Below are 72,089 nucleotides of genomic sequence, written 5' to 3' on the forward strand. Positions count from 1 at the left end.
TACCTCAAAATAATAAGAGTCATCAAACCCACATCCAACATCATATTGAATGAATGGGCAAACGCTGGAACAATTCCCTGTGAGAACCAGAACAAGACAAGGATGCTTACTCCCACCACACCTGTTCAACATAATACTAGAAGTCCTAGCCAGAGCATGAGATAAGAGAAAAGAAAGAAAAGGTATCCAAACGGGGGGGAAAAAAAAAAAGAAGTCAAACTATCTCTCTTCACTGAAGATGTGATTCTATAACTGGAAAACCACAAAGACTCTACCAAAAGTCTCCTGAAACTGATAAATAACTTCAGTAAAGTTTCAGGATACAAAATAATATACAAAAATCAGTATATTTTACATACCAATAATGGTCAAGCTGAGAGGCAAATCAAGAATGAAATCCCATTTAAAACACACACACACACACACACACACACACACACAAAATACCTAGAAATACAGCTCACCAAGGAGGTGAAAGATCTCTAAAAGAATTACAAAACACTAAAACAATTCTAGAATGATACAAACTAATGGGAAAACATTCCAGAAGAATCAATTTCTTGGTTCCAATGTCAATATTGGAAGAACCAATCTACAGATTCAACTCTATTCCTATCAAACTACTAACATCATTTTCAACAGATTTAGAAAAAACTATTCTAAAATTCATATGGAACCCAAAAAGAGTCCAAACATCCAAAGTAATCCGAAACAAAAAGAAAAAGCTAGAGAAATCAAATTATCTGATTTTATATACTACAAGGCTGAAGTAAATAAAATATCATGATACTGTTACAAAAACAAACACATAGACCAATGGAACAAAATAGAGAACCCAGAAATAAAGCCACAAACATACAGTCATATGATCTTCAACAAAATTATGAAAACCTCCTTATTCAATAAATAAAAACTCCTTATTCAATAAATAGTGCTAGGATAGCTGTCTAACCATATGCAGAAGAATGACAGTGGATTTCTATCTTTCGCCATATAAAAAATGAATTCCAGATGGATTAAAGATTTAAATGTAAGACCTCAAACTATAAGAATCCTAGAAGAAAACCTGCAAAACACTATTGTATTCATTGGCCTTGGGAAAGAATTTATGACTAAGTCCTTAAAAGCAATTTAAAAAAACACCAAAAATTCACAAATGGGGTCTAATTAAAGAGCTTCTGCACAGAAAAAGAAACCATCAACAGTATAAACAGACACCCCACAGAACGAGAGAAAATATTCACGAACTATGCACCTGAAAAAGATCTAACACCCAGAGTCTATAAGGAGTTTAAACAAATCAACATGCAAAAAGCAAACAACCCCTTTTAAAAATGGGCAAATGATATGAACAGACACTTCTGAAAACAAGACATACAAGCAGCATATGGAAACAAGCATGTGGAAAAGTGTTCATTATCACTAATCATCAGAGAGATGCCAATGAAAACCACAACGATACGCCATCTTACCACCAGTCAGAATGGCAATTATTAAAAGTCGAAAAACAACAAGTCCTGGCAAGCCTGCAGAGAAAAAGGAACTTTTTTATGCTGTTGGTGGGAAGGTAAATTAGTTCAGCCACTGGGGAAAACAGTCTGGAGATTTCTCAAAGAGCTTAAAATGGAACTACCATTTGACTCAGCCATCCTATCACTGGATACATACTCAAAGAAATATAAATCATTCTACCATAAAGACACATGCATGTGTATGTTCATTGCAACACTATTCATAATAGCAAAGACATGAAATCAACCTAGGTGCCCATAAATACTGGATTGGATAAAGAAAATGTGGTGTATATACACCATGGAATACCATGCAGCCTTTAAAAAGAGTGAAATTATGTCTTTGCAGTAGTATGAATGCAGCTGGAGACCATTATCCTAAGCAAATTAACACATAAACAGAAAAACAAATACTACATATTCTCACTTATAAGTGGGAACTAAACTTCGGATACTCATGAACATAAAGATGGCAACAGTAGACACAAGGGGCTTCTATAGTGGGGAGGGATAGATGGGAGCAAATATTGTAAAACTATCGGGTACTCTGCTCACTCATTAGCATCATTCATCCCCTAAACCTCAGCATTATTCAATATACCCATGTAAAAAACCTGCACACGTACCCCGTGTCTAAAATAAAAGTTGAAATTTTAATAAAAATAAAAGATATAGACTAGCTGAATGGACCAAAACACCAAGATACAGCTATGTGCTGCCTATGAGAAATTCACTTCATCTGTAATGACACAGACTGAAAGTGAAGAGATGAAAAAATATTCCATGCAAATAGAAACCAAAAACATTCAGGAGTAGTGATGCTTATATCAGATGAAACCTATTTTATGTCAAAAATCAAAAAAGAAAAAGTCCTTATATAATGATAAAGGAGTCAATCAGCAAGAGGATAACTATATGCACTCAACCCCAGATAACCCAAATATATAAAACCAATATTAATAGTGCTAAACAAATAGAACCCAATGCAATAATAGTTGGGGACTTCACCCCACATTCAGCCTTGGACAGATCATCTAGGCAGAAAGTCAACATCAAATATCAGACATAATATGCACCATAGAACAAACAGACCTAACAGACATTTGCAGAATATTTCATCCAATAGTTGCAGAATAGTCCTTTCATTAATGCTCAGAATATCCTCCAGGACTGACCACATGCTAGGCTACAAAACAAATCTCAACAAAATGTTGAAAACTGAAATCATATTAAGTATCTCCTCAGACCACTATGTAATAAAACTAGAAATCAATAACAAGTGGAACTTGGATGCTATACAGATACATGGAAATTAAACAGGCTCTTTAATAACTATTGGGTCAATAAATAGATTAAGAAAGGAATTAAATAAATTATTAAAACAAATAAAAATCAAAATACAGCATGCCAAAACCCACAGAATATAGCAAAAGAACTACTAGAGGGGAGTTTATAGCAATAAATGTCTACATCAAAAAAAGAAAGATTTCAAATAAATAACTTAATTATGCATCTCCAGGAACTGGAAAACAAACCAAATCCCAAATTAGTAGAAGGAAATAATTAATAATAAATAGAGCAGAACTAAATTTGAGTTTTGCAGATAGAGGGGTTTTTTTAAATCAGGGGTTTAGATGAGGACCTAAATAATCATGTTATCAAATTGTAGAATGCAATACTTGACAAAAAGTTAGATGAGGATTTTAAAAAGTTTAGGCTGATAACAAAACGAGAAGTAGTAAATTTAACAAAATAAAAACAAAATGATCCCCAGGAATTAAAAAAAAATTTAAAAAGAACAGAAAAATGAATACATGTATAATGAAATCCACCTCACCAAAAATTTTTAAAAAGTTAAATTGTGATGTAATCTTTGGGGTTTGAAAAAATCTTTAAATCATGAAATCTAACAATAAGATTATAGTGAAAGTTTAATATATATATACTTGTATATTGTCACTACTTTTTCTTCTTTTGGGAAGTGATTTGGTAAGTAATTTCAAGATTGATTTAAAAAAAAAATCATGTTTGTAACCCAAACATTAGCTTCTGACAATTTATCTTAAGTAATTAAAAAGAATAAAAGTTGTGTTCAAGAATACGCTCACTAAAGCTTCAGTTATAATAGTGACAAACCAAAACTATAAAAATAGAAAACAACTACTTAATCTATAGCCATTAAAATGAAAATGACTTTGGAAACTGTACTGAACAAAAAGCACATTTGGTATAATGCCTGTTGAACAGAGAGCACAAACTGTTCCCATTATGATTATGTGAACTATGTGTGTGTGAATGAAATCCAGGAAGAACTACACATGAATGAGAATAATTGGATGGAATCATGAAATTTTGAGTAACAGCTTTTCTTCTGTGAAAATAATTCTTCTCAATTTTACTGTAAAAACAATTACAAGAAATACATTAGCATATTTTAAACTGATGTGTATAAAATGGGCAATTCAGGCAGGCGTCCTTCGTTTTGCTGTGCTTGCCTGAATTTTCTCGTCTTCCCCAGTTACATCAAATATCTCACATGTGAATTGCTCTGTGTCACTCTGCTGTCATGTTCACTCTTCCATCTATCAGTGTCCCTGTTACACACACACACACGCACAACCAGAAACACTTGAAACCACTCAAAAGCCTAGTATTAGCTTTCCATCAAACCCTCATATGATAAGAGGCTAGAACTTGAGCCTTTCTGGTTTAATATTCAGAATTAGTCCTCACTCTTAAAACTACAATCTCCATTTTACTCCTTACGCTCCATTTTTTTCCCCAAATATACAATTCAAATATATGGTGCAATTCAGATTTAGTATATTTGTCCAGCTGTCCAAACCTAGGGGCAGGGAGAAAATCAATCACAGAGTGGGGCTTTGCATTTCTGTCACTAGCTCTGGTGCCTCCTACTAATGCTGCATATTTATCCTCACTTCCCCAGGCCTGATCACTAGACAGCAACAGAATGAGCCGATAGGACGTGAAAAACTTATAGGCAGAAATGCATTTTGGAGGAATCGTCGTTCTTTTGAAACAATCTGCCTACATTAAACAAATTCGGGTAATACCCGTGACTTCAGTTTGTGGCCAAAAGATACACAGGAATCTGAAAAGGTCACAGTCAAAAGCTCTGAGTAGCGTAACCAGAAGGCAAGAAAATATGACGACTCAACAACATTTGAAGAGACCTTATGGAGTTTAAAGCTAAAGGAAAAGAGAACACAACTAACCTGGCCTGGTATTAGTTGAGGGAAAAGCAGAACCTGCAAAAACCTTTCACAGTCATGGTAAATTGTCACTGTTCAGTATGTCAAATTGGATTTAGCTCAATGGCACCACTGTAACACACTAACGTAGATGACAGCATGCTAAAATCTTCTAGAACTCTTTCTAAAATACCCAGGTTAATCTTGTATCATTTCCCCAGAGTTGCTGGAACCATCTGAGTGAAATCCATGGGTCAATGCAGAACCTCTCATGGGCTCTATATTTACTCACCAGGGATAAAAGGATTGTTTTAGTAATCAAGTAATGTCCTCTGACTCATATCCTGCTACAGAAGCCATCTTTTCTTTGGCACCTGAAAGCATTGTAATCATTTTAAGCAATTTATACCCCATGCATTTTCTACACTATGCTATGATTGGCTTCAGGAGTAGGTCCGAATTCAGTAAGAAGCCATTTTTACAATGCTTCCAACCAAGACTAGAGAGAAAAATTTAAAAACTAGAGTTAAAAAAAACAAGTGTCCTTTAAGATTTCTAGGCTGATGAATTTTGCATAAATAGAAAGGTTATAGATATGCATACTAAGTACTTCACATGCACACTCACACACAGAGTCAGGAATCCATAGCAAAATTAACGTTTAGTGACACCTGGCAGAAAGAGGTTGTATGCAAGGATGAACAAAAAGATACTGATATATCTGATGTAATGATTTGAAGTAACAAATCTGGTTATGTCTGCAAATGTCTAAGTGGTCCTCTCCACACATTAGTTTGGACCCAGAATGACTGAATTTTACAGACCTGTGTAATATGGTCATCCCATAAAGAAACGTTGAATTTGTGTCAAAAGCAAGAGCCAACTTATGCAGTGGAAGCTCACACATAACTGTATCTAAACCCAAAAGCTCAAATGGGCTAGGATCTATGACTAGGGAGGCTTTATTTATTTAAAAAAATAAAACTAAAACTCCAACATAGAAAACCTGAAGCCCTCAACATCAAGTAAAGGAATTTTGTCCTTAATGCTGCTCTGTTCAGAAGATTATCAGAGTCATAAACCCTTACAGAAGAAATCAGATATATAACAGATGTAACACAATCTGCTTCTGTTCTTACATTTGTTTATACTTGAAAAAATTATCATATTAATGCCATCCTATAAAGGAGAGTAGAGCAGAGTTGTCCAGCTGGTAATAACCTCAGATACTAACCCAGGTTTGGACCATGGTTGATTATTTTATTTAACCAGCAGATATGCTCTTCTAATAAATTAGAGATAGTATTGTCATTAAGCTCATAGGCTTTGGAGTTATATAGACTTGAAATTCAGATGAAATCCTAATTCTACCACTTACTACACCACTTCAGAAAAGTTACTTAATCTCTCAGAAGGTTGTTATTAAGATTAAATAAAATAGAATGCCCTAAATACTCAGTACAGTGCCCAGGACATAGTAGGCACTTAACCAATTGAACCTATTATTTTTATTACTATAGCAGTATAATGAGATTAAGATATTTGCTGAATATCGAATAGTTTAGGATGATAATGATAACATACCTTTGAAATTAGAGAGATCACCCAGGTGCTTATTTTAAATGTAGCACAATTGCCACGTGTAACTGGAATAAAAACTATTTCATTCTATATTCCCTCTCCAGTCCCATCAGCCATAATCAGCAGATAGGTGTATTATTGAGGGATGGGAGCAGGGAGAACTAAAATATTTTCAATCAAAAAGGCCATGACTTACCCCGGAGGAAAAAACAGAATAAGCTAGTTGGAGTAGGAGAAAGCAAAGAGGAACTTACACGGTATGATGTGAGAGGCAGTTTTGACAGAGAGTATAAAATTAGTGGGTGGTGGAGAACCTTAGAGGAAGCCTTGGGTTGCCAGAAGGGGAGAACAAGACAAATAGGACAAAGGAGACGATTCAAAGAAAAATTAAATCTTGGGAAATTCTTTTTGAGAAACAAAACATTGGTTTTGGAGTGCTGTGTCAGTATTGCAGACTGACAGCAGTGATAAATCTTTGAGAGATGTAAGTAAAACTTGGAATTACGTTAGTTATGTTTTGTTGCAGGACTGTCCTTCTACTGCAATGCTCTGCCAGATGTGGTCCATGCAGAGTCTTGGAATGTGCTTGGTTTACACATACACAAAGAGTCATATGTTTAAATATGTATTGAAGGCTTACTGGGTTTCAGAAAGGGAAGACACAATTGGAACTTTTGAGGCAATCATGAGTTTATAGCACAGATATTGAGCCCCTACAGGCTCCCCAACATTACAGTCACTGAGGAAGGTTTGACATAGTCTGGCTGAGCTTGCACAATTTCTCCTTCAGACTTCTACTTCTGACTAGATACTGCCACCAGTTGTTTTGTGGCACTGTGGGTTAGGGACAGAGGTGAACATTGTAGTTGAGGGCATGAGCATCTTTAGGAGAAAAATGTATTTAGGAAATATTATACTTTTAACTACTCAAAATAAATAAAGTAGTTCATTCTCATAAAAATCAGAAACCTAATTCCATTAAGAACAGCAATGTTTAGGTACTAGGAATAATAATTATTATATCAATTATAGCAACAGTTACCATTTATTTAGTAATTTTATAAATAAATATAATGATTGCCAAAGAGGATATGTAACTTGCCAAAGGTAGCAAAACTAAGTAAGTTGTAAAACTGGGTTTAAAATTTGTTTTGCTTTCAAAGCACTTAACCATCATTCTATATTAACTTTCATTCTACAAACCACCATTCTATATTACCAGTATAAATATATACTGTATTTATGATATATAATAGAGTCTGTAAGGTAAAAAAGATAAAAAGAGAAAAAAAATTCTAATGCATACCCTTACTCCCAGACATAACTGCTGATAATATTTTGAGGTAACTGTATTTTCTTTCAGTCCTATTTTTCTTTGCTTCCTTGTATCTTTTTCAGTCATTTTTAATTATTTTGTTTTGCTTCTAAGCTCGCTCTCAATGAAATAGAACAAGTCCTAATTTTCAAATATCAGGAGAAAATACCTTGTTATTTCCTCTAAATCACCAAATGATGACAGGGGGCCTTCAATCTACTTTTTCTGCCTTTTCTCTAAATCAGTCTGTCTGTTCTCTGATCTCCCTGAAACCACAAATCTCTGAATTGCTCTTCTCTGGCTCAGTGTCTGAGCTGCCTGTGCCACTAACTGCAGGTTCTCCTGTTGAACACATTGAATTAATCCCTGTACTCTGCCATATGAGTTAAGTGGTTTAACAACTTGACTTTTTAATAAAGGCAGACCCACAGACACTTCATTTCAACATGACAAGTCATGAATGCAATAATTACAAGTTAATCCCAATGACTTTGTTTACAATTTCCCTAACAAACTACATGAATTTTCAGGCACTGTGTGGGAACTAAATGGATCTGAATTTTGATCCCAGCCCTACGCTCATCTAGCTGTGAAAATTACTTTACCTCTCTAAGCCTGAAATTTTATTACCTGGAAAATGAGGATAACCAAAAAATGGAAATTAATTTTTCAGGGCTGCTATGGGATTAAATTATAGAGTATATATAAAATATCTAGAAACAATTAGTGTTTAACAGAAGTGAGTTCCCTCATCTCTAAAAATTATGTTGTGAATTAAATGTATTATCTTTTTCAAAAAATTAAAATAGTGTCATGATATTGAGAATAAAAATATATACATCAAGGGATATTGAAGCTTCATGGAGCTGTAATGATATATTACTATATTTTAAGTAATTTAACATTTTCTTCTACTAAAAGCAATTAAGCATATGTAAAACTACAGAATGAACTTAGCACTTTCAAGATTCATGGTAGTTGAATATCATGAAATAGCTAATTCAATATTTTATGCTTTAATTACAAAATTATTTTCATCGGAGCATATCATCAAATATAACTTTCAGCCACATGAACAGAGCTAAACATCATTAATCTGTCTTAACTATTCTTATAATGATATGCCTGTAGCTATGTGTTAGCTCATTCCCTGAGTAAAGAAAAAGAGTAAAAGAAGCAAAATGATGGGGTCACATAAATTCCACCCAATAAGACAAAATAAGACACAGACCTGTGTTCACAGAAAATGGGAATGGAGTAGTAAACAAATACAAACAACGAGGTTATTTTTTAAAGAGGAGAGGTTAGTGGAAGGGGGATGGGGGTATAATAAAGCAACACATTCTTCTTGTTGTATACAAAAATGGGATGTCAGATCAGTAACCCAGCTATTCTGCTGCTGTGTGCATTTGTGGATTTGTCCTTTTATAACATACGTAAGGGACAATAATTAAGTAAGTAGGAAGGGTTCAAATCATGGATTCAGAAGAGATAGAAGGGCAGCAAAGCTCAACAAATAGACAAATATTAAATAGCAAAGAGGGAAAGAGTCTGTGGACACCTAACACTTAGATATTGTATTTTACTTTGGCAAACTTTGGCCATGGTGTCATTTTGACCCACCTTAATGTAGTAAAAGCAGCAGCAGATCAATTCATTGCGACACTAGAAAGCAGTACCCCCAGGTGAGTCATGTGGGACACCTTCATGCTTAATCTGGCAGGTGAGGAGACCAAAATTTGCAGCATAAATGTAAAGGTTCATTGATGTAAGTTCCCCAGGAAGATGCAATGATCCAGGGAAGAGGCTGGCAGGGCCCACTTTGCTCATCTCAGGATGATTTCCCTCCCCGGCTCTTAGCTGATGTTCCCCCTTCGTATTCTTTGTATTTCTGATGCCCACACAGGTCATTTGCTGACAGAGTGGTTCTGCTGCATGATATGGGTTGTGCCAATCATCCTACCGGCATCTGGGTGACAAGTGTGGTAATTAAGAAGGGAAGAAATGCCAGTAGCAAGAGTGGATTGGAGTAAAGGAGTGATTACTGGGCTAAGCAGTGGCTTGCCTTTCTGGTAAGGGTCTCTGCAGTGTCCAGGAGTTTGACTTGTAATCAGGTGTGGGCAGAAGAAGCCACAAATAAATAAATGTCTCCTTTGGGGCAGATATACGATCTGTATTGCTCATTGTGGGGTGCAGTCCAGGCTGCTCTCACACCCCTGTGAATAGATGGCTCACAAGGGAAGCTTAGCATTTGAGTTGAGATAACAGTTCACAGGCTGTAGAAAGGAACATTTACTGTGTGACCAGAACCTACAATGAACCTCAAGGTGCTTTCTCCGGAGATACGGTAGTTCTGTACCCATGTCAAAGCACAAACCAAAATGAGAAAAATTAGAAAACAGAAATCCAAAAAAACCGACCTCCCAGTGCTCCTGAAAACATCAAACACTTCAAAGGAAAGGAAAACACTTGAAAGGGTGCGAGAACTGTTTTCTCACTTGGGAAAAGAGCATATACTCAAGCCAAATATTAAAGTTTCAGGGAAGAAAGGACCAAATTTTATTTTGTTTTCTCTCTCTTCTCACCCTTTCTCAGCTTAGTCTGAATTCAGTGGAGGAGAAATTTACTGCATGTTAAACAGAATCTCTTTTCTCTGTCAAGTTGTAAATTGCTTTGAATGGCTTTTCATAATTTTTAATTTCACAAACATGAAATTGGTCATTATTTATGGCTTATCACACCAGAGACAAGATTTCCGGATACACAAGCTAATTTCGATGCAAAAAAAATTCTCTGCAAATAAATATTTTATTCCTAATTATGGGGAGATTTATCTTGGCTCTTTCAGGGTCTTGCAAATAAAATGAATCCAAGTAAGATTCTGTTTATTCAAGATCTTAAGGAATCTAGAGCTGGAAAACAGTGCAATTCATAATAAGGCCTTTGATACATATAATTTGTTTACAGATTACAGGAAAACTATATGAAATATTGATTCACGCAGAACATGAACATACCTTCAACCTAGGAACTGAGCTTAACATTGTCTTCAGACAAGAGGATCAAAGGCCCTGGGCCTCTGGCACATTGTAGGTCACGTACTTGGTTTAAAGGAAGTTATTAGTGTAAATTCAGGAGGAAGAAATAAACTATGAAACATGGCATTTTCTTTCCGGCTGGCAATAAGTGGCCAGATTTTATTATAAAATTTGGCTGTCACCGTGGGCCAGAGCTGGGTAGCTGTCAATGAACATCATGTAGAGCACCATGATTCTTCTTGCTGTTCAAATACAGCTTTCCCACAACAGGACTTGTTAATGGAAAGCTGGAACCTGTGCATGCCATTAAACAAACACAGAATGGTGGCAGCTTACTTATAAGCACCTAGGTATTAAAATATTTAAGGCTTGAAAGAAAATGTCCCAAATATCAGCTTTCCTAAAAATAGGAGATTCTATATTTATCCTCACCCATAGATTTCTTCTTTGCAGTTAGAGAGGATAGATTTTTAGATTCGTGCCTGTCAATCTAAAAAGCATCAGGAAAGCATTATTCATTGTCACAACTTCATGAGATCTGCAATATTGTCTAATTGTGTGCATTAGTCCATTTTCATACTACTATAAAAAACTACCCAAGCAAAAGATATTAACAGACACTTGCCAAAAGAAGACATTTATGCAGCCAACAGACACATGAAAAAATACTCATCATCACTGGTCATCAGAGAAATGCAAATCAAAACCACAATGAGATACCATCTCATGCCAGTTAGAATGGTGATCATTTAAAAAGTCAGGAAACAACAGATGTTGGAGAGGATGTGGAGAAATAGGAGTGCTTTTACACTGTTAGTGGGAGTGTAAATTAGTTCAACCATTGTGGAAGACAGTGTGGTGATTCCTCAAGGTTCCAGAACTAGAAATACCATTTGACCCAGCCATCCTATTACTGGGTATATACCCAAAGGATTATAAATCATGTTACTATAAAGACACATGCACACGTATGTTTATTGTGGCACTATTCACAATAGCAAAGACTTGGAACCAGCCCAAATGTCCATCAGTGATAGACTGGACTAAGAAAATGTGGCACATAGACACCATGGAATACTATGCAGCCATAAAAAAGGATGAGTCCATGTCCTTTGCAGGGACATGAATGAAGCTGGAAACCATCATTCTCAGAAACTATCACAAGGAAAGAAAACCAAACACCACATGTTCTCACTCATAGGTGGGAATCGAACAATGAGAACACTTGGACACAGGGCGGGGAATATCACACACTGGGGCCTGTCACTGCGTGGGGGGTGGGGGAAGGGATAACATTAGGAGAAATACCTAAAGTAAATGACAAGTTGATGGGTGCAGCAAACCAGCATGGCACATGTATACCTATGTAACAAACCTGCAGGTTGTGCATATGTACCCTAGAACTTATAATACTAAAAAAAAAAGTTAAAAAAAAAAAAGAACTGCCCAAGACTGGGTAATTTATAGACAAAGCGTCTTTACTTGACTCACAATTCAGCATGGCTGGGGAGACCCCAGAAAACTTACACTCATGGCAGAAGACAAAGGGGAAGCAAGGCTCCTTCTTCACAAGGCGGCAGGAAGGAGAAGTGCCAAGTGAAAGGGGAAGAGCCCCTTATAAAACCATCAGATCTTGTGATACTTCACTATGATGAGAAAAACATGGGGGAAATTGTCCCCAAGATTCAATTTCCTCCACCTGGTCTCTCCCTTGACATACAGGGATTATACGTATTATTGGGATTGCAATTCAAGATGAGATTTGAGTGGGTGCACAAAGCCTAACCATATCATTGCGAAAATAATTTTAAATGAGAATAAAAGGATAAATTTGCCATTTAGTGGTAGCTAACATTTATTGAAAACATACTATATTCTAGGTACTGTGCTAAGAACTTCATATGCATTGTTGTACTTAACCATTTAAATAACATCATATGGTTAGAATTATTTTTATCTTTATAGATGAAAAACAGAACAGACAAGTTAGGCAATTTGTTAGGTAACACAATAAGTGATGGAATTGGGGCTGGAATCCAGGTAGCCCTATTATAGAGCCTATGCACTTATTACTGTGCATACTACCTCTAAAACTTAATCCAATTGAGGTTATATATTAATAGATTTAAATTATCTGATTGTATAATCCAATACACATCTCTTAAGGAAACTCCTTACATTATATAAAAATATACATATACCAAGAAATGATGGTAATGTGCAATATCCCTTCTCCCTCAAAGAAACCAAACTCCACTTGATAAATGCATCCTCAAACGTGGGGCTCTTGACTTGAGGTCCAGAAATGGTATTTAGGAGTTTATGAATTCCAGGTGTTACATGCAAAATTGGGGTCCATAGCTTTCTTCATGCTCTCAGAGAGCTTCAGGATTCTACAATGGTAAATAGCCTCCAGCTGGGTCACCTGGGAAATTTGAAAAAGTGAAGAGGAAATAGGGCACTTGAAGGTCCTCAAAGCTGCACTGGTGTATTCGTCCATGTTCACACTGCTGATAAAGACATACCTGAGGTTGGGCAATTTACAAAAGAAAGATTTAATTGAACTTACAGTTCCATGTGGCTGGGGAAGCCCCATAATCATGGCAGAAAGCAAGGAAGAGCAAGTCACCTCTTACATGGATGGCAGCAGGCAAAGAGAGAGAGAACTTGTGCAGGGGAACTCCTCTTTTAAAAATCATCAGGTCTCATGAGACTTGTTCACTATCATGAGAAAAACACGGGAAAGACTTGCCCCCATGATTCAATTACCTCCCACTGAGTCCCTCCCACAATACGTGGGAATTCAAGATGAGATGTGGGTGGGGACACAGTCAAACCATATCATTCCACCTCAGCCCCTCCCAAATCTCATATCCTCAATTTCAAAACCAATCATGCCTTCCCAACAGTCCCCCAAGGTCTTAACTCATTTCAGAATTAACTCAAAAGTCTGCAGTCCAAAGTCTCATCTGAGATAAGAAAAGTTCCTTCCACCTAGAAGACTGTAAAATCAAAAGCAGGTTAGTTACTTCCTAGATACATTGGGGGTACAGGCATTGGATAAATATAGCCATTCAAAATTGGAGAAATTGGCTCAACAAAAGGGGGCTACAGGCCCCACACAAATCTGAAATCCAGCAGGGCGGTCAAATCTTACAGCTCCAAAACTGATCTCCTTTGACCTCCACGTCTCACTTCCAGGTCATGCTGATGCAAGAGGTGGGTTCCCATGGTCTTGGGCAGCTCTGCTTCTGTGGCTTTGCAGGCTACAGCCTGCTCCCAGCTGCTCTCATGGGCTGTCATTGAGTGTCTGCAGCTTTTCCCTTTTCCATGTGCACAGTGCAAGCTGTCAGTGAATCTACCATTCTGAGGTCTGGAGGATGGTGGCCCTCTTCTCACAGCTCCATTAGGTGGTGCTTCAGTAGGGACTCTATCTGGGGGCTCCAATCCTACATTTCCTTTCTGCACTTCCCTAGCAGAGCTTCTCCATGAGAGCCCTACCCCTGCAGCAAAATTCTACGTGAACATGAAGGTGTTTCCATACATCTTCTAAAATCCAGGCAAAGGTTGCCAAACCTCAATTCTTGACTTCTGTACACTCACAGGCTCAACACCAAGTGGAAGCTGCCAAGGCTTGAGGCTTGCAACCTCTGAAGCCACAGCCCAAGCTATATGTTGGCCCCTTTCATCCCTGGCTTGAGTGGCTGGGACACAGGTCATCAAGTCCCTAGGCTGCACACAACACAGGGACCCTGGGTCTGGCCCACAAAACCACTTTTTCCTCCTAGACCTCCAGGCCTGTGACAGGAGGGGCTGCCATGAAGACCTCTGACATGACCTGGAGACATTTTCCCCCATTGTCTTGGGGATTAACATTTGGCTCCTCATTACTTATGCAAATGTCTGCAGCCAGCTTGGATTTCTCCTCAGAAAATGGGATTCTCTTTTTTATCACATTATCAGGTTGCAAACTTTCCAAACCTTTATGCTCTGCTTCCCTTGTAAAACTGAATGCTTTTAACAGCACCCAAGTCACATCCTGAATGCTTTGCTGCTTAGAAGTTTCTTCCACCAGAAACCCTAAATCATCTCTCTCAAGTTCAAAGTTTCACAAATCTCTAGGGTAGGGGCAAAATGCCACCAGTCTTTTTGCTAAAACATAAAAAGAGTCATCTTTGCTCTAGTTCTGAACAAGTTCCTCATCTCCATCTGAGACCACCTCAGCCTGGACCTTATTGTGCATATCACTATCAGCATTTTTGTCAAAGCCATTCAACAAGTCTCCAGGAAGTTCCAAATTTTCCCATGTTTTCCTATCTTCTTCTTAACCCTCCAAACTCTTCCAACTTCTGCTGGTTACCCAGTTTCAAAGTCACTTCCACATTTTCAGGTAACTTTTCAGCAGCACCCCACTCCTGGTAGCAATTTGCTGTATTAGTCCATTTTCACACTGCTGATAAAGACATACCTGTGACTGGGCAACTTACAAAAGAAAGATTTAACTGGACTTAGAGTTCTACATGACTGGGGAAGCCTCACAATCATGGCAGAAGGCAAGATAAAGCAAGTCATGTCTTACATGCATGGCAACAGGCAAAAACAGAACTCATGCAAGGGAACTCCTCTTTTTAAAACCATCAGATCTCTGATACTTATTCACTATCACGAGAACAGCACAGGAAAGATTTGCCCATGATTCAATTACCTCCCACTGGATCCCTCCCACAATACATGAAAATTCAAGATGAGATTTGGGTGGGGACACAGCCAAACCATATCAACTGGTGACCTCCAGAAAGAGGTCACACAACAGCTGACCACTACTTCCCTGCAGAGGATGTAGAGATACTACAATAGCTCATGCTTGCTTGGTACTGACCAATTCCCAGGCACTAAGCGCTTTATATTTGTTAACATGATTAATGCAGGCAGTCAGGTGCCAGAACCTCAATCTCTAAACCACTTTGGAATACTGCCTTGTGCTGATAAGGAGTTGACAGTGGGTAATAAGGAAGGGAAGAGGGAACTGAGTTATCAACTGATAATTATCACAGTGACTGGGATCATTTGGCTTGATCATTGCCTCACCCTCCCCAGAGAGAGAGAAAGATGTATGCTCCTGGAAAACATTGTTGTCAAGTGGCAGCTAAGGGACTGGCTGGGCTTATGGGAATATGAAATGAAATATGGCAAATGAAATACGGCAGCGTAAGGGGGAGAAAAACGGGGGCCTGCTAAGGGAAAAGTGGGAATGGATAGGTGGAAATAGATCAGTTGGGAGATGTAACCTCAATGAAAACCAAGAGTGAAACAAGTTTGTTTCAAATAATCACTGTAGATTTAGGCATGAAGGCAAAGGAGCCTGATTGAAGATTTAAAGGTGGATGCAATCTCAGGTGGTGCTGAGAACAGGGCGAAGTGGAGGGAGGGATGCAGGAGTCCAGAGCAGAGTGACAGAGATGCTCTTGTTCAGAGGCCAGGGAAAGTTTTTGGCAGTTACATATTACCACGTTTGCTCCCACCAACAGGGATTCAAGAGCCACTTCCAAGAAGCCAGGAAATCTTCATACCTGGATGCAGGGATTCATCATCACTAAGAAACACCTTGCACATAAGCTGTTGCCTCTGATTTCTGCAGCCAGCTGAAGACTGGTTACTTGCAAGCTACTGTGCCTGTAAAAGCAGTGACCAACCCAAGGTCACACACCCAATGTGTGATAGTGATATTGAGATTTGAACTGAGATGTCTGTCTCCCAAGTCTACCTTCTGTCCTTTATATGTCGATTCAAATGAGTGCCGGCTTCTACTAAATGTCAAAAGAGTAAACAGAAATACACAAAGCTATTTGCACCAAAATAGTCATTACTGATCAGTATTGATCAGCCATTTCAGTGTCTCAGCACTACCTATTTTCAAATCCCTGGGTGCTTAATAACAGTAAGTTTGGTGTTACTAATACATGTCTCATTTTGATTGTTTCTTGACTATTTTCTTCTAATGTCATTTAACTCTTTCCTTCTCCTTACTTTTGTAATCAGTTGTGTCATTAAACACAAAATCTCTTTATAGAGACTATTTACTACAATGGAATTTCAATTATACAATTATCACATTAAAAAATCATCATGTGGCTATTAAGGAATGGGTATCTTTTTAAATTCTAACATAAATTTTAAGGAAAATGTAGTATCAAAAAAATCCAATTACTTCACTGGAGAAGCCCTGCTCCTTAAGGTCCTCACACAGTCTTTATACGCACGGTTTTCCAGTAAGCCCTGGAATAGCTCTTCTGATGAGCTTCAAAGATTTATTAGCTTCTTTTTAGACTGGGTACACCATAGGTAGCATTTTACATGAAATGTGACACACAACTTCTATTCTGCCACATATTTTCCCTTTATTTTCTGCATTTCAAATGGTATATTAGCATATATATATAATATATATAGATATATACAGTAAGTTGTCCCTTAATGTTATTGATATTCTTGTAAACTGCAACTTATACAAAATGACATAATTAAACCAAATTTTACCATAGGCTAATTGATGTAAACAAGAGTTAAGTTCCTATTGCACATAATCATAAAAACGTCAACAAATTTTTAAAAACCAAAACACTTCTAATAGTAAACATTGAAGTAAATGTGAGCTACATATACATTAAAGAAAGATGGCTAAAAAGAAGATAAGGATTTACTCAATTGTTCTAGTTCAAGGCTATGAGTAGCCAGAGCCTATCCTGGTAGTTCAGGGGATAAGGTAGGACCAGCCCTGAACAGGACACCATCCCATCTCACACACACCCCCAATCCCCAGACTGGAACCATGTAGACACGCCAATTAACTTCACGTGCACATCTTTGGGATGGGAGAGAAAACCAGAGTACCAGGAGAAAACATATGCTCGTATGGGAAGAACATGCAAACTCCATACAGACAGCAGCCCCAGTGGGAATTTATTAATATTATAATGAAATGATGTTAAATGACATTATTCTATGAATATACATATGTGTATGAAGATATATGTGTATTAGTTCATTCTCATGCTGCAAATAAAGACATACCCGAGACTGGGTAATTAATAAAGAAAAGAAATTTAATGGACTCAAAGTTTCACATGGCTGGAGAGGCCTCACAATGGTGGTGGAAGACGAAGGAAGAACAAAGGAATGTCCGGGAAGAGAGAGTTTGTGCAGGGGAACTCCCATTTATAAAACCATCAGATCCATGAGACTTACTACCATGAGAACAGCACAGAGAAGACCTGCCCTCCCATGATTCAGTTACCTCCCACCGGATTCCTCCCATGACACGTGGGGATTATTACAATTCAAGGTGAGATTTAGGTGGGGACACAGCCAAACCCAGCCAAACCATATCAACGCGTGTTCATATATATGCATTTTTAAATGTTAATGGAGAAACAAAAATAAATCATCTATAATCCACCTGTCTATGGTGACCACCGTTATGCATGTGATGCCTCCTTTTACCTTCTTGCCTATTTTTTCAATTTGTTTATAGTAACACTAGATATTTACTGTTTGTTTGCTTTTACCTGTTATGTTATAGTCTAAGTATTTTTCACATTAATATATAATCTTCAAAGCCAGTATTTAAAGATCATATACTATATCAAATGATTTATCCTAATTACTTACTGAAGCCTCCACTTTATACAAGTTAGGTTATTTCTATTTTTATACGATAAACGATGTTACAAATATCTTCACCTATATGGATTTTTAAATATTTTGGCTTTATCAGTTAATTATTCTGGAAATTGAAACAAAGAGTTAAAGGGCAAAAACCTTTTTATGCTGTTTGCTGTTACTGGGAAATAAAGGTTGCTATGAAAAACTGCCAGTGAGTTAAAGCTCACAGGAACCAGGATAAATGGTATGAATGTGTGACATAACAGAAAGAAAGAATGCATTTGATAATAGGAATACAGGATGTTCACAACTGTGTGTGCATAAAGGCTAACTTGTGCTGAACTGTTTTGTGCAATACGATAAAGTTATAAATACAGTGAAAGAATGTCATACATAAGAACTCTAACAGAAAAATAGCACTAACTTGCTTTCCAAAAGTGTTCTACTAATTTACAGTATCTCCAGAAATGAATGATGGTGGCGGTATTTTAGAACCATTACAAGAATTATATAGTATTTTTTTTTTTTTTTTTTTTTTTTTTTTTGAGACGGAGTCTCGCTCTGTCGCCCAGGCTGGAGTGCAGTGGCGCGATCTCGGCTCACTGCAAGCTCCGCCTCCCGGGTTCACGCCATTCTCCTGCCTCAGCCTCCCGAGTAGCTGGGACTACAGGCGCCCACAACCGCGCCCGGCTAATTTTTTGTATTTTTAGTAGAGACGGGGTTTCACCGTGGTCTCGATCTCCTGACCTTGTGATCCGCCCGCCTCGGCCTCCCAAAGTGCTGGGATTACAGGTGTGAGCCACCGCGCCCGGCCTATAGTATCATTTTTTAAACCTTTGATAATTTAATGAGAACTACTGTTTTCATTTGCATTGATTTTATAGGTCAGCTGAACTTTTAACTACATATTGTTTTACTTTTAACTACATATTGTTTTCAAAACACATGTTTATTGGCATTCTGCCGTTGATATTTTTCTAGGTGCATTCCTCAGAATCTACTTCTGCCCAGGCTCACTCAAGTTAAAGAAGAACCCATATTTCTAACTTTCAAGAGCTTTAACTGTTATCCATGGTGATGTTTACATTTTATTTACGTTGTCATCTCCTCACAGCATAGATCTTTTCTCTGGTGTTTTATGTTTTGCAAACTGCTGCGTAACACTTGTGATGCTTTATAAATAATAAATAATAAAAGTCCTGTGGCCTCTGCCAGCAGCCTTTGATCAAGGTCATCTTTCAACTGACTTCACATGAGCAGACATGAAAAAGAAAAAGAAGGAATCTTCTTCTCGTTGGTTTGGCTGTTTATCTGCAATGATCAACCAGGTTACTGGCAAGTAGGTGTCCAAAACACACCCCATACAAGCTCACAGTGAAACTTAATGTTCCTGGCGGACTCTTAGTTCAAGCAAAGCTCTGCATATCCAGGATGGCTGTTGTGAGATCACTCTTGAGTAGGTTAAAGGGTAACAGGGTTCAATATCCCTTGGTCTTGCCTCTTTATCAGGAAACCTTCATAATTTAAGAAGCTTCATATGTGTGGATGTCTCTGATTTCAGCTATTGCAGGTGGAAAGGGAACTGAGAAAGTGTTTAGGTTTTACTGTCAATTCTTCCACAACAGAATTTGATCATAACTATGTGATGTGATGGATAGGTTAATTAGCCTGATTGCAGTAATCATTTTACAATGTGTATGTATATCAAACATCAAGTTGCATACCTTAAATATTGCACACAATTTTTATTTTTCAGGTATGCCTCAATAAAGCTAAAAAAAAAAAAAACCCATAAAACTTCAATTCATTGTTTCCCTAATTGAAAAAGAACAACAAATTTTCAGTTCAATGTCATGGCCAATTGTTGCAGGGATCAGTGAAAAATAAGATACAGTAGAAAAAAGAGACTACAGTGTGGAAGAAGAGGAGAGGATAAGTGAGGTACACAGAAAAAAAGGTATTACTGAAGACAGAAAGGGCGGGAAAATCTAGTAAGGAATTAGATAGAGAACAGGATCCAGATAAGGAGAGAGAAACAGGAATCTCGGAGGTAAGTGTATGTTGCCATGCCATCTAGCTAGAGTGCTACCTTTCTGAATATTTGTGCTTTTCAAAAAATATATTTTGAAATATTTATATATTGTGGCATTGTGAAACATTTTTAATGCATACAAAAGTAGGTGGAACAATTATAATAAAATTTATGAAGCTATTATTCTGCCCCAACAATCTGGGTTCATCTCTAGTCTGGGTTCATCTCTAGTCTGGGTTTATCTCTACCTTTATTCACTATCTGTATTATTTTCATTCAAATTCCAAACATTATATCATTTCAAATATTTCATTACGAAATTCCAAAACATAGTGTATTTTTAAATAACCACAATATCATTTACACATCGAAAATATAACACTAATCCCTGATAACACCAAAGCATCAGTTTTCAAATTTCCAATCATCTAAAAATCAATGTGATTTTTCAAAAAAGTTTTTAATTGTGGGCATTGTTTTTTAAATTTATATCCAAATAAGGACCATAGATATTGGCAATACCTTTTTAGTCTTTCTTAACCTGTGAATTCTCCTCCTAGTACTTTATATTTTTTGGACTTTTATTGTTGAAGAAGCCATTCATTTGTCTTGTAAGAATTTCCTGCAGTTTGGATTTTGTTCATTGCAGTCCATCCTGTTTAACATGTTTGTCTCTCCTTCGTATTTTCTAAGTTGGTAGCTGGACATAGAGATGTGATCAAGTTCAGGTTTGCTTATTTGGCAAAATTATTTCATAGGTTGTGTTTTGCCACCAGGATACATATAATGTTTTGTTGTCTCTACTAGGTTGTTAGCAGCTATTGATGATCAATGGCTGTCTAGATTCATTAATTCAGTAGAGATTGCAAATAGTAATATTCTAATTTTCCAACTCCTTTATTCATTAGCTGAAAACTAAAAAGAGAAGCTATTTTATCAACTTTTTGGAAATGTTGTAGAATAGTTCTAAGGGAAATGGTAGGGTAAATTGTTTTACTATTTTCTTAATTTGCCATGTTTTAAAATAAGAATTTGGTTCACTAACATACCCTAACACTGACCAATGAGAGTGCTTTTTATGCATCATTATGAACTCCTGGATTTACTCATAATTAATATGTTTCAAAAAACTGTAATTTTTATTCTTATTTATACTCAAATTTTCCCATTTTTAGCCAGGGGGAGACTGTTGAAGTTTCTCTTCAGTCCTTTTGATCTAACTATAAAGTCTTCGATTCCCTTTCTGGTAATGACGAGATATGTCAAGTTCATCTTGCATATCTTCTTCCCCAAACCGGAAATCAGCCAATTCTCCAAGAATCCCTGGTTTCTTATAGTGAGAAATAGTATTTTAATAACACAATTGGGTGTTAAGAATGTTATCAATAATAAATAGTCATTTTTTTCTGGATCTTTTCAGTAAACAGATCTACAGAAAAATTATAGATATATGTAAGTTCAATTACATCATATGTTCATCCTCATATTTCAGATTTAAATTGAGAAGCACAGATATTGTACTTATACCCTAAATCTATATCTCCCGTTGCACACTAAGAATTTCAATTTTTAAAAACACTGGGAATGAAAGAATAGTACATAAGTATTTATTTGTTTTATCCACAACACACTGACACTACCACTAATACTTACATTACCACCTAAAATACAATTACTATAAATACTTCAATTGTTGTTTCAGTTATTTTCATTCTTAGGTTGTATTCCACTAGAAATGACTGTCAAATAACCATGCTTCAAAGCTCACTTAGAATAGCTCTGTTCTATGTGGTTATACCACTAAGTGCATATTTACTTCACATTTTTAGGGGTTGCTTTTTTAAAAAATTAATTTTTGTTTTGTAATTATGCAAAATAGATAAATAGTCCCAAAGTCACATCTATAAAACAAAGGATTCAAATAAGTCTAGCTTTTATTCCTGTCCCCTTTATTTTTCTTTTCCTGCTAGGTAACCTCCTTTTTGTAATTTATCCTTTTCTCTTTAAAAACAAATGCTCATATTCCCTTTTTCATCAGGTTAAGCATTCTATACAAATAGTTCCTACTTCCTGCAACCACCCTACACACACGGTATATTCTGGAGAATACTTCACAGTAGCATCTGGGTTTTTCTAATTCCCCTATGGTGCTCCACAGAACGTAGTTTGGTGGATGTACTAATACTATAGTTTATTTGCCCAGCCACCCCACCCCACCCCTGCCCTTAATGAACTTTTGTGCTGTTTCCAGTGTTCTGCTATCATAGATAATTCTGGGACGACTGGATTTAGTCATGCATCTTTCTAAATTTTTGCCAGTATACCTTTGGAATGAAATTCTAAAAGGTTGGTTGTTGGGTGTCTTCGATCACTAGGGCTGCTATACCAAATACCATACATTGGGAAGCTTACAAAAAAACATAAATCAATTTCTCACAATTCTGGAGACTTGGGAAGTCCAGGATCAAAGCACCAGTAGATTCAGTGTCTGGTGAGGGCCCACTTTCTGGCTCGCAGATAGCATCATTTTGCTGCGTCCTCACATAGTAAAGGAGCAAAGCAGCTCCCCCAAGGCCTCCTTTATAAGGGCACTAATCCCATTCTTGAGGGCTCCACCCTCATAGCACTGGGCTAAAGGACAAGTGCATTTGTTATCTTGCTTGGTATTGACAAATTCTCCTATATAGGGTTTATATCATCTTCCATTCCCAATACAGTATATGAGAGTATTTGTTTCCTCACAGCTTGACAAAAGATTATGTTGTCTAACAGAACTGAACAATGAGATCACTTGGACTCGGGAAGGGGAACATCACACACCGGGGCCTATCATGGGGAGGGGGGAGGGGGGAGGGATTGCATTGGGAGTTATACCTGATGTAAATGACGAGTTGATGGGTGCAGCACAGCAACATGGCACAAGTATACATATGTAACAAACCTGCACGTTATGCACATGTACCCTAGAACTTAAAGTATAATAATAATAAAAAATAAATTTAGAAAAAAAAAAAAGATTCCCAATCTTACAGGTAATAAAGAGTACCTCAGTGCAGTTTTAAATTGTACATATATTGTGATGGGTGAAATTGATCATCTTTCATCTGATTAGGAGAAATTTGCATCTCTTTCTCTTAACTTTCTGTTCATTTCTTGAGTCTATTTTTTCATTTTTAGAAAATTTTTTAAAGATTTTGGCCCTTTGTCATATAAATTGCAAATGTTTCCTGAAATTTGTCTTTTCTATTTCTTTATTTATTTTTGAGATGCAGTATCACTCTGTCACCCAGGCTGGAATGCAGTGGTGCAATCTCTGCTCACTGCAACCTCCGCCTCCCTGGTTCAAGTGATCCTCCTCCTGGCCTCAGCCTCCCAAGTAGCTGGGATTACAGGAGTCTGCCACAACACCTGGCTAATTTTTGTATTTTTAGTAAAGACAGAGTTTCACCATGTTGGTCAGTCTGGTCTCGAACTCCTGACCTCAGGTGATTCCCCTGCCTCGGCCTCCCAAAGTGCTGGGATTACAGGCATGAGCCACCATGCCTGAGCCACCATGCCTGGCCTTCCTTTGTTTATAATGCTTCCTTTCCCAGGCTAAAATTTTTAATGTAATCAAAATTCTCTCCTCTAATTACTTCTGAATTTTGAATTTTGGTGGGAATGTTTTTTCTATTTCTGGGTTATAGAGGAATTCATTCATGTTTATTCCTAGCACTTATATTGATCCTATGTTTTTTATCCTAAATTTTATCTTCTTTTGGAGTGTTTTCCTGCTAGTGATATGAAGTATGAATTGAAATAAAGTACATATTTAATTATGCCAATACTTTTATTGTATGTTCTATTATTTTCTCTCTTAAATTTTTTTTTTGTATCTAGGAGATATTGTATTTTTATTCCAGTGGTTACTTTTATACTAACATTTTAATTCATCTTCCTTAACTGTCTTTTTTGGTTATTGTCTAATAACTTCCCCATAATAAATAATGTTGAGATTAAGTTGCAGCCCCTTCTCCATCCTCTCCTTTCTGAGCATCTGATTTGAGGCAATATCCTTTTACTTTTCATTAATAACTATAAAGCAATGAGCAATCTTATTCTTCTCATATGCTCTCCCTATTCCTATCCTTTTTTGGATATTGTTCTTAACCTACATTGTCTATCCTCATGGCTTTGCCTAATTTATGGGGGAATTGAGAGAGATTCAAATATGATGCTGCTCCTACTGCCAGCTTCCTAGGACTCCCCCCATTTATTCTTTTTTGACTAATTTAATTTTTTGGCTTCTCTGAATCAGTAATCTCCAAGGGATCAGTTTTGGAATTTGTAGAGATGTCCTGGTCATCATAGTTATTCAGAAGTCCTCGAGGCATTTGGAGGACTGAGGCCAAGGATTCTAGACAATCTGCAAGTCATAGAACAGTCCCATACACAAAGACTTGTCCCAAATCCCACAGGAATTTTACATGACCTGTACATGTAAGTGAAAAAAAATGATAGTTTTCTAATCTTGGACTCTAACTGTATTGCAGCATAAATTCAAAGTATTTTTGCATAGTTTCAATATGTACTGAATTTCCAGGAATGCAACTACCATATAACTTGAAAAAAAAAAAAAAAAAAAAAAAAGCTATACTGTTTTCTTTGGAACTTTACCAAGAGTTTTTATCATTTGAGAAAATCCTGTCACTGACGACAATGTCACTCATGGTATTTAAGTCACCAATGCAACAAATTTACATCAAGGTACATTTGTAGCTTTTACATTCATAGCAGTTCCTCATGTGGATACATTATACTTCATTTTGCTTTCTAGTGTAGTCATTTTCCCACATTTACATGTTGAAAAATCTTACAATAAATCCATTTAATTAATTAGTTAACTAAATCAATTCACTTAGTTGTATTTTATTTCTCCTTTTACTTGTCTTCTCTCTTAATTAGGACATATTATTTAATTATGGATAAAATTTTATTTCAGGATAGTATGTGTTACAAAATATGTGGTTTTAAAATATGTCAGACTGTAAATCTGATAGAATTGATGATTAGGGACCTGGATGATCTTGAAATCCAAAGAATAAGGAAAGAAGTTTCATCTTTGGACCAAAATAGCTGCATCAACAGTGGTGTTGACCCAAAGGTGAGAACTGCATAGAACCCTGAGGGAAAATGTCTCATTCCTATCCTTGCAGAAGCAAAGCCCTTTAAAGAATGGCCTCATTGGAAAGCTTGCTCTCAACCCACCTTCTGCAGAGGAACAAGGAGAAATAAAATAATTACACAGAAAATGTTAAGAAACAATTGTAAACCAGTTAAGCATGGATTATCCACTGGCTAATCATGTTGTATGTATTGACCAATTTATGTAATCTAAGTCATATCTTTATTTACGGAATTCCATAAAGCCAAACCTCATTCATCCAATAAAACTAATAGCCTTTATCAAGCACCTAATTGTACATGGCACTGTGTTACATACTATATAAGAATGAAATGGACAAAATTACCTTTGCATCAGGATCTTAAGTAGCCACATTTAATTAATTTGGCTGCTTCTAGTTAATAATTTGACTGCTTCTTGCTCTATAAGTGTAGATCACATGAGAATCTGAGCTAACCTGATTTAGCAAACCAAGCCAACCTGATTTGAACTCCTCTTGTTGGCTTCCAGGCTGGCATTGCTCTGAGTCATTCATTCTCCCTGGGTCATAGACAAGAAAATACTCAGCTAACCCAGTAAGATAGAGCATTCATTTGAGTAAGAAAAAGGCTATAAGATTCCAGTCACAAGAGGCTAAATAGAGTGTGATGTTGTTGGTAAATGGAGACACCAATGATGGATGATCAGTTTGCATTTACTGTGTAGCTCCAGTTGATAGAACCCAAAGGACAGTCCATTTTCAATAGGATTTTGCCCTTGGAAGCAACAGAGTGCATTCACTTTATGATATTTTCATAGTTTTCTGACAGCTACAATTTATATAGTACAAACCCCTTGAAATATATATCTAACATACTTTAGAAAAATGTTTCTAGTAGTTTAGTAGTTAGTCCTCCATTCTTGGGAATGATATGTTTTTAGTTATAATGGGTAGAGTGTTCTGTGATATATGGTATCTCTTCAGGACAACCAGCTCCCTCAGGTAAATTTATTTATTTCTATATCCCATCACCTAGCATTGTAGTCATTCATTAAATGTTCATAGAATTGAGATAAATGTAGAATTAGTAAGTTGAAGAATATAAGGAAAATCCATAGAAAGCATCTATTGCTGATGGGCAGAGATGGTACCTTGAGACAACTATCTATTTGACAAATATCTTTTCAAGGCTGACTTATCTGTTGTCTAGTTCACTTGCATTTGAGAGATCTTGGTTGTAGCTACCAAAAATGCTAATATAAAAAGCTAATTAATACAGATTTGTATGTCAAACATTATAGTCATACACATTATTTCTTCCAACTGTCACAATTACTGTGTAAAATAAGCAATTTATATATTATCCCCAAAGAGCTTGGAAAGAGTAAGCTGTACCTAAGTCCCCAGTGACCTAATCATTAGATGGGAAGATCAGTGAAAATCACTGGAGTTTGTAGGGGAGAGGAGCCTGCAGACACTATACTAACCCCAAGCACTTTACAAATGGCATCCTCAACTCAGCTTCCTGAAGAGAGTATTAGAACTTCCATATTACAAATGAGAATAACAATGGGTTAAGATCCTTGCTTCAAATCACAGAACTGTACATTGATAGGCCCAGAATTTGACCACAAGTCTGACTGGCTCTATTCCTATGTTCTGCTTGCTGTGCCGTGCCAGAAGAGATGCGAGGGGCTGACTCTGGACATGGTCAATGCCTCATTTTCTTGCTCTTTTATTACATTCTTCTTGCTTTTTTTTTTTTTTAATTTATCCTTTTGTCATTTTTCAATTATTTGAGAATTTGTCAAGGGAAAATCACCCAATAATATTCAATAGAATTGGGTTAAATGCTGGTAAACACAAAAATGTTTGACTTCCCTGTCCCTATTTCCTGAATTGTAATATCATCTCCAAGTATACTAATCCTGAAAGGCCTGAAATCTGCATAATTATTTTTTTCTTTCTATGGCTTTCTCCCATCCCATCCTCCAACTTCTGGATTTAGAATACCTCTGCCATTGCCTTGGCATCTTTTTTAACATTCCAGTAAGTACCCAGACTTCTGATATATAAAATGTAGGTAATCTGGCTGTTATAAAGCAACACCAATAACTGCTATAATTTGACTTGGCGCAACTGTGCAACATGGTTACTAGAAAATAAAGATAATGAACTTCTTGAAGAAAATAAGTCTTGAAAGATATCCCCATTATACTTCATTTATGGGTGAAGGAGACCAGTGGGAAGATAGCCAGGAAGTAGAGTGGTGGTAACTCAGAAGCCAGATCAGCTGTAAGACCTACAAGACCTGTGAGTAGAGGGCAGACAGTGGGAAACCAAATCAGAACTAGTGGTCAGAGTCAGGCACTTCCTGGCTGAATCCTGTTTGGCCTGTATAAGGGAATTTACATTGGTTAGTCAGTGCATAATTTCTGAATGTCCAAAGCAGTTGTCAGCTTTAGTGTTTACCTAAGAGCTCATTAAGATTCCAGACTCCCAATCTCTACTGACTGGAATCACTCACTCCTGGGTGCTTCCTCAGCTGAGTCACACTAAAATGTTTACTTTCAAAGGTCACGGCTTTCTGGTCTCAATAAAACAACTGTATGTGAAAATAATATCCAATAAACTTGATAACATACAACATTCAAGTCACCTAAGAGTTGTCAAGCATTTCCAGCCTTATAGAATTGCCCTTACCATTAATAATATAATAGAAATGGCTAAGTCTCCCACTCAACATAGAAGAGAAGACCTGGTGTCTGCTTCATCACTTCCTCCAATACGGACAGGCATTTCTTTTTTCACAAAGTGCCTGGATTTCAGAGGGGTGCAGTGGCTCACACCTGTAATCCCAGCACTTTGGGAGGCCGAGCTGGGTGGATCACAAGGTCAAGAGATCGAGACCATCCTGGCCAACATGGTGAAACCCTGTTTCTACTAAAAATACAAAAATTAGCTGGGCATGGTGGCACATGCCTGTAGCCCCAGCTACTTGGGAGGCTGAGGCAGAATTGATTGAACCCAAGAGGCAGAGGTTGCAGTGAGCCAAGATCGTGCCACTGCACTCCAGCCTGGCAACAGAGCAAGACTCTGTCTCAACAGCTCTTCATTGTTTTCCTAGACGAGCATTCCCAAACTTTATGGTACAATGAAATCATATGGAAGACTGCATTCAAAATGTTAATGAATTATTCAGTAGCTCTGAGATGGGCCTTAGGAATCTGAATTTCATAATAGTTACTGTTGTGGGTTGAATTGTACCCTCCACAATTATGTTGAAATCCTAACCTGTGCTACCTGTGAATGTCACCGAACTTGGACAGAGTCTTTGCAGATGAAAATTAAGAAGGGGTCACACTGGAGTAGATTAGGCTCTTAATCCAGTATGACCAATGTCCTTATAAGAGAAGAGACACAAAGACAAGAACACAGAGAGGAGAACATCACAGACACACAGGAGAAAAGGCCATGTGCTAATAGAGATAGAGATTGGGCTTATGCAGCTGCAAGTCAAACAATGCGAAGAATTGCCTGCCATCATCAGAAGCTAGAATAGAGTGTGGCCCTGATATGAGGCAGGGAAATACTGGGTAGAAGAGGGCAGTCCCTGGGAAGGCCCCACATTCAAGCCTGGAACCACGGCCCAAAGTGAAAACTTTACATCCCTGTTTTCCCATTCTAATGTTGCCTTTTCCAAAATTACCCTGGCCCGTGCTGCCCCCATCTTGTACCCATAAAAACCCCAGGCTCCACTGGTGGAAGAGTGGCAGAGAAGGAGAGAAAAGAAGCAACAGCCAGACATCAGAAAAGCAGCTTGACTTCAGAGGGATGGCTTCATAGCAGAACTTTGGAGAAGAGCCTGACCAGGGACAGCCAGACTCCAAGGGAAGACCACCTTCCTGCCCCATCCTTTTTCCAGCTCCCCTTCCCACTGAAAGCCATTTTCATTGGCCATAAAATCCTCCATATTTACCACCCTCCAGTTCGTTCATGTAATCTGATTCTTTCTGGATGCCAGACAAGAGCTCAGGAGCCACGGCTGTGGATGCTTGAGTTGTTTAACACTTAAGCCATCTGCAGATGGCAAAACTAAAAGAGCACTGTAACACATGGCCTCTGCGGCTCCAGGGGTCATGTGTACCCTGCCAGATGCTGTCGTGGGGCTACACGGAGTTCTGCTCCTGCCGACACCCAGAAGCTCTGATCCTAGCTCCTGCACACGCTCACCTGCATGCTCATACTCAGTGAGGGGTTAAGAGCTGTGGGCTGAGTAAGAAAGACACACCTGTCACAAGTCCTGCAAAGGGGTCAGGGAAAATTGCCTGTTTCAGCCCTGGTAGCATCTTGATTTTAGACTTCTAGCCTCCAGAACTATGGAAGAATAATTTCTATTATTTTAAGCCACCAAGTCTATGGTACTTTGTTATAGCAGCCCTAGGAAATTAACAAAATCACTTATTCCCCTTAGTAATTCTGATGTGAATGACCATATCCCAGGTCCTATCTCACCACCTTCAAAAAAAAAAATCACCTCAAAGATGTATACATTGTCTGAATTGAGGTTTGAACACCGGTCCTCTTGTCTCTCATTCCTGGGCTTTTTTTCTGCTGCACCAGGCTGCCTCTCATCCATTAGCCTATTCTTAGCTTTCCATAGTCTCCTTGTGTGAACTGTGAGAGGGTTAGAAAATTATTCTTTATAACTTTGTTAACACTTAATGTTGTACTATGAATCTACCTTTTGTGTTTGCTGATGACTTTGTTGAAATAGAAATGGCCAAAGATTATGCTCTTTAAAAGCACACAAACATAATTTTATAGTGTCAGAGACTGTGACTGCTATAAAATTGTTCCATATTAACCAGATAATTAAATCTTTTCTTTTAGAAAATTTCTAGGAAATGAGGCAACCACAGAGGTTAATTGGTATCATGTTCGTAGGTGCTTTTCCCCTTCAAATCTATGTAAGATGGGCTGCAGAGTTTTGGATAGGAAAGTAGTTAAGACACATTGGTACAGGGATGTGGGTTGAAGGTATAATTAGTGATAATCATCATTTCCACCTCCACATTTACCTGTCAGAGATCAGGGAAGAGTTACAGACAGCAATGAATTCAGGTCCCCTGAGCCTAACACACCTTATGAATCCAGATTCATTGAAAGGTCAGAAAGATGGGCTCTTATTTATTCTCATCGCTCCATAGAACACCATGAAAATGTTACACAACATTCTCTTTCCTCCCCTAGAGGAGTGAAGAAAAAATCAAAATCAGGGATCTTTGTATGCAATCCCAAACCATTCATTCATCTAAAAATCATTTCTACAATTCAGGAACTGTGATGAGCATAAAAGATGAGAACATAAAGTCCTTGTTCTCATGTTTTGACATTCAAGTGGGGGATATAGCCACATGCACAACTGAGGTAACAGAATTGTATGTACCAGAGTAGAAATATAAGACAAAATACAGTGGGAGATAGGTTACAGGGAGGCACCAAAGAAAGCTCCACGAAGGGGTAACTTTTAGGTGGAAACCTGAAAACAAGAACCTGAAGGCCTGAAAACAAGAACCTGAAGGGCCAAGAAGTTGAAGGTTGGGAGGAAATCGAGGCACTTTAAAGCAAGGCAGTCCGGTAGAATTTTCAATGATGAAAATGTTCCACATCTGAACTATCCAATACCTGAGGCTACTGAGCACTTGAAATGTGGCCAGTGTGACCAAGGAACTGCATGTTTAATTTTACTTAGTTTAAAATTAAACATTTAAATAACATTTAACTAGCCAGTGACTACCTTACTAAACAGCATAGCTTTACATGAAAGAAACAAGATGTACAAAACCACAGGATTGTGAAAGTGTTCCTGAAACACCAGGGGTTTGGTCTAGGTCTTGCTGCTTGCTGCACAGAAAGTCAATCACTGAGACAACGATCATTGCCAAAGAAGAAGGCTTTAATTGGGTGCTGCAGTGAGGAGATGGGAGATCAGTCTCAAATCCATCTCTCTGACCAACTAAAATTATGGGTTTATATAGGAGGGAAAAAAGGTAACTAAGTGTGGGAAAACAGCACCTAGGGAGGGGAAAGGAAGCAATCGTGATGAATGAGAGGCCTGGAGTCCCATTGTCTAGATGTGATTACCCAGTGGGTTTCAGTTCTTTGATCCTTTGAGAGGGCTGGGAGTCCTTTCCTGAGGAAGGAACTCAGATAAAACAAATGGAAGTTTCAAGTTTTAAGACTGGAAGGGTCATTTTCTATGTTTATCAAAAAAAAAAAAAACTGTCAATGGGACTATTGGGTCAGTTTGAATAGTAGGTCTCATTGTCACAGAGAAGCAGGTGTTTATGGGCATGAATATGAGGCATTGATAGGAAAAGGGAAAGGGGAAAGTGGAATGAGATAGGGCAGAGAATGTTGGTTGGAGCCAGATTATAAGAGGCCTTAAATACTAACATAACAAAAGAGGCTGGACTTTATCCTTCAGGTGATTGATGCCCTGAAAACATTTTTGAACATTTAAGGTAATTACACTGGCTTTGGTTGGCATTTATAGTTATTTAGTATTTGGAGTCATACTGAATATATAAATAAGGTGAGGGGGCCAGCACCACTTGTGCTGGGGGTGTTTTTTTTCCACCCTAATGACAACTCTGGAATTTCAAAGAGCAGAATACAAAGTTTATAGGTAAGATTTGTTTGTTCTTGTTTTGAGACAAAATTTCACTCTTGCTGCCCAGGCTGGAGTGCAGTGGCATGATCTTGGCTCACTGCAACCTCCACCTCCTGCCTCAGCCTCCCGAGTAGCTGGGATTACAGGCACCTGCTACCATGCCCGACTAATTTTTGTATATTTAGTAGAGACAGGGTTTCACCATGTTGACCAAGCTGGTATTGAACTTCTGACCTCAGGTGATCCACCCGACTCGGTCTCCCAAAGTGCTGGGATTACAGGTGTGAGCCACCGCGCCCAGCCCCGATTTGCTTCTTTATACTTCTTCCAATATATAAATACTTTTAAGTTGTTAAACAACTATAACATGTGACAAAAGTCTCATTCAAGTGTTTTTCTGTTATAAACCCATCAAGAGCATGGCATACATAGATTTGTTAATACAAGGAACTGAGCTACAATTGGTTTTCTCTCTAATCTTTACACAGCACCTGGCCCAAGCACACCTAATAATGAATATGGTTTGTTTTGTGAATTGTGAGAAGAAAGCTTTGGACTGATAACTATTCTTCTCCTTTTAAAATCAGTCTCACTTGCCTTCACTTGGACTTACCTTCTAACTCTATTTTTAAAAGAATCAGTCATGAGTATGGAATGAAGTAACAACAAGGTTTAGAATAAATTTGTCATATCAAAGATTCATAGCGCTTCACAAGCTGACTCGGGAGCCAGACTTTACCAGCCTGATACAGATCCCAGTCTGCCATTTCCGAGTGATGTGCACATTGGCCAGTTATGTAGCTATTTTCTGCCCCAGCTTTCTGAGGTGGAGGTAATTGTGCTTATAAGATTGCTCCAAGAATTGTATAAGTTAACATATGAAGAGTTAGCTTGGTTTCTGATTCCTGCTAAATGCTCAATACCTGTTAACCATTGTGATTATAATTCCAAGTTGTCTTGAGCATCCTCTCTGATCATGGCTTCCAAGTCTCTAAGAGACATGTTTATTAATTGTAATACTTGCTAATACTTATTTAGATTCCACTATATGCAGGTGCTTTACCTATACTTATTTGCACATCAACTTTTTAAGGCAGATATTGTAACTTACACTTTATAGATAACTTTTTCTTAATCACTAAGGTGGTAAATGGCAGAATGATGTTTAAAATCCTGCTGAGAAGTCATGAGTGCCTCGGTGCTAAATGGAGCCACCAGCACAGCAAACAAAGACTGACCAAGGATAATGTATAGGGTGAGAGAAGGGGCAAGTACTCCAGATTGAATAATAAATTTCAAAGAGTGAACATGAAGAGACTACACCAGCAACAAAAAGAGATTGCCTGTTTACTGGAAAATGGCAGACAATTTCACACCCGCTCTATGCTTGCTACATAGCCATCCCAACTGTAGGCTCTACAAGGCATTCTGTGCATAGCCAAACTGCACACGGTCTTCGTTGCAGCAGAAGTAAATTTTATTCTAGTTAAAATTTGGCCCCATATTTTTGAAGGTTACAAGCTACACTTTTGCCTCAGAGAACCAGTTGAGAATTACAGCTCTTCTCTGCCTGGTTTTCTACCATAGAAGTGGCATCCAGCTCCACTTAGTCCTGGCACGTTTTTTGCCAGGCTTCGAACTCTAGGTATGTATTTCCATTCTAAGACTCTTGCACTGGCATTAGAAATTCATTTATTCTAGCTGAGCACTCCTTCCCTTAGGCTGCCTAATAGTTCTACCGCACCAGGAGAGACTTGTGTTCTGTAACCGCTCTCTTTCTGAACAATTGTTCCACAATGAACAAATCAGCCATTGTTTCCAGTGCTTTTCCTAGTCAATGCATGTGTCTTCCTTATAATTAGGTTATTGCTATTATTTCTTATGCTCTGTAAAGATATTCACTGCCATATATAACCAGTCTTTGAAAAGAGCGTTATAAGCAGTTCCCTGCTGCTATTGCCTCGCTAGAGAACTGCAATGCACCAAGTGAATATGAATTAAGTTTCAGCTCTGATGGATTTCCTTTGTGTAAGTAGGGATGCATACCAAGTGACAGCTCAAGGATTGCTGGGAATGTTTCAGAATTCCAGTTTGGGCCTATGTGAGTATGGTCATAGCAGGGATGATTGATATTTTGACCTGCCAAGCAGCTTGGCAGTGTCTCATGAAACATGCTCCAGAGACTGTCTAACAATGTTAAACCTCGTGACTTTGTATTCTGTAGGAACATGACCTGAAACGGCCTCATAAATCAGAGATGCTTTTCCCAATAGCTCCAAGACAGAAAAAAAGAAAAAGATGTTTTGAGTAATATTTGTGTAAGGCTATCCTAGAAGTGTCTTAGAATGGTATCAGTATCTTTTTGAAACGTATACAGTCATATGCACGGACTGCCAACAGTCTTAAAAATAAAGACTGGGTCATTTTTTTCCCCCTAATTACTATAGTCTTTCCATTTTAGTGTGATCTATCTCTTCTGTTTCATTGTGATTGAACACACACACACACACACACACACACACACGTTCTCATTCTTGAGTTACCCCCACAAGCTTAACACTGGCCTGCACATAGTGGGTACTTAATCCAATGAGGCAATACCCTTGACAATGATTCAGAAAGGCACATCCTGTTGTCACTCTGGAGTGAGACTGGGCCACAGATGGATGATTCAGCCATGGTTAGCCTGTGTATGAAAGAGCAGGTGGCCGTAATTTAAACGGGTTTGACAGACTGACACATTGAAAACGTTTTAGGATAAAGTGGAGTTTATGACAAGATTGGGATCTGATTGTAGTTTCATTTTATTGGTCCGTCAACTGCAATACAACTAATGCAGATATATTTAACTCAGGAAAAACTTTGAGGAGTCTTTCTCTTCTTATTGATGTCAACTTAAACATATTAAAATGAGAAAGTTTGAAAAATTGAACATGACTGTGTCTTCTATTCTCGATACCACCTACCTGTTCCCCTCTGATCATTTTACCATTGCCATGGATCCCTTGGGGACCATTTTTGAACTTTCAAATCATAGTCTGCTACCCTCTTCTGAATATCAAACATCTTTAAGAAGTATAAAGTTTATATTCCTACATTTTGTTTTTACTTGTATCAATGTACATGGCCTGTTTTAGAAAAATTGTATAGCAATTAATAGGCACATATATAAACATAGATACACATATTTAAAATATATAATACACACATACACTTACAGAGAGACACATTTAACTCAGAAAGACATTATAATTTACTGTTCACCAATGAGAACACATGGATACAGGGAGGGGAACATCACACATCGGGGCCTGTCGGGGGCTGGGGGGCAACAGGAGGGAGAGCATTAGGACAAACACCTAATGCATGCAGGGCTTAAAACCTAGATGATGGGTTGATAGGTGTAGCAAACCACCATGGCACATGTATACCTGTGTAACAAACATGAACTTTCTACACATATATCCCAGAACTTAAAGTAAAATTAAAAAAAAAAAAAAACAGAAAAAGAAGAATTTACTATTCACTTTTTGCCACTGTAATTTTAGAATGGTAACATCATCTTGAGTTAGATGATTGGAGAGTGTTTACGCTATGCCTACATGATATAAAAATAATCATTTCAGAGAGAAATATATATAGGCAAATATATATAGCAGTGTATATATATTTCAACTAGTTATATACAACAAAAAAGTTTGATTACCTTTCACATTTTAATTGTGTGTACAATATCATAAAGGGATTTAAAATAAATATGAGCTAATTTCTTTGACCAATATTGTGATTAAGAGCTCAAATAAACCTGTCCAAGGACAGATGGACCTACACAAAGGGGCCAGTGATAAGCCATGTAATAGTTGTCCTGCTTGTGGTGAATACATCCCTCTGAGAAAGAATGAAGACAGATGAAGAATGGATTTTCTTAAGATAATTAGGGAAGATATGTTTACCCACTTGAAAGGGAAATACCAGGGTGAACAATATTTTTAATGCTAAATTGTACTTATCAATGATTATTTCTTGAGCCCCTACTATATACGAGGCATTGTAGAATGCTGAGATGAACAAGACATTACTTCTGCTTAGAAGAACTACACTAGCAAACTATAACGAGCTGTGCACTAAATGTAAACATACAGTAGGGTTCTACCCCATCAGGAACTCAAACTATGACTGAGCAATATGACAAGACCTTGAAAGACTCAGTGTCACAGGACACGGGTGTGAACCAGAGGTTTTATAGAAGGTCAGAGAGCATCCAGATTGATAAGGAATGGAATGGCTGAGGAAGATGTCATTGGAGAGGTGCGGCTTGAGCTGGACTTTGAAGATGGACATCATTTGGACCAAGAAGAGAGGGAAGGTCATTTGAGGCAAGGAGAGGACAAGAATAAGGACATTTAATCAAAAATGAACCTTGTATGTCTGGAGGATATAAAAAAGATTAATGTGGATGAAATATAGGAATGCAGTATGAGATGGGGTTGGGTGAAAAAAATGGCACCAAAAAAGAGGCCTTCATGATATGCTCAGGAATTTAGACTTGATTCACAGGCAATGGAAAGTTGCTCAGTTTTCATCTGAGTTGAGACTTTACCAACTCTGTATTTTTCCCTGCTTTGTGATTACTGCATTGCTTTTTCTAAAAGTAATGATTTCAGATTAAAGAAAGCATTAAAAATTAAATTAACCATATTTACTCTGTTATGAAAGATGTGAGGAGGAAAACGTCTGACGACAATGGCTAAAGTGATGTAGATTTTAATGAACTTCATTTCCCTTGTGTTCATTAATCCTCATTTTTATAAATAGGTGAGTACAATATAACTAGAGAGTAATTATGAGCTTCTGCAGAAATATTGTAGAGAACCATTTGATTAAATTCCACCCACCACAACTCCCCAACTCTTCTAATAATGACTTCTGGGCTCTTCTATATTGGTGTGTTTCTCAGTTCAAAACGAAAACAGAGATTAAATACTAGAGTTTGAACAAAGAAGATTTGAACTCCCTCAAATTAGACTGCTAGATCACTTTATTTCTTCTCAAGTCCAAGGAAATGGGTTTAAACAGTATTTTATTAGCAAGATTGTCCTTGTTTTGGAGTAAGGCATTTTTGAGATACCATTTCCTGGTGGTTAGAAAAATTTATACTTTTTTTACTAATTCATCGTAGTATCTTTTTTTATTTTAATTCTGATATTTTCCCAAGCTATTGGGCTTAAAGAGTAAATTTTCCTTAAACCCAGCCTGGTAGAGTTATGCTATATTGCTTTATTTGGTGGTTGATAGTAATGCTATGAATATTAATAATGGCTACTTTTATTAAAAGTTTACTGAGTTATAGCTGAATCTAGCACTTTATCTGCACTGTCTCATTTAATCCTCACAACCATCCTATAAGTTATTAATTTCACATATAGAAAAACTACAGCTTAGAAAAGTTAATAGGTAGTTCTTGCTTTGCAAGATAGTAGGGACTGTAAAAATAGCCATGCAAACTGAAACCATGCAAAGTAAGGATAATAATTGATAGAAAACATTACTAGTGTTCTGTGACCTTTAAAATTTTTCTCAAAATATTAAAAACTTTTCAATGCATAGGAAGATAAAAAAACAGTAAAACTATCTTTTTTAGTACACTGTCATTTAAGAGAATTAAATTGTTTTCTTTCTTCGAAAAACATTATCAAGAGTAGTTTGAGCAGTGCTTGCCTTCTTGCTATGTCACCTATGATACAGAATGAACATCTTTTCTTTTTGGTATTTTGCAAATTGTTATACTCTTTTCTGTTTTGGGATGAAGCTTGAGCATTTCATCCTTTATTCTTCTAACGTTGTGAAATAGTTCCAAGAGTTCCTTAGGGTGATGTTCCACTTCCTCTGGGACATCATGCTTTCTATCATTCCTATTTTCCTCATTTATATTTGTAAGTTCACCTTCACAAAACCTTTCATAATGTGTAACTGGAGGCTTTCTCAAATTAGTGGCAGTATCAATATTCCCAGAGTCAGCTACTCCTTCTATAACTTTATTTATGCTCATTCACTTCCAGCAGCATTATTTTTTTTCTGCACTTTCATCTTTGTTAGCCAATTCCCTCTTTTGATTATCCATCTTTGTAAAATGGATGCATATGAGTTTATCACTAGGAGATCAGTAGGCAATACAACTACATGCTTTGCTGTCTCTGCCTGACCTGAATAACCGACACATACACACACACAATGGTCAATCACCAACAGACTTGAAAAGAAGTGATGTGACTGGTAGCTGATCACGATGCCCATCTGTTATTTACCTAGTGATCTTTGGACTGCAGAGCTAGCGGCATATGCAATTACTCATAGTTAATATATATGGCAACTGAAATTTAAACCATGCAGTTGGGAGACAGTATTATTTAACTAATTTATGGTAACTGAAATTCCTGCATATCAGAACGCTGCAAAATGAGGACTGCCTGCAATTGCTTATGTTACGGTTGGTACTGCCAAGGCCAAGATTTGAATTCAAGTCTGCTTAGCTCCTAAGCCCATGCTTTGACTAATGGCTTGCCATTAATTTAGAAATGCATGCCTCCCCAGAGGTAGGCAGTTTTTCTTCTTCTTCTTTTTTTTTTTTCCCTGGAGGAGATATTGATGGAGAAGTGGTAGGTAGTGAGAAGGTTGGGGGACAGGAGAGAGAAAACCAGAAAGGAGGGGAAAGGAGGGAAAAACAGATGAAGAGAAAGAAAAAGAGAAAACAAGCTAAAAAGCATGCAAGAACAAGAAAAACAGAGCTGGCAAGAGCAAATCAGAGTGACATAAAGAGAAGGACATAGAAAGAGGAAGAGAATAGAGTTCAGATTCCCAGAACAGTGACTCATTGTTTGTATGAAATACCAGAATGCTGCTATTTAGAAACTGTTCCCTGCCCTCTTTCCTTGCCTAAATTCTGAACTCCTTAACTACTAAAATGGTACCCTATTCGTTTTTCATATTATGCATAGAACACTACCTGACTCCATAGTACATATTGTTGGATGAGCTTCAAAATTATACTATTGCCAACAAGGCATTTCAAATGATCTTCTGTTATTTAATAATTGATGTAAGCATAAAAGTACTTAATGTAAAATACCTGCTTCAATCATTTACCAAAATAAATTCCTCATTATTAAAGAGGAAAATATAAAATTCTAATCAAAAGTTGCTCTTTGGAAGACTATACAAGATTGACAGGCTGATAGCTAGATTAACAAAGAAAAAGAGAAAATCCAAATGAGAACAATCAGAAATGACAAAAGTAACATAACTGACCCCACAGAAATACAAAAGATCTTCAGAAACTAATGTGAATACCTCTATACAGAAATACTAGAAAATCGAGAGGAAATGGACACATTTCTGGAAACACACAAGTAACACATCTGCATATGTACCCTGAATCTAAAACAAAAGTTGAAATTATTGAAAAACATTCAAATCAAACAGATTTTTAAAAATTATATCCATTTTCAGAGGAATGACAAAATCATAAATAAGAAATAATCAACAGATTCAATTACATAAATATTTAAAGCCCCAATACAACGATGAGTAACATAACTAAAATACAAAAGAAAACAGAAAACCAAGAAAATACTTGCAGCAAAAATAAAGGTTCATAGAAACTGACAAAAAAAAAAGTATCTAGACCCAAAGGGTAAACAAAGAATATGACAAGCCAATTCACACAAAGGGAAATACACTTACTTACACATTGGGAAAGTTGTCTCCAAAACTACCAAAATTACAAAAAACAGCATATTGCAACATTAACATAATTCTAAGCAAAAATTCCTAAATCCTGTTCAAAATATTTTTAAACTATTATCTAATACACTGATAGGGACAATTTAAATTTGTTCAATCCTCTTGCAAAGTACTTTGGCAATGTGTTCTATGAGATTTTTAAAAATTCATACAATTTAACAGAGTAAAATTACTCATCGGAATATCCTAAAAATAAAATATGAAAAAAAAAACATGGGTATAGATATTTCCATTTCAGTATTATTTACAAAATGAACTGACAATTACAGAACTGTATGAAATATTATGAAGCCATTATAAAAATAAAAACAAGGAAATGTTTATGGTTAAGTGATGCAAGAAAATTTTATAGATGGCATTCTAAATAAGTGTTCTAAACACATATGACATCCTAAAAATGTACACATAAAAATAAAAACCAGAAGACAGTATGACAAAATTAGAGTCACTGATTGCAGGTCATCAAAATTTAGATTTTCTTTAAAAAATCTTATAATTTTTATAATGTTTTGTACCATGCATTTTTTAAATGGTATATTTTCACATCCTACATCCTTGTGAGATCAGTCTTGCCAGAAGCTGACAATAACCTCTTCTTGAGGAATAAGAACCAAGGAAATGATCAAGCAAAAAATTGTACCTTCAGGTAAATATGTAGCCATAGCATATATCCCATAATAATAATCTTTTCCTATATCTTATCAAAATAATAATATTCCCCAATACCTTTTCCTATGTCAAAAGACTAGAACCTAAGTTAGACCACAGACAAAAATGAAGCCCTGTTTTTTAAATTTCCTAAGAGGACTCAATATTACAATACCCAAAATTGACTTTATTTTTTGTGATCATATTTAAGCCACTTGAAGCCTCAGCTTCATGCCTTTCATCAGTAAGTTAGTCATTTCAAACAGATATTTTCATTTTGCCTCAAATTAAACCCTATTACTAACAACCGATCAAACTATATTTCCTCTGGATAATCCTGTAAGTACCAAATAAAAACGGTGATATAGCTTGATGATGTGATACCCAAATCGCCTACTTGCTGGCTTTGTAATTAATGGAAATGAAATGCACAGAGCTACCACATAAAAATATTGAGACACGTTATGTTCGCAATCAATTGTTTTATTATCCCCAGTGCCTTAGAGTTTTGTGTTATTAATACCAATATATTTCCATCAGTTGAATCAATAAGGATGTGTTATAATGAATGTTTCATGCTCAGTCTTGAGGATAATAGAAAAACCGACAGACTAAAAAACGGCTGGCGTTCCCTTCTGTTCTAATCTGAGTCATTATGGTGGCTGCAGGGTTGTTATCCCGGCAGCTCTTCCCTCTCTTCACAGCATGCTGGCGTGTGCTGCCCCCTACCACTTTGCAGGCCCCCATGATGAGCTGCAGGATGGCAGACAAAGCCATGTTTTCTGGGGGTCAAAAGGCTGAGCCCTGTCAGGATATTCCTTATACAGGCTTTTCAGCTACAGCAGAAGGAGGATGTGGAGGCAGCTCTTCTTGCCCTATGGGAAGGAAAAGACAAACTCTCCTTCTACCAGCAGAGAGATGGAGCTCTCATCTCTTCTTCCTAGGGGAAGAGCTCGGAGGCAAGCACAGCCAAGCATCAGAAAGCTGCCTTGTGTGCTGCCCAGCTGGACAAACAGAAAGTTACTGTACAATGTATTGTCATGATTAGGCTGGTAAAGGGCGTTTCATAAGCCTATGGAAACAGTACCTAGCTTTGTCCTGGAGAAGATTCCCCAAAGGAGGTGAAAAACAAATGGAGACGTTAAGAATAAGAAGAAGTTAGCCAGAAGAATTGGAGGAAGAGAAGGGCCCAGGGAGAAATGTACTGTGCAAATCATTCATGCAGAAACAGATAAAGCTGACAAATCCTCTATCCATATGGATAGTAGCTAAGAGCATATGGGGGAGACAAATAATACATAGATATTTGATAGGTGCTATGATAAAAAACAAAACAATAGTAGGAAAGAGAATATGGGGACAGATATTTTATATAAAATCATCATGGAAGACAACTCTGAGGAGGTCACATTTTAAAACAAACAGCTGAATGGAGTGAGGGAGTTAGATGTAGATTGGCTTTGTGATTAATGGAAATGAAATGCATGGAACTTCCACATTAAAACATTCTGGGCAAAGAGTCTTCCAAGACAAGGGAACAAAAAGGGCTGTTCCAAAGCAGTAGCACATGTTTATTGTGTTGAAGGAACAGCATGAAGACCAATGTGGCAGGCACAGAGGTAAGAAAGGTAGCCTGGATATGGATTGTATAGGGTCTTGTAGACATTGGTGGAAACTTTCAAAAGATAGTTTTGGCTACTGCCTTAAAAAAAAAAAAAAAAAAAGCGTGGGGTGTGAAACATGAGAAAACAAAGTGACAGGCTTTGACACAATTGAAACATCACAAAAATGAGGGTGATGGTGTCTTGGATTAAGGTTATAGCACGGGAACTCAGATTCAGGATATATTTTCAAGGTGCAAATGACAGGATTTGCTGATGAATTGAAAGCAAGGTATGAGAACAAGGGTGAGGAGAACAATGTCAAGGTTTATAATCTAAACAACTGAGTGAATGGTGGTGTCATTTAACTTAGATAAACATAGAAGGACAAACAGGATTGGGACTAATGGGGAGAAGAACTGGAAATCCTGAGTTCTGTTTTAGGAAACTGAGGCTGGAGATGATAGACATCCAGAATTCAGCTACTTTTTAGTATATATGAATTTGGAATTCAGGGGGAAAGTCAAGGCAAGGTGCACACATCTGGAAGCTATCAGACTAAAGAGAATATTTAGAGAAATGGGCCTGAATGTAAGAGTAGAAAATATCTGAGGACTGAGCCCCAGCCCATCCCAACCTCACTTAGAAGCTGGGAAGAGGGTGAGGTTTGAACAAAGGAATCTGAAAATAAGTAGCCTATAGGGTAAAAGTCAAAAGAGTATGGTGTCCTAGACATCAAGTGAAGAAAGCATTTCTGAAAGGAGGGGATTATCAATTGAGTCACGTGCCTCTAAGACAAAGATTGAGAATCAACCATTGGATTGAGCAGCATGGAGATCTCTGGTGATCTTTGCAATTTTGGTGAAGTGGTGGGGACAAAAGTTTGACTAGATTGAAAACATGGGAGGAAAGGAAGTGGACACAGTGAATATAGATAATTTGGTGAGAATTTTTGCAATAAAGAGAAATGAAGTGATAGATGAAAATGTTTGGTCTAGACAATACGTTTTGTAAGGCAAAAAACATTACAAAATACTTGATTGACAAAAGGGAAGTAGTCAGGAGAAACTGTCAGGGGAAACTGATGGTACAAGAGAGATGGGAGAGTTGAGGAAACAAAGTCTTTATTAGGATGACAGGGGATCGGATCTGGGGCATAAGAAGACAGGCAAAACCTAGATGGGAGCAAGACTCATTCTTCCATAGTACTGGAGGAAAAGGCAGCATTTACAGGCACAGAAGTGCGGATGTGGGTAGACCGGAGACTATCAGTTCACTGAGAGAAAGAAAAGTAGTTTAGTCAGGCTGGAGTCTAGAGTGTATAGAGGATAGTTGTTGAATGGATGCATGACATCTTCAGTTAATCACCTCAAAAGGAGTCTGAGATGTCAATCTTACATGATCATGACTTAAATTTGAAAGAACTGCTTGGAGAAATTTCCAAATGTGCTTAAAATAACTGTATACTCTCTCAGCACATCTGCTTTAAATAGTAACAAGAATGCCTAACATGTGCCATGTGTCAAGCACTACTCAAAGTATTTTGCAGGTATTAGCCTATTTAATCCTTGCAACAAATCTAGGAGGTAAGTACTATTATTATGCTCATTTTGCAAAGGAGAAAACAGAGGCATATAAAGATTAAATAACTTAAGACAAAAGTCATGCAACTAGAAAATGGCAGAGCTGCGATTTCAGCTAAGAAAGTCTGATACAAGAGCCCACGTTCTCAATCATTTGCTATATCGCCCTTCTGATCAGCAGCCATCTCGAGGTGTAAGTTCTGTTAAACTGTTTTGTAAAAATAATGAGCCTTTGTGGTCACTTCTTTGATGCATGACATGCACAAGGTTTATAAAGTGTGACTGGGAAAGGGGCAAGTACTGGGAGATCTGGAGAATATTCCAGGAAATCTGGCAGTCCAGCTTCCCCAGGTCTGGTGAAGAAGTGTTTGATCAGGGTGACACGTGGTCATGCTCCTGAGAGTTCATCCTTCTACCTCCCAGGTCTCGCTGTCTCCTCTGTGTACCTCCTTGAACAGCTACACTGGCTGAAGGACACTAAGTGACCCAAAACAGGAGCTCACCCACCAAGCTTCTCCACAAACAACTGTTTAAGCATCCAACCAAGCCATTGGGCCCATCAGGCAAATATGACTACAGTGTAAACAGCCAGTACTCACCTTGTTCTCTCTGTATTTTCCAAACTTCTGTAGAGTTGGGATGAAACTACACGCTGAGATCTGGCCAGTGGGTTGTAAGTGGAAGTGACAGTGGCATGTGTCAGTCCCAACCCAATGCAGTTTAGAGTTGTTCTGCCTCCTCCACTTCCCTTTTCCTTCCTGAGCCAACACTGTATTCCAGACGGTGGATCCAGTTAGTGATGGAAAAGGGCTGGCTAACCCACATCGGATTTTATGTGAATGAGAAATATACTTCCGCTCAGTGAAGCTACTGAGGATTTGGAGGGTTGACTGTTAGGCAGTTATCATTAATTACCTTAATTCATAAAGCAGGCAAGCGACTTTTAGTCACCAACATTGTTCCCAGGGGTCTAGGCTGTGGCTGGAACAGGTGGTGAGGAGAAGAAAGGTTGCGCCCAGAAGTCACTCAACTAGCCCGCCACGAAGGCAGAAAGAAGAAAGGGGCTTTGGTTGAAGATTATTTTGTTGACAGAAACAGAAATTGCCTCAAGGTAGCATAAGGACAAAGAAGAGCTAGAGAAATGAGAGAAACTACTCTCTAGATATAATAGTTCTCTAGAAATAGAAAGCTACTATTCTAAGGGTAATACTTCTCAGGGCCATCTAAAGCCAAAGAATAAAATGTATCTAGGGTAAAAAAGGACAGACAGAAATTTGAAAATCAGAGAAGTTATCCACTCTCAGGAATCACGTGGTTTCTCCTCTCTCTGGCTCTCTTTCTCTGCTCTTGGCCTGGCTTCATCTGATTGCATTTGACTCTTCTTGGATACGTGATTCTGACGTTATGTGATCTTTCATGAGTGTCTGCCACCATCTGAGTGGCTCAATCCCAAACTATCTTGATTCCAAATTGCTTTGTGAGAGAATGGCATTGGTTCAGCCAACTCACCTGCGCTGGATCCTGAATCAGGTAGCTATGATTTTCACCAAGTTCAATTAGAACTGGCCACAGCGAAGGGTCTTATGACCTCAAAAGTGGCCGTGAGGTATGGGGTTAAGCAATTTCAGATCAGGGACTGGGCCAAGAACTTAAAACAGGTCTACTATAAAAGACAATTTCTAGGAGGATTTATGACTGAATTGCTAAAACACTAAAGGAGTTAAAGGAGGCATTATAGAGAGGAAAAGATGTAGTATAAGTAGAAAGAAAAAGAATGTCAGGCCAGAAGGAGGAGTGAATGCAGAAGTGAGCCCCAAGTCAGAGCTGGTTTCAACTTAGGACAGGCCAGCAGCTGCAGAAGGTGCCGATCCACCATGCACGCAAAAGTATCATTGAAACACATTGGAAATATAGGGCCAGTTAATTTCAGACTTCCACACGTGTCATCCCCAGAGAAATGTAAATTGGTTCTTCTGCCACTGATCTAGGAAGTATCCTCAAATATACAAAATATGTAGATATTCCTTACTAGGGCTGCATGTCTCTATTGACATTTCTGCAAGTTGCAACCAAACAAGCCCACTGACACTTGGCTGAGGTTAACACTCAGAGTCAGCAACATTTGAAAGTGGTTTTATGCCTAGTAGTTTTAGAACTATTTAGCAAAAACAAAGGGTTTATTTTTATATACATTTCGAATTCTATGTCTCCCAAGGAAGACACTTCAGCTTCAGGAAATCAAAGAGAGCTGAAAAGAGAACAGAACTATAGATAAGTGTTTTTGTGGAATTGTTTTCACAACATTGACTCTGCTTGTGCCAGGTGAAATGAGTAAATAAACATGTTTCAAAATAAAATATGTTAATCGAAGATCAGTTTATCGTCATTTCCATTAAATGTTTAGAGACTATTGGTTGGAAGGGATGTCACATTATTAGCTTGTTTGGTAAGTATCTTAATTCAGCTTATGTTGAGCCTGTGCAAAAACAGGAAATAAGTCACTGTCCAGTCCTCAGCGATCATGCCGATAATCATGGGAAACCCAAATTACCCAGGAAAATGATAACAAAAAAAATGCTAGATGGTGTTTGCTAAATGGTGTGGTATAAAGCCTCAACACCCAATGTACCCTGAAGACCCCTACAAAGGAAAAGAAAGAGAACACTTAATGAGAGACTGTTTCTACAGAGTTAATAACTTAATCCTGTAGTCATACTTAATTCAGGCTTTAAGACAAACTTTGTGAATGAGGGAAAAAAATCATTTCAAGAAACTGACATACTTTCTCTCAATCTTCGCTTCTTCACATAGTAAACATGGATCCAAAACATTTCCACAGTACAAGAATGAATAAACTTCCACAGACATTTAAATGACAGTTTCTTTTCAATGTAGTACATTAAAATTTCCCTCTTTTTTTCTCTTTCTAGGATCTTTAACACCCCCTATCTGGTGTTACCTCGATGCTGGTATTCATTGCATCAATTTGTTGACAATTTGCTAAATTAAACTGAACTACTCATGGAGACTCTACTGTGTGTAGGATAATGTGCCAAGTATTACAGGGACTATAATGTTGAACCAGAGTTTAGCATCTAATACAGAAAATCACCTCTTAGGCATGGCTGGGTGGGGGACCATGGTATGGAACTGAATTCACACGGTAGGAGACACCAGAAATCCAGGGCAGCAGAAAGAAGACAGGACCCTAAGGATAGGCCCCTTAGAGGATTGATGCTGGCCAAGCCAGCCCCTGGGATGAGGAAAGGCCAGTGGAATGACAATATCCAGCTAGATAGAGGGAAAGGAGCTCAAAGGAATTTCATAGCAGGTGATGCTCACACACGAGGAAATTCATAAGGAGGGGCTGGGAACTGGGACCTGACCCTCAGGGCAGAGGCCTGGGGAAGCCACAGGCAGCGATTCTCTAGGCTGTGGAAGCCGTAGAATGTGTCCAGAGAAGCCCCAGGGGCCTGGGACAGAACCTTGGAAAATGCTATCATTTAGGGGACTTAAAGAAGTCATAGTGAAGAGGCAACGAACATGACCTCAGGATATTGCAGTGTCACAGAAATTAAATAGAGGACAGAGTTTGGAGGAGGAGGTATTGGTCACCAGAAAGCAGACAGAAAAAGCCACCAAGTACTAATTAGGAAGCTATGAGAGACCTTCTGGAAAGCTCTGGTGCAGGACAGCTAAGATAGTTGCCTAAGCAGTTCTCTGTGCCTTCACTAGACAACTCTGGCAGGTGCGCATGACGGGCATCTTCATGGCAAATGCCACACCCATCTATGATGAATCACTTTTTCTTTCCGAGAGTCAGTGCACATGACTCCCAAATGGTATGAATGTAAGTCATTCTTAATTCCGACAAGTACTCGACTGTGTTTCCAAACAGAAGGGGATTTTTTTTTTCTAACCTTACTATTGTGAGAACTGAAAGTCATTCACTGAATTTAATTCTTTTTTGTGATCAACTATTTTATGACAGGGAGATATCTAAATTGCCATTTGGATTGGCTACAGGAATAAGGCTTACAAAACAGCAACAGTGTAGCTGGCGACCTGCAGGCAATGAGACAAGGTAGTGGGCTAAGCACTGTCATGTGTGAGGGACACAGTCATGAGGCTGTTCATTCTCAACACATAGTGCCTGCAGACACAGCTGAAAGGCAGCCTGTCTGGGTGGGTAGTGGGGGTGTAGAACACCAAAGTCCCAGGACACACCCACATGATAAAAGGTAAACACTCCTTTTGCCTTTTGATATAGGAGTTATAAAGTATTTTCCAAAAGGGCCTGTCTTTGCCAATTATACTTCATGTCATACCTGTATTTTTAAAAGAATTAGAAGCTCCGAATTTGAAACTTTGCCGTATTACTTCCTAGCTGTGTGATTTTAGGCAAATCTATTGACTTCTTCTGTGAGCCTCATCTATAAACAGGGATAAGACAATCCCATCTTGCTAGTAGGGCTTACAGCTCCTGCATGTAAAATATCTTGCACAAGCAGATGCTCAGTAAATGATAGTATTACCGTTATTATTGACAAGTGGATCTTCATCTCTCTAGCTCTTGTAAATACAACAGTTCAATAAAGGAGAGCATGATAACCTGGTAGAAATGAGGACTTCAATGCTAGGCTCTTTGCCAAATTTAAGCAGAAGAGCAGGGACGTGACTGAGGTATTAAGCTCCAGTCTTAATATATCCCTTATAGAAAATGCCAAGGGAAGATCATGGCCCAGTGGCCCACCAGTTCAGTTCCCAAAGAGCCAAGTCTGTGAAACCGTCTTTGTTCGACACATCCTTCCTAAGGATTAAAAAAAGTTAAGCAAGAAAATAACAAAAACCTTCAACTCCTAAACAATTAAAGGGGAGCTGGGGGGAAGATGAATCCCACATCCACTGAAGAAAGTTGAAATAAAGAAGCAGTTGAAGTATGAAATTCAGCCAACAGGAAAAAGAATAAAATCTCAAGACACCTTTCAGGGTCGAACGTGTCCAGTCACTAAGGCATGAATCGTGTTGTGTATGTTCTGCTTTTCTAGGCAAGGTATGAGCTTCAGAGGCATAACTTGCTGAAAAAATGAGAGAAAAATGATGGTTTTTTGAAAGGTGATCATGCACTCAGGCTGTTGACATTTGCTCCGTGCTTTTATATACCACTATCTGAGAACCATGAGTATTTTTCACTGTAAATGCCTGAGTGGATGTACTGTGTCTGCTGGCTTTGGAGACCAGAGTCAACTTAAATTACCCAGGGCTTAGATGGGAGCCAGTGTGGAGAGCAGCAGTCAGCTAGATTTCAAAGTGCAGCTTGGAGTTTACAATCCCTTTAGCCCTAAGGGATGCTGACTAAAGGGTACTGAGCAAAATTGGTGGATGCCTCAGAGGATACATCTGAGAACAAAACATGCTGGAGAAGAGAGACAGGAAGAATACAGACATTAGTCCATGTGATTCAGTTGTAAGTGAAAAAAAAATCTGCTTGGGATAGACAAAAGAAAAGCATGAGATTTACTGAAAGAGATTAAAACAAGCCAAGGAATAACCACTCTAGGGTCACCACACCCTGGAACAGGCAGCATTGCAGCAGGCATTTGTGGACCATCCTGCTGGACAGGACCAAGCTCTCAATGCCCAGTATCTGCACGTCTCAGTGAAATTGCGCCTTGCAGCATGAAATAGACCAAAGAGCAGGGTTAAAGGGGACTGGTGACTAACAAAATTTATGAGTTTGTTTTTCAGGATATCTATTTACAGGACCACAGGGCCAGTTGAAGCTGGCCAGAATCAATATGTCCGACCGGAGCTTGTACCAAGATTTGCTTGCCCACTGGGTGAACTTTTGACAGCACAGCCCAAATTTCCACAAGTTCCATACCAACCCCCTCTTAATTTACATTCTCAACCCATGAAGAGATATGACAGGATAAGTGCACATGCCCAAGAGGCTTTCCTAACTTCCCTTTATCCTCCACCAGTCCTTAACCAACCTGAAACCCTACTCCTAAAACTGCGGCCCTTAAATATACAACTTGTGAGCTGAAGAGGGAGGATGGATTTGAGCCCATCTTCTGTCTCCTTCCTCAGCCATCTTGCAATAACCCTTTCTCTCTACAAAAATCAGGTGCTGCAGTGTTTGGCCTTCAGTTCAACATGGGCTAACGGACCCAGTTCAGTTAGGTAATACCAGTCTTGACAATCCAAAGTGCATATTTGACTGAGGTGTGTCAGGGGAGGCACGTTGTGAAGAAAGCATGGTTTTACCAGGTTCCTTCCTTGAGCATTAAGTGTCTCCCAGAGAACAGGGGTCAAACCACTACACAGTGCTTGTTCACCATGTAGAAGAAAGGAGAAAGAGATGGGACAGGAAACAGGACTCCTCCATTGACAGGGTGTTTCCAACAACTGATAAATATTTATGGCATGGACTTTTCTCTAAAATGACATTTGAGAGACAAGAAAGGTAGAAACAACCCATGTATCAATGGATAGATATGCATATGATGCATATCATGATATATGCATATGATGGAATATCATTCAGCTTTAAAAGGAAAGAAATTCTGACATAGGCTACATGAATGAACCTTGAGAACATTATACTAAGTGGAATAAACCAGTCACAAAATGACAAATACCATATGATTCCATTTATGTGAGGTACATAGAGTAGCCACATTCGTAGATACAGAAAGTGAGCAGAATGGTGGTTGCCACAGGCTGAGGGCAGGCAAGAATGGGGAGCCAGTGTTCAATGGGTACAAAATTTCAGTTTAGGAAGATGAGAAAATTCCAGAAAGAAATGGCATGATGGTTGCACAATAATGTGAATGTTCTTAATGCCACTGAACTGTACACCTAAAATGGGCTAAAATGATAAATATTAAATTATGTACATTTACAATATAAAAAGCAAAAAAAAAGAAACCTATATAAGTTATGAAGAATGAAGCAGACGAAGAGAAAGCAAATGAATGTTTATGTTTGAATTATTTCATAATATTAATAACAATTTCTGTAGTAAAACAGCAAATGTTCTCAGGTCTACAACCTGTCATTGTACCCTTTGTTTAAATCCAGGCATGAGTCATTTTGGGGTTTGCATATACCCTTCATTTCCTTTTTTTGTTGTGCTTTCTTTTGTCCCCAGAAGAGCCCACCAAAGCACCCTGCAAGGAAAAGCATCAGCACTTGAGTATCTGTCACACAGAAAGCCTCAAGTTAAGTAACTACAGCACTAAGTGAGACCTTCCCCCTTACTCTCTTTTCCCCATCACAATCCTGAAAAAGTCCAGAAGCCCAGAGCAATGGAAGAGGCAGGAGGATAGAGTTGAGGCCCTGATCTAGAGGAGGGGAAGATTGTAGGACAAATTGACATTTTGATGTAATACTAGACAGGACTTCTTAAGATGAGACTTTTAGATGTCAGGAAGTGTTAAGAATAGCTAGAACATTTGCCTGAACCATTATTGGGGGGTGGGAAAGGGAGTTTCAGCACATCAGATTCTAAAGGCAATACTGAGAAAAAAAATAGTTGCTTCCTACTTGCACCCTACTAAATGCAGCTGGCTCAAAAGCAGAATTAAGCCTGTATTAAATCTTTACCATGACCGTAAAGAGATAGAGATTATCCTCTTCCCACATAAGGAAATCAATATATGAATAAGTCAATGAATGTATCCAAGGTCCTATTAGTAAGTTAAAGGATCAGGGTCTAAAGCCCACACAGTTCTCTGTGTGCCATGCTACTTGCCTCCCGAGTAGCTGGGACTGCAGGTGCCCACCACCACGCCAGGCCAATTTTCTGTATTTTTAGTAGAGACAGGGTTTCACTGTGTTAGCCAGGATGGTCTCAATCGCCTGACCTCGTGATCAGCCTGCCTTGGCCTCCCAAAGTGCTGGGATTACAGGCATGAGCCACTGCTCCCAGCCTTACAAATACTCTTAATATGCCAGTATATGAGAATGCAAAGCACAGAACGTAATGACACTTTCTTTTCGAATGTTTGCTAGGAAGGAATCTCACAGTGACTGTGGCAACACGATGCTGCCAAGGATATCAGTCTGGCCTCCAAAATGAGGTTTTCTGGAATGCAGGATCTCAGACTACCAGTTTTAAGCCAAGGATTTAAGGAAGTTCATCGCAATTGCATTACCAGTATGTATAAGTTTTAACTTTGAATTCCATCCTCATTTAGTGGGTGAGATAAATAATGGCTGGTGCTTTGTGAATTTTTATGGCTGGAGTGATGGATGGTCTAAACAACTGGCAGTCTGCTCTATCCATTCATTAACTCTGAACTACATATTTTCCAGGTTCAACTCTGAACTTAGGTATTTCAAATAGATGACAGATTTCCCCTTGTTCTCCAGGCTGCTGTATTTATAGCTCTTGCCTCCTGAATCCTCACTTTTCCCTCTTTAGATGTCAATGATAGTCCCATCCATCCCAGAAAACTACTATGGAGGAGGGAAAAAAAATTAAGACCATTATGACAATTTTTTTATCCTTCAACTGCCTCCCCTGTATCATTCTGCCTGTGCATGGGGTAGCATCCCAGACACCCTTCTTCTGTTAAATTCAGATTTCTTGAAGAGTATTTCGAACAGCCTGTAGGTGTTCTTTCTCACAACACGTCACCTATCTCTTTCTTAGTAACTGTTCAGTTCTATTTCCTTCCCTACATAGCTAATAAAAGCTCCAAGAAACAGAAAGTCTTTCAAAAGACATCTCCACCTATGTCAGCTATACACGGATACCAGTGCTTTCCCCAAAGGTCAGCATCAGGAATTCACGTCTTCTGTTCCTGCTACAATTGAGGCCAGTGGTTCTTGGCGTTGACTGCTCAGCAAAATCACCCGGGCATCACCCAAGACTCATTAAATTAGAAACTCTGGAGCAGTCATTCAGGCATGGGTAGATTGTAAGTCCTCCACGTTCTTCTAACATACAGCCAGCATTGCAAACCAATTTTCAAGGCCATGGCTACTCAAAGGGTGATTGCAGGCCAGTGCTGGTCAGTGAACTTTGTTACCATTTGAGATAACATAAGTTAATGCCAGCATCAAGTATATCATTACACACACTTTGGTTCAGCTGCCTTTTTTTTTTTTTTTTTTTTTTTTTAATAGCAAGCATGTCTCAGTGAAAGAAGCAGTGCATTGATTTACTCTCTGGCAAAAGCTCCTTAGCTGGTCACTGATATACAACAAAGAATTTGAAGGCTGATTTCTTTGGGTAGACCTTCTGCAAGTCTTTTTGGCATGTTCAGATATTTCCAGAATTCTTTTATTTCTGTAGCCTCTTTACACCCTGAGCATTTACTTCCAACATTTATTGTTATAGTTCTGAGTACTATGTACCAAGGAGGTTATCAATGTCCCTGAACTCTCTAGCATGACTTTACTAGGTATGAACTTCTGCCATTGAATGCGTATTATTCAATGGATTATTAAAATGTGCAGAAGACCAGATTATCCAGACACTGGGCCACTGGAGAAACTGTGAAGGGCATTGAAGTGTTTGAGACTTCAGGGATTCCAGTTCAATGGCAATAGGCATGCTCCGCCTTCTCCTCCACTCTCCCAATCTTTCTTTGTTCTCTCCTCTCTATTCTCTTCCACTCATGGTCAGCTTTGGGGGTATACAGGAAGTCATTGACCAATATATAAAAATATGGAAAACCTCAGGACAAGCCCTTCCCCTATACTCCCAAACCAGGGCCATTACTCCAAAAGACATTCTTTCTTCTGGATCTTGAAAGTCACATTAGGTGAAGGGAGTGTTTCAAACAGCCTGTAGGTGTTCCAGGTGAGGCTGAAAATATTCCTGGAATGTGTTAAACTTAATGATCCAACAATTTAAATAGAAGAACAGAGTAAAATACTGTAGGAATCAGAATAAAGATAAGCATTTTGTGGGAAAAAGAGAAAATGCAAATAGACATTTAAGAGCTCCTTAGAAGGCAGCATAAGAAAAGGAACTCTGCATTTGAAACAAGATCTCATTTTATATCCTGAATCTCTCTTTGTATTTACTAGACAGTGTTTTCAACATATTCATGCATGAGTTTCCACATTTACAAATAGGTCACAGAGCATTTGCCACCAGATTGTTGGGAGGCTTAAATGTGGTAATGTATGTACAAACACTTAGCCCAGCGCATAGTACCAAGTAAATCTGTGTTCATTCATTCATCTATTCAACAAATATCTATTGTCAAGCACTGTGCGAGGCACCAAGCATCTGGTGGAGGAAAAAATAGACATTACTGCTGCCCTCATGGGGCTTAGAGGCGCATGGAGACACAAAGAAGAATTATAAAATCATAGACATAAATGTATAAATAGACATATAATTCAAATGGAAACAAGTTAGTATGAATAAACATAATGGAGACATCTTATCTTGTTTGGGGTTAGGAAGCATTTTCCTAAAAAAGTCACGTTTAAGCCTAACTGAAGGAGTTCACTGGGTATGAGGTGGTGGAGACTTGACTCGAATAAAAAATAAGAAGGAAACTTTTAGTTATGATATTAACTCCATATAAATGAACCTAAATTGAAAAGAAATATACAGACTGATGTAAATGAGAAGTCCAAGATCTGGCACTGGCTTCCAGCAATGGCTCAAACAAATGTCACCAATCATCTGTCTTTTTTCTGCATCTCCTGACCCACTTCTCCTTTGCATTAGCTTCCTTCTCAGACAGGCTTTCTCCACCCCACTGTAAAATATACTGAACATAGAACATACCTAAAAACTTATCTCAGAAGACGAGAGGTTCTCTTTCTCCTAGAATTCATATTGGCAGACAAAGGAGGATCTCATTGACCCACACTTGAGTTATAACATCCAACTCTGAACCAATCACTGGAGTACCTTGATGTCGCAGGTTGGGCCCTATGCTCCTCTTGTGAGGGGAATGGAGCCAAGTGATAGAAAACCCAACAGACTGAGGAGAGGCACTTTGGAAAGAGAGTGGGCGATGAACAGAGATGGAACTCACAGATGTCTAATACAGGTCAACTTATTTAATATTGGGCATAAGAGCAGTGGGAAACAACTTAATGATTATAAACAATGAAGTGAAATAATCATTATATCTGCACTTTGATACAAATCACCTGAACTGCAATGTGGACAGTAAACTAGAAGTGGCATAGCAGATGTCGGAAGACCAGTTAGGCTCCTTCAGGCTGAAGATAACAATTTGAACTAGGGTGGTAAGAACATAGATGTAAATAAAAGAATCAATTAAAACTAGTTAAAATCGTAGTAAAATTAACCGTAAAGAAAAAGAGGGTAAAATTATCAGTGGTTGAATATAGATTGGACATCTGAGAGGAAAAGAGAACCAGTTTATGTTTGTATTTATTAGACAGTGTTTTCAACTGTCTAAGATGTTGAGGTTGGGGTACCTTCGAGATATTAAAATAAAACTGATGAATAGTCCATTGGATCTGAAGGCACAGAGTTCCTAGAAGTTATATGGACTGGAGATGCAATTTTGGGGGTCAATTGCCATTCAAAGCCATGAGTATAGACGAGATTGACTAGGAAAATAGCATAGAGTGATAAAAGCCTGTGACTGAACTTAGAGGAAATGCAATTTAATAAACACAAATGTTTACATGGTTTTGGCCAAAGTCAGACATCCTGTTCATCTATGCAGAGCCCATTTTTCTCTTCGTAGTTGCCCATCTTCCTTCTGTTCTATACACTCACCCAACAGCATGCTTCCTAATTTGATCTTTTTAATGGGAATGATTTTGCAGATTATTTTAAATTGCTACATGAAAAACAAATTACGAAGATTGAATATCCACATATAGAGGTTATTGTTGTAATTAAACAAAACCCACAACAGAGTTAATCAGGTGCATATTTTAATGCTATGCATAATTTTTATTATACTGCATACAAATTAGCCTCAAATGGTAGGCAGTTCACGAAAATGACTGCAATCAGTATTGCTGTTATACAACCACACCAAATTTTTAGTTTTTCTCTTTTTACTGGATTAGTTCTCCAGTATGTCATCATTGTTACTGTCGACTTGTTTTCCTGTGCATTATTTTATCACACACATACATGTGCACACATGTGTATGCACACTCACATAACTTGAAAATTTTTCATCAATGGCTAGAAGTACCTTGTTACTGGCACTTTTGTAATCCTATAACAGGTTAAGCTAGGTTGAGGCAAGATAACAAATGACCCACAGAATCACAGGGACTCATAACAGAAGTTGAGTTGCTATGTTATGATATGAATATCTCTCTCTCCCCTCCCTATTGTCTTTGGGACTAAGGATGATGAAATAGTTTCTATTCTGGATCATTTATGGTCATTGTAGCAGATAGAATGAAGGGAGAACACAGATTAACAATGTTCACTCTTAGAGCTTCTTCCCAGAAGCAACACCAACCACTTCCATTCATTTCATCAGCCAATGCAAAGTTACACAACTAGGCAGTAGGTCAAGAAAGAAAATGCTTCCCCAGGGTAAGCAGCAAATACTTGGAAAAATAGAATTTCTTATCCCTGCCTCACTTCTGTAACTCCTCCTTTGAACCCCAGCTTTGAGGGGTTTTTGCCCTCTCACTTACTGTCATCTTGCCAGTTCTCCCCAGTATCCTCACTTGAGCTGGGTTCTAAAACAACCACACTCCACCCCACAATTCTCTGCTGAGTGTCTAGGCTACAAGGTGGTTTGTGACAGCAAAACTCCTCAGCACTGAGGCTCTGGGTTGGCTGTCCAGCAATCACCATGATGTGGGAGTGGAGGCAGTGGTGGTGGCGAACCAGAGGGAATGTAGAGCAGTGAGGACAGAGATACAGGAGAGAATACATTGAGAAAGAGGTATGGTTAGTGCATAGCCTACAGTAATTTATTTTTAGAACATCCCTAGCTACTGTAGGATGAATATAGGGATAAGCATAATATTTCCCATATTATATACATTCTATCAAATATCGGAGGTAGTATTCAAATCATCAGGCTAGTATTCAAATTAGCCTATACTGCCTAACCCTATCAGTACCCTCTACTCATATTCTCAGCCTCCCCACTCCTTGCTATGCCTGTTGGATTCCATGCCCCACCTGACAAACTTATTTGCACTGCACTCCTTTTCCTTAAGCCTGCCCTCTCCAGGGGGGAACATCCATTTCTTCAGGTCTTGCCCTCCCAGTTTGCTCTGCTGGTCTATAAATAACCACCGCATGGATGAAACAGCCTTTTCAAAGAAAAATGTGTTAAGTATGAGAAGGTCATGATTCTCCTGTCTTCCCATACCAGTGAATGAATTTCTATCAAGGGTTACAGAGCTATAGATCAACAATTGTTTTTGTTTTGGGAGAAAGTCCAGAAAAGCAGTGAGGTCTTGGGACCCAAGAGTAGAAAAGAACAGTCACAAAGAAAAAGAGAATCAGAAAGACAGGCTAAGTAAGCAATTATCTTGCTAAGATGACCACTTTCCTTCCATTCTCCCAATTAAAGACCGGTTTCTCTCTCTCTGTCTCTGTCTGTGTGTGTGTGTGTGTGTGTCGGGGTGGGGCGTGGGGTTTTATGTAGGGGAATGGGGTGCGTATGAGCGTGTATGGTAACAGTGTAGCATGTAATAGGTAAGGCTGCAAGGCAGGTACTTTGATTCTCATTGAAGAGATTTGCAGGAATTTGAACACTAGATTGACCACAGAGCTTCAGACATTCTATTCCTTCCCAGTCATCATTCCTTCCTTCTCAGGGTCATCTGAGTTTTAGACTGGCCTTAACCCCAAACTCCCTTACTAGTTTTTGTTCATGCCAATGCCACTATAGCTTTCTTGGAGCTTTCACCTGACCCTTTTAGGTTTTTTTTCCAGGGTTCTCTGTTCCCTATAATCCTAGTATGTTTGTTGGGTACAGGATAATAATGGCGTTTTAAAAAATAATTTCAACTTTATTTTAGATTCAGCGAGTATACGTACTGGTTTGTTACTATATTTTGTGTTGCTGAGGTTTGGGGTACTACAGATGATCCTATCACTCAGGTAGTGAGCATAGTACCCAATAGGTAGTTTTTCAGCCCATTTCCCCTACCCCTGCCAGTAGTAGTTCCCAGTGTCTATTGTTTCCATCTTTATGTTCATTTGTACTAAATGTTTAGTTCCCACTTCTAAGCGAGAAGAGGCCTTATTTAGTTTTCTGTCTCTGCCTTAATTTGCTTAGGATAATAGCTGCCAGTTGCATCCATGCTGCTGCAAAGGACATGATCTTGTTCCTTTTTATGGCTGCAATCATAGTATTCCATGAGTATCTATATATCACATTTTCTTTATCCAATCCACTGTTGACAGGCATCTAGGTTAATTCCATGCATTTGCTATCATGAATAGAACTGTGATGAACATGAGTATATGAGTCTTTTGTGTGGAATGATTTTCCTTTGGGCATATACCTAGTAATGGGATTACTGGGTCAAATGGTAGTTCTCTTTTAAAAATTCATCCCTTCCTTACACTTTATACAAAAATTAACTCAAGATGGATTAAAGACTTAAACATAAGACCAAAAGCCATAAAAACCCTAGAAGAAAACCTAGGCAATACTATTCAGGACATAGGCATGGGCAAAGACTTCATTACTAAAACACCAAAAGCAATAGCAACAAAAGCCAAAATAGACAAATGGGATCTAATTCAACTAAGGAGCTTCTGCATAGCAAAATAATCTATCATCAGAGTGAACAGGCAATCTGCAGAATGGGAGAAAATTTTTGCAATCTATCCTTTTGACAAAGGGCTAATATCCACAATCTACAAAGAACTTAAATTTACAAGAAAAAACAAACAACCTCACCAACAAGTGGGCAAAGGATATGAACAGACACTTCTCAGAAGACATTTATGCAGCCAACAGACACAAGAAAAAATGCTCATCATCACTAGTCATCAGAGAAATGCAAATCAAAATCACAATGAGATACCATCTCACAACAGTTAGAATGGTGATCATTAAAAAGTCAGGAAACAACAGATGCTAGAGAGGATGTGGAGAAATAGGAACACTTTTACACTGTTGGTGGGAGTGTCAATTAGTTCAACCATTGTGGAAGACAGTATGGCAATTCCTCAAGGATCTAGAACTAGAAATACCATTTGACCCAGCAATCCCATTACTGGATATATACCCAAAGGATTATAAATCATGCTACTATAAAGACACTTGCACACGTATGTCTATTGCAGCACTGTTCACAATAGCAAAGACTTGGAACCAACCCAAATGCCCATCAGTGATAGACTGGATAAAGAAAATGTGACACATATATACATGGAATACTATGTAACCATAAAAAAGGATGAGTTCATGTCCTTTGGGACATGGATGAAGCTAGAAACCATCATTCTCAGCAAACTTACACAAGAACAGAAAACCAAGCACCACATGTTCTCACTTGTAAGTGGGAGTTGAACAATGAGAACACATGGACACGGGAAGGGGAACATCACACACCAGGGCCTGTTGGGGAGTGGGGTCTAGGGGAGGGATAGCATTAGGAGAAATACCTAATGTAGATGACAGGCTGATGGGTGCAGAAAACCACCATGGCACATGTATACCTATGTAACAAACTTCCATATTCTGCACATGTACCACAGAACTTCAAGTATAATAATTAAAGAAAAAGTTCTTTGAGGGAATCTCCAAACTGCTTTTCACAGTGACTGAACTAATTTACATTTCCATCAACAATGTATAAGCATTTCCTTTTCTCTGCAGCCTTGCCAGCATCTGTTACTTTTTGACTTTTTAATAATAGCCATTCTGACTGGTTTGAGATGGTATCTCATTGTGATTTTAATTGGCATTTCTCTGATGATTAGTGATGTGAAACATTTTTTCATTTGTTTGTTGCCCACGTGTATGTCTTATTTTGAGAAGGGTCTGTTCATGTATTTTGCCCTTTTTAAAATGGGATTATTTGTTTTTGCTTGCTGATTTATTTAAGTTCCTTCTAGATTCTGAAAATTAAACCTTTGTTGGATGCATAGTTTGCAAATATTTTCTCCCATTCTGTAAGTCGTTTGTTTACTCTCTTGATGCTTGATTTTGCTGTGGAGAAGCTCTTTTGCCTAATTAGGTCCCATTTGTCAATTTTTGTTTTTGTTGCAATTGCTTTTGGGGACTTAGCCATAAATTATTTGCCAGGGCCAATGTTGAGATGAGTATTTCCTAGGTTTTCTTCTAGGAATTTTTTTTTAATTTTTTTTTTTTTAGATGGAGTCTTGCTCTGTTGCCCAAGCTGGGGTGCAGTGGTGCAATCTCAGCTCACTGTAACCTCTGCCTCCCGCGTTCAAGCAATTCTCTTGCCTCAGCCTCCTGAGTAGCTGGGACTACAGGTTCATGCCACCACCCCCGGCTAATTTTTTGTATTTTTAGTAGAGACGGGGTTTCACCACGTTAGCCAGGATGGTCTCAATCTCCTGACCTCGTGATCCACCCGCCTCGGCCTCCTGAAGTGCTGGGATTACAGGCATGAGCCACTGTACCCGGCTGCTCTTCTAGGATTTTCGTAGTTTGAGGTTTAAATTAATCCATCTTGAGTTAATTTTTGTATATGGTAAAATATGAAGGTTCAGTTTCATTCTTGTGTATATGGCTAGCCTGCCATCCTAGTACCATTTATTGAATAGAGAGTTCTTTCCCATTGCTTATTTTTGTCAACTTTGTTAAAGATCAGATAATTGTAGATGTGTGACTTTATTTCTGGGTTCTCTGTTCTGTTCTATTTATCCAGTGATAGACTGGATAAAGAAAATGTGGCACATACACACCATGGAATACTACGCAGCCATAAAAAAGGATGAGTTCATGTCCTTTGCAGGGACATGGATGAAGCTGGAAACCATCATTCTCAGCAAACTTACACAAGAGCAGAAAACCAAGCACCACATGTTCTCACTCACAAGTGGGAGCTGAACAACAAGAACACATGGACATGGGAAAGGGAACATCACACACCGGGGCCTGTTGGTGTCTATGTGTCTATATTTATGCCAGTACCATTCTGTTTTAGTTGCTGGAGCCTTATAGTATAGTTTGAAGTTGAGTAATGTGACGCCTGCACCTTTCTTTTTTTGAACTGTAGATTGATTTTGCTATTCGGGCTCTTTTTTGGTTCCATATAAATTTTAGAATACTTTTTTCTAATTAGGTAAAAAATGATGTTGGTAGTTTGATAGTAATAGTGTTGAATCTGTACATTTCTTTGTGCAATATGGCCATTTTAATGATACCGTTTCTCAAAATAATAAGAGCCGTCTATGACAAACCCATACCCAACATTGTACTGAAGAGGCAAAAGCTGGAACGATTCCCTTTGCAAACTGGAACAAAGCAAGGACACTCTCACCACTCCTATTCAACATAGTATTGGAAGTCCTCGCCAGAACATCAGGCGAGAGAAATAAATAAAAGGCATCCAAATAGGGAAAAAAAGCAAACTATCTCTCTACTGACAATGATTCCATACCTAGAAAACTCTAAAGACGCCACAAAAAGGCTCCTAGAACTGACAAATGACTTCAGTAGATTCAGGATTCAAAAATCAATGTACAAAAATCAGTAGCATTTCTATACACCCGTAACATTCTATCTGAGCGTCAAGTTAAGAACACAATCCTATTTACAATAGCCACACACACAAAATGAAATATCTAGGAATGCAACCAGCCAAGAAGGTGATAAGTACAAAACACTGCTGAAAGAAACCAGAGATGACACAAATGAAAAAAACACCTCACACTCATGGACAGGATAATTATTGTAATGCTTTTGATAGCCCAATTTCTGGCTTCTATGTGATGCTGACAATTCTGGCACTTTGTCTGGTATTTCTATCTGAAGCTTTAGACCCCTGACCCATTAACTTTTTCACGTGCATAGTTAGAAAATGAATTTTCTTCTCATTGTATCCCTGGGACAGTATAATTTTATAGATCAATTTTAAACACTTCTTTGAATAGTTCTGCTCTAGAGATTAGTTTATAAAATACAATTCAGTAAAAAAAATATATACAGTTCAGCCACCATCAAATTAGAAAACCTTGGAGTGTCAAATACTCCCACCCATTAAAGCAATTTCCATCAATATCAAGTCCTGTTTGTCTGATGCTGTCCAATTAAGAACAATGTGAAGCAAGAAATGTCTAGAGATGCTGATTCTCATTTTCTGTTTCCTTCCTTTTTTTTAATTCCCATTTTCATTAGTAACAAAGGTCAGTGCTCATTTCATCTAATTCCCCTTCTATGGATCTGAAACCTAATGTTAACATGCAATTGAGCAATTGAGTTATACAAATGTAGTTCCTTGGCCATAAAAATTTAAAATGATCGATGGTGGATTTCCCATTAATTTTTAAAGTGCTTTGGTTGCTCTACATTAATATTTATGTCAAGTCATTTTTTGAAACAGACATATCTCTAATTTTGCAGTGATTCTTTAATTTGTTGATCAGCTGATCTGTTGATTCACTAGGTAGAAATTTACTAGGTAGAGCAGAGGTGTTTTGTAATAAATACCTATAAATTTTATTTCATATTGCTATTCAAAAGGTCAATTCTGTTTCTTTTTCTGAATCCAACCAGATAAAGATCTATATTCAGAGGTGTTAGCAAAGTCCCCTGAATATCCAGAGGAGTGAAATTATGAGAAGCCACCTTAAAAAGCACACAGGTGCCATCCTAAGGAAAAAAGTTCACCCAAAACAACCATACTACAAAACTGTACAGTCTAATATCAAAAAATTGAGAACAAAACAGCAGGAATCTGGTCAGACTGTGGATAACTGTTTCTTATTTAAATGTACCTGGGTTCAGAAAAATCCTAACAATATCCAGATATTAGCAATAGATAATATGGGGGTGACAATAGCCAAGCCACTGGGTTTTTACTGGAAGTGTTCTCAGGAGCCTTGGTCCAATCTCCTCATTTCCCACATGTGGAAGCTGAGGCTGGTGAGCTAAAGGTCATGCAGGTACTAACTCCAGATCCAGGTGAAAGCATGGTGGAGGATAAAGGGCCAGTTCCAGTATCAAAGTTCAAATCCTGGTTTACTGCTTATTGGTTGTATAATGTTTGGTAAATTCCTTGACCTCCTAGAACATGCTCTTTTGGATTAAAACAAGAAACATGTAAAGCATCTGGCACATAGGAGGTACTAAAATAAGCTTAATAAATGTTTTTTTCATTTTCCCTTCTGTGCTAGGATGCCATAAAAATAAAGAACATAACTATTTTCTTAGAGGTCAAAACCTTATGTTTCTGTGTTTGTTTGTTTTTTGAGACTGTCTCTTTTTGTCACCCAGGCTGGAGTACGGTGGCACAATCTCAGCTCACTGCAACCTCTACTTTCCAGGTTCAAGTGATTCTCCCACCTCAGACTCCCAAGGAGCTGGGATTATAGGTATGCACCACCACACCCAGCTAATTTTTGTATTTTTAGTAGAGACAGAGTTTTACCATTTTGGCAAGGCTGGACTGAAACTCCTGACCTCAAGTGATCTGCCCACCTAGGCCTCTCAAAGTGTTGGGATTACAGGTGTGAACCTCGGTGCCCAGCTTCAACTTTCAGTCTCTATCCTATTTGTTTAAAGAGGCTGGATTGAGCATAGACATGATAAGAATATCTACATTAGATTAATTGTTCAAGCAATTATTTTCCCAGAAATTGTGCTATTAAATCTCAAACCTGCCAGGAGAAGAGTATGGTATTACTTCCCATAAGGGAAGATGTGAACAGACATCTCTTCTCCTAGTCCCTCTAATACCCTTGAGATAAAACGTGATTGATAAATTAAAGGGGCAGCACATAGAGGGGCTAGACTAGACGTTGCAAGCATTTGGGGAATCTCTGATTAGGACGCTTTAAGTTCCTGGTGGCTGTATGTTGCTGGGTTGGAATGGAAAAGCTGAGTGTGATATTGTCAACTTTCATGAGAAAAGACAGGACTAGAGAATCTGGAGAAGTACACATCTTGAAAGAACACACTTTAAGTAGGGTTGAGAGCCTAGCTCTGAGATGAGAGAGAGGAAACAATGGGTTCTTAGGGGAGAGCCCAAGAGATAGCAAAGGGATTGCAGAAACAGCAGCGTAGATTTAAAGCCCCAAGAGTAGCATGAAGTCAAACAGGAAAGAAACTTTTTCCTTGAATAATCAAAAGGGGATTGAAGAAAATAGCTCAGGATAGAACTAGAAGGTAGCAGTTCCTTAAATTCAGTAACCAGTTGTTATTCATCATTGTATCTTCAACCCTGGCACAAAAGAGCTTTCAATAAGTGTTTACTGAATTAACAAATGGAAAAATAGTTCGGAAGCCCAGGGCCTGGGGACTGTGTATGTATGTGTGCAGGGAGAGAAAGTAAGCAATGTTTAGAAATCTAGAAAGATCCTATTACCTAGACCAAACCAAGCAACCAAGCAAACGTGTTTGCCAAAAATATGCTCTTATCCTACAAGAAATATGGTTGGACAATTGACCCATGTATGTGCTGGGCTTCAGGGAATAAGGTGCCCGTTTCCACTCTGATCAGCCAGATTTATCCCCAGCCTTTGACAAGTCTAGAAACTGTACCCTGTTCCTGACACCCCCATTGTACCCATGACTCAGCATTTTATGGGAAATGGGAAGGGCTTCAAACCAGAGCTGATCCTTCTGGGATTCAGCAGATTGTTCTATCTAGTCCTGTCTGACTCCAGGATCCTCCCCTGCAGTATACCTTGAACACCTGTGAGACAGACATAGAAGCCTTGGGAAAAGCAGCCATGGATACCAGCCTTTGGTTCAGGAACTGTTCCGTATTCACCCCCCTTAATCAATACCCTGCTGGTCTATACCAACACTCTATTCATGGGCTTTCCTCTAGCTTCCATCCCCTTTTCCATCGAAGCTGTTAAATTTGACAGCCAGCTTTGCAACTGACTAATCAGCTCAGATGCTGGCCTCATCTGGACCATTGAAATGTCCTCGTTGGTTTTTGTGCTAAAATGTTGCATTACATCTTTCTATTTCCTTCCCCACCAACACGGACAATAACTTAGCTAGCTCCTCTGAGCTCATGACAATGTAATAAGTAAACTAGGCAAAGGACTCCAAGAAAAGCAGGTGCCCAGCTCAGAGTTTTACACTTGTATTCTGTGTCCCCAAATATTCATATAGACTACACGTTTTAAAAATTCAAACAAGAAATGGGGAAAGGATTCCCTATTTAATAAATGGTGCTGGGAAAACTGGCTAGCCATATGTAGAAAGCTGAAACTGGATTCCTTCCTTACACCTTATATGAAAATTAATTCAAGATGGATTAGAGACTTAAATGTTAGACCTAAAACCATAAAATCCCTAGAAGAAAACCTAGGCAGTACCGTTCAGGACATAGGCATGGGCAAGGACTTCATGTCTAAAACACCAAAAGCAATGGCAACAAAAGCCAAAATTGACAAATGGGATCTAATTAAACCAAAGAGCTTCAGCACAGCAAAAGAAACTACCATCAGAGTGAACAGGTAACCTACAGAATGGAAGAAAATGTTTGCAATCTACTCATCTGACAAAGAGCTAATTATCCAGAACCTACAAAGAACTTAAATTTACAAGAAAAAAAACGAACAACCCCATCAAAAAGTGGGCAAAGGATATGAACAGACACTTCTCAAAAGAAGACATTTATGCAGCCAACAAACACATGAAATAATGCTCATCATCATGGCCAGAGAAACGCAAATCAAAACCACAATGAGATACCATCTCACAACAGTTAGAATGGTGATCATTAAAAAGTCAGGAAACAACACGTGCTGGAGAGGATGTGGAGAAATAGGAACACTTTTACACTGTTAGTGGGACTATAAACTAGTTCAACCACTGTGGAAGACATTGTGGCCATTCCTCAAGGATCTAGAACTAGAAATACCATTTGACCCAGCCATCCCATTACTGGGTATATACCCAAAGGATTATAAATCATGCTGCTATAAAGACACATGCATACATATGTTGTTGCAGCACTATTCACAACAGCAAAGACTTGGAACCAACCCAAATGTCCATCAATGACAGACTGGATTAAGAAAACGTGGCACATATACACCATGGAATACTATGCAGTCATAAAAAAGGATGAGCTCATGTCCTTTGTAGGGACATGGATGCAGCTGGAAACTATCATTCTGAGCAAACTATCGTAAGAACAGAAAACCAAACACCACATGTTCTCACTCATAGGTGGGAAATGAACAATGAGAACACTTGGACACAAGAAGGGGAACATCACACACCAGGGCCTGTCGTGGGGTGGGGGGACGGGGGAATAGCATTAAGAGATATACCTAATGTAAATGACGAGTTAATGGGTGCAGCACACCAACATGGCACATGTATACATATGTAACAAACCTGTACATTGTGCACATGTACCCTAGAACTTAAAGTATAATAAAAAATAAATTTTAAAGATCATATAGATTTCCATTCTTTACACAATTATATAGATTACCATCACCTAAAGTTTCTACTCAAATGCCACCTCCTCACAAAGGCCTTCCTTGGCAGCCTTTTAAAAAATTGCACACCCTTCCTTCACACCCAATTTTTCTTTTTTCTTTTTTTTTTTTTTGCTGATTCATTTTCTTCACATCACTTATCCTGAGTTTGAAATACATGACATATGTGTGTGTTTCCCTGTTTCTTGTTTATCGTAAGACTAGAAAGTGAGTTCTTTGAGAACAGCTACTTTGTCCGTTTGATTTATCATATCCCTGGCACCTGGAACAATATGTCACAAAATAAGTATCAATTAACTATTTGTTCAGTAAATGAATGAACAAAGCTCAAGTCCATATAGAAGTGATGATTATGCCATTGGAGCCATCAGATAGTGAGGTCACAGACTTGATTTGATGATGTCCTCAGGAGACCGAGTGGCTGCACCACTTGAGGACAGTTAATAAACTCAATCATAAATAAGGATACAGTAGGCTATTTTAAATTATTCTTATAAATATTAGAAAGTATTCTATAGCCTATTTCCTAACTTACCCTTCTTTAGTGGAGAAACCCTGGTGACAAAAGTAATTAAATCAGCCTTTTTCTTACTTTCCTGGCATAAATCATCATTTGTTATAGGCATGTAGAAACCTGGGTGCTTTCCAGGGTGTATTAAATGTTATTGAGTCATCTGTTTGAATGAATAACAATAAACATATACACTTGTATGGAATATCAAGATGTATAGTTTCTTGGAGTTGATATTGATTTCCTCTTTACTTGAATCAAATGTTATTTCTTTGGTCAGTATATTTTGAGAGTTGTTTTACTGGTCACTGACATCTGTCTTCATTGAGAGTCTAAACTAAGAACTGTATGTATGTATCTGTATTCCTATGGCTCCTGGATGCTATAGGGGAATACATCCCATCAGGTGGATATCCCTACCCTGGAGAAAAACCCCGACCTGACATGCCACATGGGAAGGCTCATGCAGGCCTATATTCAGATGCATAAACCCTTCTTCTTTGTGGGCATTAACCTCTTTACATGAACTGTCTTCATCTGCCCTACAAAACCCCATTAATTCAGTTAATCATTCTAACTGAAGAACGGCAGCCAAATAACATATAATAAAAATTGTGTGTGTTATGGCTAAAGGCACAACATGAGGTAAGTTTTCCAGCATGGGAAAACAACTCACAAATCTGTATCAGGCCTCTTAACGTACATCTTTTGTGGGGGGAAAAAAAAAATCTGTGATTGAATTAAGATATATATAAATTTAAAGTGTCAGATCCTAATGAAGGCTAAATTCAGTTCTGTTTTAGCAGTTCAGTCTCATTTATTCACCGTAACTTCTGAGTTGAAACAACCAACCAATTATAGCCATCAGAAATAAACATGAAATTAACTGGACACTGCCCCATGAAAAACAGAAGAGGTTCTTCAATGGAGAATGATGTTCTTAGTTATTCCACACATTAGCAGCAGAACCATCTCATCCAGGATTCTGGAAGATACAGACGGCAAGGGAAAAATAACAACCTTCCAGAAGGGAACCTGACAATTTCTGGCAAAAATACAGAATAGGTTCAAGGATTTTGAAGGAAGCTCTCCTGTTCTCTTTCTTTGATCCATGCCTCTCAGGCCTTGGTAGAGAAATTTTTTTAACAACATTTTATTTAACCCCAATACTCCTGAATATTATCATGTTAACATACAGTCAATACAAATAGATGTTTTACATATTTTCCCTTTTCTCATACTGTGTTTTGAAAATCCAGTGTGCAAAAATTTCCAAGGAACAAAACAAACAACCCTATCAAAAAGTGGTCAAAGGACATGAACAGACACTTCTCAAAAAAAGGCATACATGCGGCCAACAATGAAATGAAAAAAAGGCTCAGCATCCCTGATCATTATAGAGAGAATTTTCCTTGTAAAGGCTCATTTGCTCTGGAGAAGAGACTTTACAATACTTTACTATGTGATTGGTTTAGGGAGGTCATTCTGGGAGGCCTGGGATTCATAAAAAAATTATCTGGAAGTACATATCTAAATTATACATTGACAGAAATATTTGAGTACAGAAAAGTTAATAAATTATAAGTCTCCTGCAGTGTTGCATTTGCTGTTGGAATGTGCAGAGGCAGGAAGACGCTTGGTTTTATTGGCGGTAAGAAGGAGTTTAAAATGTGTAAAAGTGGCTGCCTTTCTCTGATCCCACAGGGGGACTTTGTCCCTAAGAGCTAGAGGGTCACTTATCCCAGATTCTATACAAGAGGATGTTCTGTCCTGAAGCGGGGGGCCCTTCAAGACAGGTCTGTGCTCCAAGGGTGGTCACTGAGAGGCACTTCCACTGCCAGGACCACTATCTCCCCATTTGAACAAGGGAAATGTGGGATCTGGAGAGACATCTGCTGTGGGAACCTGAGTTCCCCGTGCTCTACATGCTGGGCTGCCACCACCATGGAGGTAGAGACGTGTGATGTTGTTTTGTGCTAAGACCCTCCACATCACTGTTAAAGGGTCTGGGACTCATGAAGGGATGATGTGAGTTTCCCCTCACTGTATGAATCTGGAGTAGGTGCTCCTTCCAGATCTTCTTTTGCTGCCATTGTACCCACCCAACTCTGACTTCTGGAGACCTCTGAAAGATCCTCCTCCCTCAGGGTTAGGGGACTAATTTAGTGATATCAAAACCTGGCCCGCTTGCCTTAAGGTGGGACAACACACCCCAGAACCATCAGGGATAAGGCCAGGGCTCAATTTGACCTGATTCTACAGCTTTACTAGGCTCTTACCCCTTCCAGATCCCATTTTCTCCCTCCGTTGGGTGCTTCCCAAAGAGCACTTTGTCCGAGAGCCTGTCTGTAGAGAATCTGATCTACAACAGTGCCAGGACAGGCAAGTGTAGAATGACAGGGTTCAACTGAGAGGTTAAATGTGCCAGCATCATTCTCTTTGGAAGAATCCCTAGAACAGACCTGGTGTGAAAAAAACACCAAGTTGACTGCACAATTTCCCTAGTCAAATCTAGCCCCTGAGACTCGACCTCACCAGAGCCCCAGTAAACAATGGCACTGGGATCTGTACTCCCACCTCTGCCTCCAACTCTTCTCAAAGGAGTAAGTCACAATCAGTCGGTTTAAAACATCAAAAACAAGAATTTTAGATGTTCCTCTGTCCTCCTGCCACATCTAAGAAGCTCCAAATGGCATAGAAGTATAGAAATCAGTTAAAAAGATATGCTTCTTATCCTATAGGCAATTAAAGCAACAAAAGATAACATTCACAGTGATATTACATATTCTTCTTTTAGAACACAGAATCAGTGTAAACTCTAAAATCTGCTGTGGGATGAAAGGGATGAACCTGAAATTCCTAATTATACTTGTGTGGGAGTGTGTAGGCTGGTCCCTACAGCTGTGTGCAGAAGCAGAGTGATACAGGGGTTGGAGGATGGGTGTGGTCAGGGCCCTCTGTGAAATGTCCCAACAGCCCTCCGTGCTGCTCCTTTCCAGGCCTGCATACTCTTGCAAACATCGAATTAACTATTTGAACTGCTCTGTCTACTTCCTTTCCTGGCCATAAGTTCCATGCCCATAAGATACATGTTATCTGTTCATTAAAACCTATTTTACCTCCTCACCCCAAATAGTATGACTCATCAATAGTAAACAGCTCCCATCTTTGGACTTGGCAGACCAAGCTCTACTGCTAACAGCTGTGTGACCTTGAGTGAGTTATTTAACCTCTCTGAGCCTTTGTTTCCAAATAAAATGAGGATTATAATGGCATCTATTTATTTTGACAATTAAGTGAACTAAAGCCCATGAGAGCCTTAGCACAGTGTCTGCCATATTATATGCACTCAATAAGCGGTAGTTATTATGATAATCTGTTATTATACTGTTATATCAAGGCTTTATTATTTACAGCACTGAACAAAGGAATATAAAGCTTGAGTTCTTGCTTACAACCACAGAATCACATGTCTATGTGAATATTCTTGCCCACACCCCCGCTTACCTCTTCTTTCCCCTTCAATCATGCTTTTACTGCATCAGACCAGAATCTTCCCACTTAATTTGGATGATTAATTTTTTCTTTCCAAATATAACACTTACTTCTCCAGGGCACTCACCACTAAATAACAAGATTTATGGGTGTTATCTGAGTGGGCAGCTCTCAGTGCAATATACGAGAGCACATTAGTACACCCAGTGGCCTCAAGGCTGTCCAAGCCTGTGATTTACAAGGTGCAGTGTGAAAGGTAGGGACTGCAGCTCTGAGCTGGACACAGAGCTTGGAGCAGAGCCTGGATCTCCCACCAGATCAAACCAGCTTGTGCCTCTGAGCGGCATCCCCTCTCTCCTCCCGACCATGTCCATTCATCTGCCAACTGAGCCTCTGCAGCTCTCCCTCGTGCTGAGGGGGCAACCACTTAAGGCCTGAGACTGCGATGAGATTGGCAGATGCAGTAACTCCCTGCTCACCTGTAACACACTTGAACATGTTTAATACCAGCAGCCTCGGAGTGAGCATGTTCCTCTCTAGACCCTGCTCACCAAGCCCAATTGCAGTATTTTCTGTTATGAGCTTGCTGCACTGAAGCCTCCATTGTACTTTACATTATTGACGAAGATTTTCTAAGATTAATATTGAGCTAGAGGTCTGCTATCAACTTGGTGCCACAAGAATACAAAGCAGAGAATTTCTAGGCTGATTTGATTATTAGTGGCCTGAAAACATATGTAATTGAGTATATTTATGTTGCATATGTATGGGAATTATATAGCCATTAATCCTACATTATTCAGGATATGTTTTCTGAGGCAGAACTTCTTTATCACGTCTCTGATTGCAAATGTGCTATGCTACCACTGCAAACGATTACTGGGGGATGAATATAACTATGTCATTGTACAAAGCATAGACATCACTTCTTAGGTTATTGCGTTCTTCAACAAAGTTTTTGAGAATGTCATGGCCTTTGGAATTTACACCTTCTTAACTACAAAGTCATATATGTCAATCATTAGATAAGTTTTATTTTCATTTAGTACCTCCTGTTTGGAAAACTCTTCCACAAATCAGCTTATATTTTATTATCATAACTTGAATGACTGAATGGAAACATTAGGAAAGAGAGGGATGCCTTTCCTCGATGGGATTGGAGACTATTATTCTAAGTGAAGTATTTCAGGAATAGAAAACCAGACATTGTATGTTCTCACTCCTAAGTGGGAGCTAAGCTATGAGGATACAAAGGCATAAGAATGATACAATGGACTTTGGAGACTCTGAGGGGGAAAGGGGTGAAGGATAGAGGATTACAAATTGGGTTTGGTATATACTACTTGGGTGATGGGTGCCACAAAATCTCACAAATCGCCACTGAAGAACTCACTCATGTAATTACATACCACCTGTTCCCCAAAAACCTATGGGAATTAAAAAAAAAAACTCAAAAAAAAAGACAGGTTAACCTCCAAGAATACTGGCTACATGCATGGAAGCCTTTAAAATTTATGACATAAAATAATAATTACATATATTTGTGGAGTACAACATGATGTTTTAATACAGGTATAAATTGCGCAATGATCAAATCAGAGAAATTACCATGTTTGTCACCTTATCATTTCTTTGTGATGAGAATACTCTTCTAGCTATTTTGAAATATGTAATACATTACTGTTAACTCTATTCTAGTCATCCTACTATGCAGTAGAC

Source organism: Macaca nemestrina, chromosome 12 (genome assembly GCF_043159975.1).
Source record: "Macaca nemestrina isolate mMacNem1 chromosome 12, mMacNem.hap1, whole genome shotgun sequence".
Classification (NCBI taxonomy): Eukaryota; Metazoa; Chordata; class Mammalia; order Primates; family Cercopithecidae; genus Macaca; species Macaca nemestrina.